Source organism: Urocitellus parryii, chromosome 11 (genome assembly GCF_045843805.1).
Source record: "Urocitellus parryii isolate mUroPar1 chromosome 11, mUroPar1.hap1, whole genome shotgun sequence".
Classification (NCBI taxonomy): Eukaryota; Metazoa; Chordata; class Mammalia; order Rodentia; family Sciuridae; genus Urocitellus; species Urocitellus parryii.
In genome coordinates, this window is record NC_135541.1 from 56,109,908 (window position 1) to 56,181,996 (window position 72,089).

At 38.9% G+C, this 72,089-nt stretch overlaps 1 protein-coding gene across 3 annotated transcripts; it reads left to right on the forward strand.

Annotated features, from left to right (window-relative positions):
- The first annotated feature begins 11,104 nt into the window (after positions 1–11,104).
- Lhx8 (LIM homeobox 8) lies at positions 11,105–41,503 on the forward strand. Of its 3 annotated transcripts, none has more exons than XM_026409978.2 (9): positions 11,105–11,116; positions 18,661–18,747; positions 19,096–19,257; positions 22,942–23,063; positions 25,465–25,685; positions 26,204–26,307; positions 31,201–31,296; positions 37,491–37,674; positions 41,427–41,503. In XM_026409978.2, the coding sequence occupies exons 2-9, from the start codon at positions 18,673–18,675 to the stop codon at positions 41,501–41,503; spliced, it is 1,041 nt and encodes a 346-aa protein (XP_026265763.1). In that variant the 5' UTR covers positions 11,105–11,116; positions 18,661–18,672. The 3 variants fall into 3 exon arrangements, with proteins under 3 accessions (XP_026265763.1, XP_026265755.1, XP_077647480.1); XM_026409970.2 differs by lacking the exon at positions 11,105–11,116 and adding an exon at positions 16,475–16,733; XM_077791354.1 differs by lacking the exons at positions 11,105–11,116; positions 18,661–18,747 and adding an exon at positions 16,653–16,733.
- The last annotated feature ends 30,586 nt before the right edge of the window (positions 41,504–72,089 follow it).

Below are 72,089 nucleotides of genomic sequence, written 5' to 3' on the forward strand. Positions count from 1 at the left end.
TCTAATACTCACTGCTTCTAAATGAAGAAAAAGTGAACTGTATTTTAAAAACTACTTATTGATTTGTTAAAGTGTCTCTGGCTCAACTATAACATGAAAACTATATGGATTTCACATCTTGAAATTTTTTCTAAAGTTTCTAATTCAGTTCAAGATCGTCATGCAGTAATTTTAAGTTCAAGTCTTTGAATCCTTATTCTCAAGAATCAGTATATACAAGAAAATAGCTAGGGCTGGGGATGTGGCTCAACCAGTAGCGTGCTCGCCTGACATGCGTGCGGCCCAGGTTCGATCCTCAGCACCACATACAAACAAAGATCTTGTGTCCGCCGAAAACTAAAAAATAAATATTAAAAATTCTCTCTCTCTCTTTAAAAAAAAAAGAAAATAGTTAATCTGGGCACTAACTTTTCTTCATTATATATTTATTCTTCATTGGGCCATTCTCAGATTATCATTTAAGATGCTTTCAGTGGAACCAAAAAAATTCTAATTCAAGATAGCTTAAATCATTGAAGTAATGTGCAGGTTAACAAAGAGGCTTGTTTCTTGTTTTCTCAGTTTTGCCCTTGTCCCTCCTCTATGTGTTCGTTTCATTGTTGGGCATTTCCTTCATAGCCAACAGATGGTTTTCTACTACACTAGTTTACATCTAGGAATGTCAGGAATTGTCCAACATAGCAAGGATCAAACAAAACTCTTGAGAATCATTTTGACCATAAAATCTTGCTCCATTTATTCTTTCAACAAATTTTTATTGATCACCTACTGTATGTCAAATGTTATTTTTGACACTAGGAAGATTGCCCAAAACAAAGTCCCTGTTTTTAGGGTTCCTGTAACCATCCCTAAATCAATCACAGTGAGATGGAAGATAATGGTACTTTCTGGACCATTTTTGCCACTTCTGGACCTAGAGTTAGGGTCAAAGCCAATCAAATCACATGCCTACTGCACAGTGGTGCAAGTTATAGAATAGATCCGTTTGCTCAAAGAAAAAAAATTCATCTCCAGCTGAGTAAAAACATTCATGGGAAACTAGAATTTAAACTTGATTTTAAAAGTTGAAGAAGTAGAAGAATAAGAAAAGTCTATTTGGGAATTTGCAAATATTTTGATTGGTTGAAATAAACAGCAGTGTTTATTAGTCTCACTTATTATTCTGGTGACAGGTAGTAATAATCAATTAGCTCAATTAATGCATAATTCTATATGAGTTGAAAAAAGAGATCTATACTCAAGTATTTTACATAGAAATAACCTGCACCTTGGGGAGGGTGGAAATTATCCCTTGCAGTCATAAAGTGGGCCACAAATCCAAGCCACAAATAAGATGATGACACTTTTTTGTTTTAGTAGGTTCTCCCCACTACTAAAATTCCAATCACCTAAAAAAGTAGATTAGCCATGCCAATGTTTATACCACCATGTCAGGAAAAATTTTGGAAAACTTTTTTTTTAAAACCATATAACTTTGGAAAGTAAAATATCATCAAACTCCAGGTCAGGTGTGATGGTACACACCTGTGATCTCAGTGACTCCCGAGGTTGAGGCAGGAGGAGGATCTCAAGTTTGAGGCTAGCCTGAGCAACTTAGTGACACCATTCCTCAAAATTTAAAAAAAAAGGGGGGGGGACTAGGGATATAGCTCAGTAAATGAAGTGGCCCTGGATTCAATCCCCAGTACAACAACATCATCATCATATTTCAGATCAAATCTACAAGGTGTCCCTGTCCCTTTAGTCTCTTACATGACCAAAGCCTTCATCTCTGACAAGGTCCATTGGCTTGTAAGTGTCCACTAAGTAAACCTGAAGAGAGGGTGGCCTTTTCAGTTCAAAATCATTCTACCAAAAACCCCAAAAGAACAAAAATGCATGTCATACTCATGATAATTGAGAGAAGTCTATTTGAAATAAGGGACACACAAATATACTGAGCTTATTGATAAGTGCCTATGGAAGATTTCACTTTCAGTTCTGAGCTCTGGGTCATTAACTTTCATGAGTAGGGTTTACTTAACATGAAACTTAGGCTTAATCACTGAATATAAGATTCCAGAGTCACAGCATTAGGAAAGTCACACTAGGTGTGTCTATACCAGACATAAACTAAATAACCAAGGAAATTGCCCAATTTAATAAATGTGTGAGCTCAAGGAAAAAAGAAATCAGCTCCAGCTGAGTAAAAATGCTCATGGAAAAGGCAGATTTAAACTTGGATTTAGAATTTGAAGAAGGAGAAGAATGAGGAAGGCCTGTTTGGGAATTTGCAAATATTTTGATTGGTTGAAGTAAACAGATTATCAACAGCAGCAATTAGCCAACTGTAGCAAATGTTTAAAAAATTCAGAATTGCAATATTTAAAAACAGAAACACTTAACCTTTGTAATTTCAATAATTTTTCGGAATAGCTTTGCTTTAGGGGATGAGTGCCATTGTTTTGCTCTTATTTTTTCCAAGCTTTGAAGAGTACCATTAAGTATATTTCTCATTTAGTTACACCTGGATTCATTCTCTGAACTGGAATCAGAATTCACTTTTCTTAAGACAATTTGATTAGCTTTGAAGAAGGCAGTCCTTCTAGCCTAGAGAACAGAGTTCAGCCTCAACTTCATTTCAGCAAATAAACTGTGACATGATGGAACTCTAACAGCAGAGATAGAATTTGAAGAAAAATATCTCTCTGGAGGAGTGTCATAACTACAATTTCAAAGCTGGTTGGAGAAAAGCTCTTGAAAAACCTGTGAATGGTAGTTTATCACTAAAAGCTATAAAGATTTTGAAAGAGTGATGATAATTTATCCCGATGACCTAATCTCCCCAAAAGACTGGGAAACTGGGGCTGAGACAGTTAAGTGGTTTCCCCAAGGTCATCACACAGCTAATAATTAGAAGGGCTGAAGCTGAAGTACAGGTCAGCAACCTCCAACTAAGAACTTCCACTTCATCATTCTGCCTCTCCAAAAAACAAAGGGTTGGAGAAATGGAGAGAATCAGAAGTGATACATATGACAATGCGAAGTAGGAGTCAACTGATGGTGTAAACAGATCTGTGATTATGGTGTGGGGGCGGGCAAAATGAGATGCAGTATCCTCTAGAAGGAAAGCACAATACAGACTCGTTCCCCTAACCATGATTAGACAGAAGACAATTAAAACGCAATGTTTCCTCAGGGGTAAAAGGCATCAATTAATTCAATCAAATGATTGCTTCTTTCTTTCCTGAAATTTTCCATCAATGTATAAAAGAAGAAAATTATACTTTGATCTACAAAATAATGAGAGATAGTAACTTAAAACTTTGTATAATTTTTGTAAATGCTTTAAAATAAAACCTTCATATCTAAATTTTGTTACTCAAAATTCCTAAAATGTTCTATAAACAAAAACTTTCAAATTTTAAGGTAAAAAAGTCTTCTGCTAAGTTGTTTATCACCAATGTGTTTGTGTGAAAAATACACTCAGCTTCCTACTTTGGGATTAATAATTCCCGAAGCTAGCAAATGTATGTTGGAAAAATTGCAAATATTGGCTTCAGTCATTCATTGTCTTGAATGATAGCGTCTAAAGAATCTTCCTTTCCTCCCTCAATCATCAATAAAAGCTTTTACCAATAAAATTATAGAACTGTTTTGTAGAGGAGCAAGAAGGAGAAGGTGGCAGGGGAAAAGCTGTTTCAAATTTAACAAACCACAAAATTATCTATCCCCAGTACTGCAACCAACCTCTACTACTCTTTCAGCAGATTCCACAATACACCAAAGGATTAACTGTGATGGAAGACTCAAAATAATTGACCAGCTGTTTCAGGAACAGCATGTTAATTCTGTCCCCTTCTTACACCTGAAGAAGTACAAAAAAAAAAAAAAATAGGTTATCTCAAGGTCTAAAAATTAATGTTCAGTAGGATTTCAGGGATAGTTTGCTTTTGTTCCACACAAATAATAGCCTTTAAAATTTTCAAAGCATATTCTAAGTATTATAATGAGATTATCTGATACTTTACCATTTCAAAGCCCAAGGTGTAGATAGAATCATTATATAATTGCAAAAGGATGAACTGGTTGTATTTTGTCAGTATCCTTATTGGACAGGAAATTTTCTGAGAGCAAGGACCACCCATGTTTTATCCTTCTTGTATCCACAGCACCTGGTACATTGCAGGTGCCCAAAACATGCCTGATGAATTGAACTCAAAAGACCTGTACAGTTTTCTTTCAATAGTCATTGACACTCATTTTGCAGCTCAGTTTTTTACTGATATAACTGCAAGAGATCTTTTTAAAAGAGAAAATGCATCTAGTTATTTATTCTTCCAATTCCAGATTTTATGAGACTATAACCATGAACTAAATATGTGTAGGAAAAGGCATTAGACCTTAAAAAGGCACATAGAAAATGGTTACAGAACTCCAGATTGTCTAAATCAGGTTTGTTATTTTATCCATTAAATAGTCTAAGCAAATTAATTGGAACCAGACATGTGAAGATTCATAAGGTTTGCTTTTTAGTAACATTAGCAATTTAAAAAGACATTTATGGGTTTCATTTCAACACATCCAAATTAACAATTAAGGGATTCTTGATAAATAATTTTTAAAAACTATATGTAGGTATAAACATTATGAGACTTTTTCTTTAACAAATGTATCTCATAGTAACAAGGTATTCAATTCCAAATGCCTTGTATAAATAATCTCAATTATCCACATTACTGTGGAAACATTTTATTTAGAACGTAAATACACCAAAATAAAATGCTGTTTTCTTAAATAAACAAATGAAAAGAATAACTATGCATCTCTAAGTAGTTATTTAATGGACTTACATTCCAACATTATCTGATTAAAGAGCAATAAAAGCAGCCTATTCTAGGTAATATCTAAAAGAATATGATGACCTACCTGTTTTTTGTAAGATCTCAATCAAAGGAATTTTTTTTTGGTCAATTGAAGAATGTTTAATTCCAAGAATTAATGTCAGAGGCTTATTAACCCAAGTAACAAAGTTGATATTTCTGAGCTTATATATAAAATATCATGAGAAATTACATATGTGTGTAAACAAAAGAAGTCAGTGTATCAGCCAAAGTGTTGCATTCTAGAAAAGACTTTAAACCACACAGCCAATATTCACTTTTTCAAGCCAATTCTAGCCATGCAGTTATTCCACTATTTAGATATAAATAAAAGGCTCAGAAGGGAGCAACACTGCCTGGGTCAGCATTTGATAATACAGGTGGAAATCTTTATGAGCAGCTACAAGATTAAAAAAAATATATAATAAGTAAACACCACTTAAGATAAGCTCAAAGATTGTCTGTGTTACATTTAATATACAGTTAATACAGTCAACATTATTCTACTTTATTATTTTTCAAATCAGTTATTATACCCTTAGAATAATGTCAAAAATATAAATTCCAACATTTAATACTTAAAATGAACATATACATGAATCATTAGAACTATGCACTAGTTCCAATATTCAGGTCCAGATTCTTTGTGTGTGTAAATGTGTAGAGCAGTCGTTTATTTGGGTTTGATTATTTGATTTTAATTTCATAGTTTTGTTTCCAAATATTTTTCTTTTTCAACATCTTTACTATTTTAATATTGTGCTTCCCATGCAACACTTAGCTTAACTGTTGTTGACCTGTGCAAATGTGTTTCTGATGTCTGTCAGCAAGTACAAAAGCTTAATTTCATTAAAGTATATTATATATGCTCAGGACTGAGAGAACATTCTAAAATGAAGAAGTTTGGCTAAAGTTCAACTGGGCATCAAATAGCACCAGCAAGAATTTTCTTAAACAGATGGTGTAAAATCTTGCTAACACAATAGTGTGTGCTTAACACAGGAATAATATCAGAAACAGATGTGCTCCAAATGACCATGGTACCAAACAGAAACAATAAACATGGGATATACATTAAAAACGATGCCCTTGCCAACGGGGGGGGGGGGGGGGGAGAAATGACTGAACAAATGCATGTGCTTGTCAAATAAGAAATGCTACTGATATTTTTTTCCAGACAAATGTTGGCAAACAAATATTTTCCCTTTGGCTTCCCCTTATACATTGGTATAAAAATTCTACCAAGGTGGCCAAAATTAAGGATACAATTTTAAATGCACGTTAAAAAAAACCTAATCATATAAAAGGGGAAAAAAGACTTTGATTTAACCTAAGAAATAAAGGGGACCTACGGGTCCCGTCCATCATTTGAGACAGAAAATATTCTCATCAGCCCCAAAGAACCAAATTCTCTATTTTCTTTCCTTTTCCTCCCCTCCCCGCCTAGAAGATCTGTACACACGTGATTTATCAGTTCGGTCCATAACTAATTACCTAACTAATTACCATACCTTTATTAAAAGTACCAAAGATCTAGTGGCTCTGGTTGGCTCTGGTTAGCATAGGAACTAAAACCAAGTGCAAGAAACACGCATCCCTGGGGCGGCCCTCGCTGAGGACGTAACTGAGCCTTTCCTAGGGAGGGTAGAGAGACAGGCTCAGTCCGCTTAGCGCCTCGCCCATCACAACCATCGCTGCAGGCACAGACGCAGCGCGGGGAGGAAGGCGAGTCCTCCAGGCCACTCGGAATCTGCAGCGGGTGGTGTCTCTCCAGCTCCCGCATCCAGAGCGTCACCGCTCCACAGGACGTCCCAGGCACGCGTCGTGCAGGCCTAGTCAGGCTTTGCCCTGTGCCCTTGATGTTTGTGCCCTTGGAGTTTTGACTTTTCTAACAGCTTTCTGTGGGTCGCTGGGGGTTTGCACTTTGGGGCTTTTGAACTGTTAAACACGAAGTACCTACCTATTTACAGGCAAATAAGGTTGAGGGGAAGAAAGGCTTGGGCCTTGGGCATCCTCCGGGCGCTGACTTTCTCAGAAAAGTCATAACATCCTCTGGCAGCCAGATCTCCTTTCAGGAGAGCAATGTTTTACTTTGCACATCCAAGCCTCCGCCCTGGGGTCACCCACGAAAAAGGCCCCCGGAGAGCGCGGTGATCAGAACCGCCAGGGACACGCTGGGAGCCAGACTCAGCCTGGCCTGGGTGAGCATCTGGCGTTCAGAATCCCGACCACCCTCCCAGAGTTTGGATTAGTGATGCGGTACGCACAGTCAGGGTCCCCCCCACCCCGCCGGCTTTCGGATCAGAACATGCTTTTCGGGGCGCTGGCGGTGCTCACCCGGCTTGCCCTGCACCCACGCACCTCGGAACATCGGAGCGCACCAGTTGGTGCACAGATCGTGGCCTGCCAGAGCAGCAGCCCCACTGGCGGGGAGACCAAGGGTCCTGGAGAACAGGGGTCTTAAAGCTGCCAGGACATGCATGGCTCTGGGGCAGTTCTCATGAGGTCCTCTGCAAAGGCAGGCACTGGCCTAGCGACCCAGGCAGTTAGAGAAGAGAAAGGGCGTCAACCCACGCAGGAGGCGGCCTGTGAGCCTGGGGTGTGGAAGTTACCAAGGAAATGCAACAATATTTATGACCAGCAGACTATGAGAAAGTGTTCTCCCAGCACGAGATTTATCCTCTCCCCTTGCAGCCTGCCAATCCCTCTAGCGAGACTCCCCCAGTTGCGAGTCCTCCACACAGGTATCTGAGCTTCAAGAACCCACAGTGCCCTGTGCTTAGATTCTTCAGATGTAGCCCCCACCTCCTGTCGTCCCCCAGATCTCCTAAGAGAATTAATTCCCACTTCTATTTTTCCAAAAGAAAGGAGCCAAATATCCAACCAGCTTTCACTTGATGAAAGATCACTAAATATTTAGACGTAGCACAATGGTTAAGATCTTAGAATGGGTTTCTGTCCACCCTCTGTACCTAATCTGCCATGAAAATTTGAGCCGCTTGTCTGAGCTTCAAGTTCACCATATGTGAAGTGGGCATAATATCTACCTGGTAGATAATGCTGAGGAATGTATGAGACAACATATGTGAAAGCTGGATAATGTTAAACAAAAATAGAGTGAACATCTTTCTTATTTTAAAAAAAAAGGGTACAAATTCATCTCTAAAATTAGTAAGTTTTTTTAAGGAAAAGCTTATCTCTGCATTGGGGTGGGGAAGAACAGTTTAAAGAAGCAAGAATTGTAGTTAACTATTTTTTTTTCATCCTGGCCTTTAAAAGACAAGTTTACATGAACTGGTTCAGTTTTGTTTTGTTTTGTTTTTAATGAAAGCATTTTATCCCCTCTGTTATCATCCTTAAAATTACTGACAAAGGGCAGAAGTATTCTAAAAAGAGAAAGAAGGAAAAAACACTGAAAGGTTATTATATTTTAAAGGTATTTTATATGTGTGTGTGAGTGTGTGTGTGTGTGTGTGTGTGCGCGCGCGCACGCGCGCATGTGTGTATTTTCAGAAGAAACTGCTGCCTGTTATTTCTCATGACTTTAATACTCAAAAGTAGTAATGAGGGCTAGGGTTGTAGCTCAGTGGCAGAGCACTTGCCTAGCATGTGTAAGACACTGAGTTTGATCCTCAGCACCACATAAAAATAAACTGATAAGGTCATGCTGTCCATCTACAACTAAAAACAAAATTATTTTTAAAGAAAGCAGTGATGAATGCAAACTATAAAACACTGAGGTGGGTTAAGATGTTATTCCCCAAAGGTAGTACAACATGAAGCATTCTTGAAAAAAATGCCAGTTGGAATCCCTCCTGAAAAGGGGGCATCTACTCCACCTAAGTGATTGGGATTAACCACTCCTAAAAAATCAATTTTTTACCAAGCTTCTAAGACTGCAGCAATCAAGGCTGAATTTGCAAATCTTACTATGCTGAAGAGAAAAACAAGTATACAGGATAAAGCCCTCTTACTTTTCCTCCTTAGAGCTGAGTAAACTCAACACAGCCAAGTTTAGTGCAACTATTCAGTGTTGCAAGGACTCTTCCAGTCTTTTTCCAGGACTTCAGAATCCTAGGCATTGAATCTCAGTAGTGAGCCCTGGGCAAAGACCTGTTCCAGCTTGATATGGGCTGAGTCTCAGCAGAGATCTAGCTGAGCTGCAGAAGCACCCAGGAGAATGTGAGAATATGACTGTATGTGTGTGTGTGTGTGTGTGTGTGTGTGTGTGTGTGTGTGTGTATGTGTGTGTGTATGTGTGAGCATATGCAGATGTGTGATGGGAGGGGCTATCAGTATCAAGAATTAAGAACTAAGAGCCCCTTTCTGGTTTTCCTTCTTTTTGTGGACTGTAAATGAAGGCATATTTCCTGTGGACCCTATGCTGTAGCACCTGTCTCTGAAGACCTTTGCTGCCATCCTGACTGTTCACCCTGGGTACCCTTTTTACCCTAGAGTAAGCCAAAACATATGTCAACATCTGACAATATGCACATCATTTCCATGAGTGCAGATGTCTCCAAAGAGGGTTACCCTTCTGGATCCAACACTTTCCTACAAGAATCCTCTATAACCTCCTTTATAAAAGACTCACTCTTGAATGGTCTCTTAGGCATCCAGAGTAGATGTCAAATTTAATTGTAAACACTGAGGTCTGAAGGACTCCCAGAAGGGACCCAAATGAAGCATGATACTAGAGGATCCACTGGATGTTATAAGTCCCTTGTCCTAGATGAAAAAAGTGGAGCCTAGAATTTCCTGCTATTTTGTCAGAATTTCCACTCCTTTCTTTCATAAGCTCTTCAAGGCATTAAAAGATTCAGGTCCTGGGCAAGAAGGTACCAATGAAAAGTAGGAAGCACTAGAAGAAGGTAGAAAAAGAAATGAAAACCTCTGTGCCTGTCGGCACACATTTTCTCTCTCTCATTCAAAAAGCAGAGGTTTATTGTATAATGCCAGGCTTTAAATTGAATTTTAAACAATGGGAGCAGTATGTGGCTCCTGCCTCCGTGGTCTTTCTGGCCTAGAGCTGTGGATAGGACTGTTGGGAGTGGACTTTCTTCTGTTTGTGTTAGGAAAACTATTTCTGAAGACTTCTCCCAAGCTGTGGCAAAGGGTGAGATGCCTTGGCCTGTGCATAGCCTTAGCCAGGCACTCCAGTTACAGAGTTACAAAGTATTGGTCAAGGCTGAAAGGGAAGTTCCAGAAGTGAGCCAAGGCCTTTGGACCTCTGCTGGCTTAGAGATGGAGGCGTCCTTTGTTGAATCTGGGCATTAGTCCACCAGTCGATAGTTAGACATCAGACTCTGTCATCTACAAAGAAAAGGGGAGAGAAAGATTTTACTGCTGATTTGAATGTTCCACTCTTTTCCACCTTGGCTGTTTTATTTGACACTCAAAATCATTCTATACTACTAAACTTTGGCCCAGCCATAGAAGAAGTGGGAAAGTAGATGCCTTGTGATTGCTAGTAGCCAAAAGTCCACAGTGGTAGCAAGAGGCTGACTGCCAGACCACCTGCAGTGGAGCCACAAACCCAAGTCACCTGGACTCCATAAAGAACCTTGTCATGAATCCCATTAATAGAAAGTGTCTGAACTCACTAAACACAGCCATGGGGTTGAAACAGCAAAGTGGTTAAAAGTTTGCGTTTGGATTCAAATTCTGACCTGGTCTGGTAGAATAGGTCTTTGGCAAGTTAAAGTGGGATTGTGTAGTGGCACTAATCAGGTGTTAGGCAACAAGGTACAGCTATGATTGCTGCCATTTTCTCAATATTCATGAAGTTGCACACACTTACAGAAGTCCAGCTACCAAGCATTTTAATGCACAAGATTAACCCCAAAGTAAATCAGTGATAAAGGAGAAGGAAAGCTGTTCATTATCCATCCTGTATCTGAGATACCAAAGTAGAGAAGGCTTCTTTCTGAACATTCTGCTGGAACTTGGGGTAGAGGGGACCTCAGAAACCAGATCTGGTGAACCCTAGAAATGATCAACCTGAATCCTGGCAAACTGAAGACTATTGGCCTACTCTGACTGGGAAATGAGGCCTTAAAGAGCCTCTACATCCAGAGCAGCAGGATGTGAAAAGGGAGGAAGAGGACTGTGTTGATTCAAAACCTACTTTGTTAGTGAACAGCTGTTTCAACATCATTTTGATTTATAGGACAACCTATAAGTGGTGCCCTAACTCCATTTTAGATGAAAAAAAACTGAGGTGTTAAGTTAAACTCCTCAGAATCATATCACAAGTTTTTTCTAACTTCAAATCTTGAGTTCTTAATGTAACAAATAACATGTTCCCTAGCTCTTAATCCCTGAACTCCCTTAAAGGAAGAAAAGAAGGCTAGCAAGGAAGGGAGAAGGAAGGGAGAGGGAGGAAAGGAAGAAAAAGAAGAAAACACTGCTACTGCAAAAGAACTGTCTCCTAAAGCAAAAATCCACATAAAATTTTTTCCATTTAAAAATATAGATTAAGATTATTCCATACTCCCCCTCCCCCAGCCACCCACTTTCTTTGGTAAAAGCATCAGTTTACAGGATATATAGGATAAGCAGCAGCCAGACCTGGAAGGGTTGCCAGGGAGAACCAGAAACACCAATGTTGTGGGCGGGACAGCTAGAGCTTGCTGGGGCTCACTCACACTAGTTAACAATCAGGGTGCGAGTTGCCCTATTAAAATCTTATCAAAGCCTGGTAATGGGAAGCCCATAAGGTCTCCTGCACATCGGTCCAACCCAGGAAATACTGTCTGGCACCCGTGTTTTAGGCACTCAGGTTAAGTTTGGCTTTCCTTGCACTCTGGCTGCGTTTTAATTAGCCACTCAGGTATCTCGAGGAACTGGGGATGGGGGTCCATCAAGCCAGAAGCCTAAACCTTCAGGGATGGGGTTTCTATCTTCCTAGATTAGCAAGTCCCAGACTAGATCTACACGGTGTGCCTAGGACGTGTAGGGAAAGGGGGGGGGGGCAAGGAGACCAAATTGGATATTTTTTTCTCTCCACCTTCTACTTGGGCTTTTGCAGTTATTCGAGGGCAAAATTCTATAAAAATGTTGGAATCAAATTTCCACTGCTCCTGCTTTGTTGCTCATTGAAAAAGGCAAAATGCATACAAAACCGGCAGCTCAAAACCACAGGCGTGCTTAAGGCGAGATTGTCGGCTTGGAAATGTCACAATGAGTAAAAGACGTAATGAATGTACTTTTGCGTTTTTCTTTCTCACTGTACTGTTCAGCCTGGGAGTATCTCAGACTGCCCCTTCCCCTAATTTCGGGCTTTCCAAGGCTCCGAAGTTTATTTCTTCCACCAAGTGGGAATCGCTTCTTCTGACCTCTTCCGCAGCCGACTAGGACAGTTTACTGCGCTCAAGACGGCGCGCACTCATGGGCTGAAAAGAAACACCTAATACACGTGTACATGCTCCAGGGCTCAAAACCTGACTTTCGGTTGTTGGATATTCCGAATCGCCTAAGGCAACTGTTCCCAGCTGGTTCGCTTGACCTGACTTCGAGATAGAGGCGCCCCTGCAGGGGACCGGGTCTATGTGCTGTGCCTTGCCGAAGGTCCGATGCTTGCCCAACCCGCTCGCCTAGCCGGAAAGTCTACCAAGCCTCCGCGTTGGGCAAGCCATGCGAAGCGAAAACAGTAGGTCGCAGACGAAGGCATTCTCCACCATTCGGCGACCTCCTTCTGGATGAATAAACGTCCTTTCCCTTGGAAAACTGCAGATTGATGAGGTCTAAAAAGGAAACTGGGACCGGTAAGTCCCAAGGTGAGTGGGTTTCCAACTCCATGAGCTCTGAGGGGTAATTCAGATTCTGAGCAGCACAAGTTTGTACCTCTAGAAGCTATCTCCTTCAGTATCTTTCCAGACTAATACAATACTTGGGGTGGGCAAAAATCCAGACACTTTCTGAAAACTCTGAACCAAGTGAGACATCCGCAGTTAAGAACGATCTTGGCTGAGGTTTCACCTTCAGTGCTGGAAGGAGTCACCGCCAGAATCAGCTGCAGGCTGCTCCTTCTTACCGGCGCGGAACACTTCCGTACCGCTATGGCATTCAACAGTCGTCTTGCTAGCTGTGCGCTTGGCTGGGTACCTGGGAGGTGGACCCTTAAGGTGGCGCGGCTCGGAAGCACTATGCTGCAAAGCTGCAGGTTCAGCAACTGTAGGCCCCAGAGTCTTGGCTGCGACTAGTTTGACCAGATTTTCTCCCAGGCCCCAGCAGTGCCTTGCCCAGGTTTACACCGGTCTGAACCAGGCGAGTCCTCGTAGTGGGGTGAGTGAGAGCTGGGAGCCAGAGCTGGCAGTGATTCAGGGAGCCGAGATTGCCTGAATTCCGTGGAACCTCCAGGTTAAGTTCTCTCAAACGTGTGGTTACTCACTGCGAGGAACTCAGAAGCAAAAGATTCAACCGTTAAGTTGGTGGGGACTTTTTCTACTTAAAGTAATAATTTGCTAATTCGGATATATTGCTTTTAAATATCGAGTTCCAGAGACCTCTGTCAATGCAGGCTTAATTTCATCCCACTGATGAAGGATGTTTATAAATGGCGCCTGTGGTGCGAGCCGGGTGTGAAAATATCAGTTTTATGCCTTTTGATAAGAATTACCGAGGTGGAAGGCTTATTAGACGATTACAAATTTCGCAGCTGCTCACAGCCCAATTAGGCGGCTCTTCGCGGTGAGTGGAAGCTGTGGGGGTCGAGGCGGGTTGGTGTTCCCACTTTCCAGTCCCGGACCTCCAATCAAGAACTGACTCTAAGGGATCCAGACCCTTTTCCTTACCCTCGGGTTTTAGGAAGGCACACAGTCTGGGACAGGGACAGTACATATTCGGAAGTCCCTCTGGCTATCTCTTCTATCCCACCCCTTCTTGGAAAGATCCAGGTGGTCCAGGGGTGTTGGTAGTCCCCCTGAGTGGGCCGTCAACCACTGGTATTTGAGGAGAGGTGACCATCTAGACTTTTCAATTTAGTAGGTAAGAACCAAGATCCCATGTTCATTCTTTTCCCACCCGCAGACACACGGGATGTTTTTTGTTCTGTCCTCGTTGGTTCAAAATTGATCTGAATTGAAGTTTTGGCTAAAAATTCTCATTATGAAGATAGACATATCATACACCCATACTTATACCTTCTGATTTTTAGCCCAAGTACCTAAAAGTGGGAAAAGATTCTCTGCAAAGCAGCAGGTGAACTGTTTCTTTGCCGGAGCCAAGGAGGAATGTAGGTAAGAAGTGTGAGGCCAACTCCAAGGAGCTGGGCTTCTATGGAACCCTCTTAGACTGGCCGATCACAGGGGGTCATGAGGTCGTTGGGCCCAAGACCGGCGGGGCGATCAGCCCTAGCTTTCATTTAGAATACCTGCCCTTTCCCCTCCGCCCACGTCCACATTCAACCCTCACCCAAAGGCTTGCACCGCCCGCCATACAGAAAATGACTCACCACCCGGTAGCCTACCGAGCAAGCTGGGTGCACGAAATTAACACCGCAGGAGAAGTCCGTGTCCCGCAGAGTGCCAGAAGTAAAGCAGACGCCAGTCCTGGCTTTTAGGTCTTCTGCTTATGTGTGACGACCATCCTCCTTTCCCAAGCCCAGAAGGCTCTAAAAATGAATCATTTCCTCCACTTATGCAGAGATAGGAGCTCTTAGATCAAGATTAGTATTTTGAAAACCTGATTGAGAGCCGCCTGATTAGGCGAGGGTGGGTGAAAAGACCGCATAAACGCCAGCGCCCCCGCCCCACTTCCCCCAAACAGCTTTAGCGCTCTTGGCATCTCCAAATGACCCGCGCAAATGATTCTCGATCGTAGACAAATAGCACTCCATAGTACTTTGCAAACGGTTACACAAATATACGGTAATTAAATCTCCAAACTGGACCTCATTTTTAATTTCACTTTAAATGCAGTTCTGTGCTATACACGGCCTGATGGCGCCAACTCCTGCACTTTCCATTCGGACCAGCCATCTCGTGGAATGAGCTATCTCATGGAAAATGCATTATGTGGATTCCCGCTTGCCCCAGTACTGATTTCTCACTTGATGAAAAACACAAGTCTTTCTGATCCTCACGCACAAGTTAGCTTTTCTGGAAGTCGGTCCATCCCAATCCTTCAATTCTCTACAGGGTCCCAGGTGAATCAGAGCTTTCTTCTCCCTCCACTCCTCCGGTAAAAGACTTGGTAGAGGGATGGCTGATATGAACTTGTGCACAGTTGCTGAAAAAAAGGAAACCAATGGCTGTAGGGAAATGTTTTAAAGACCCTCGTGTTTATGGGAGAAAAAAAAATATAATTGAGGAAAAACCAAATTTGCAGACATTTCTTGGCCCCAAACTCTTAACACTGGCTCACTTCATCACAGGAAAATCTGTCTATCCCCATTCACTCGCCTGCTAGCCTGCTACTGACCTGTCGGGACAAGATCATTCCCATCTTCCTCTTCTACACAAATAAGGCAAGCAAATTATATGTGAGTGCATATATGTTTTTATAATATATATCTAATTGAAGGAATATTACATAATTTTGTTAAGGCCTTTAAGAAACGGAGACTCACAGATATTTTTAAAACTACCTAGCCTATACAGAATGCTCTTTTTAATTTTTAATTTAATCTTTTTTGTGGTGCTGGGTATTGAACCCACCGTCTCACTGCAAGTGCTCTACCACTGAGCCACATCCCTAGTCCCTCCCAGATATTCTTATATTGCTTATGCTTCAAACGTTTTCTCTTGTTTCTTAAAAAGGGTGAGTTTGGAAATATGATTATTTTAACATAATCTCTTACCAAATACGTCTTCATGTACTAAAAGTAACGAAGTAAAATTTATAAATAAGCTGTTTAAAAAAAACACACCGTCCAATCCTACTAAATTACTGCATCTGAGTACCCCCACGCTGCCAGAATTCGATGCAGCAGCTAGCTGGCCGCTTCTAGGATTTAGATTCTGTCTAGGATGAGATGAAAGAGCAATACTCATTAGCAACATACTTCTGTCTTTCTTGTAGCCTTGATTTCAAATTTAGTCGCAAACCATAAGCTTTTGTGCTGCTGAGATGTTCCTTCTTTATCTTAATCAGAAAACTTTTCTCAAATGGAGCGCGAACCGCTAGGTAAGTCAGCCGCGGGGCTGCCAGCGAGCGGTCGCGTTCCTCAGATGCAGAGGAGATGCGCTTTGGGAGAGAATGGCTAAAACGTTCAAGTCAGAGACCTCCACTTTCCTTTCTGCTTGCTGCAGAACGGGATGTAACCTGAATCTTTGTTTAGATTTTGCTTGGGGAGCGAGAATTTAAAAGCCAAGGCAAACGCAGAGAGCAGATTTTTTAAAAATCACGTTAACAGACCATCCCCCGTGGGGGGTTCCCCCCTCCCCCCTTTAATACTAAACCTGGAGTAAGTTGGCTTGTCCTGATAAAGATCTTAACATGTAGAGAAGGCGGGTTTTCCTAAAGTAGGTGAGGCTATTCCTCCAGGAAAACTCCCCCCCCACCCCTCCCTCTATGTAAAGTTCCACCCTCTGGAAAGCAAACACCCCCCCCCCTTTCCTGGAGGGGCAGACTTCAGTGGAGTCAGAAAAGGAATCTCTAGTACGATCTGTCAGAGAGCGGTTGCGGCCACTGCGGCTTCTCTGGACGAAGACTCACTTGTGACATTCCTATCCTCCTCGGTGTTAGCTTTTATTAGTTCTTTGGGGCGGGGGAGGGGGAAAGATCTGTAGCCACCGGCAGCCTCTGATCCTCCGGAGTTGGTATGTGATAAGCGGCCCTAGCAGTGCCATGTATTGGAAGAGCGATCAGATGTTTGTGTGTAAACTAGAAGAAAAGGACGTGCCGGACCTGGCAGTTCCCCCAGAGAAGGTGAGCGAGCCGATGACTGGCCCGGCCAGTTGAATTGCAGTTTCCTTGGAACGCGAGTTGTTTTGGCTTCTGAATGAGGTTCAGAAACGACCTGTAACCGGCCTCATCTTCAGACCTGGCAATTTTTTTTTTTTATTATTACGTAGTAGCGCTAGTCCGTAATCATTGCCCCCCTCCGCACAAGCTCACTTAACCTGAGGCATGGAGACTGTAATTTGGGAGACGAAGCCTCCAGCCTAAGGCGCTCTCGGGTCCATGTGAGTCGTGCTTTTGTTCTATTTGCTATGGAGATCCGGGAGAGCGGGTCGGGAGTACCGGGAGGCTGTCGGGAGGGACCGTAGACTCCACGAGTTCGGCTGCGGGCTGACACTTGCTCGTCCTTAAGGGCCCCTGGCCGCAGGGCGACCAGCGCTACCTCTGCCCCACAACAAGATACTGGGAGACGTGGCTCCAGGAAGGCCTCGGGGATCCCAGGAAGGGCCAGAAGCATCGTTTTAATTAAAACACCAGTGGAAGCAAATCCCACCGCATAAAACGAGTCTGACTGTTTGTCTGGGTAGATGGGGGTGGGGGACTGACAAGCTCTCACTTCACTCTGGTGGCAAGAACTGCGGGTGCATCGCGATTTCAGTTTGAAAATCGTCTGCAGCCTGTTTGAGGGCCTCAGGAGGACCCGCAGCAGGCACTGATGTCTTTGGACGCTGGCTGGTAACACCCGGCAAAACTGGGGCTTTCCTGCTTGAACTCTTTGTGTACATCTTGGTGCAGCTGCGGTCCCTCGTAGGGAACGCACCCGGGGGTCCCTGATAGGGTCCGCAAGACCCCCACATTCGGGCAGAATCTCGTCTGACGCTTTCAAAGCACGGAAGAAAGCGGAGGGGAGGACAAATGAGAAATACGGAAGCGTGGGCCACTCGGGTTCTGGAGATCCACTAACTCCCAGGCTAGAGTTTTCATACTGCGGCAGAAAAAGCCCCAGAGCCTGCGTTTTCTTTTAAGAACAAAACTCCAGCAACGGCTTGGAAACACTTTAGTAACGCGCGTTGTTGCTTTAAAACATTCTGACCGAGGTTGGGTGAGTTTTTCTAATGGCACAAATTAAATTCAGCTGGATATTTTCCATTATTCGACCCGCTTTTTGCGCTGGTTAAAAATAATCCCTTAGTAGCTCAAATGTTGACTTACTGAGCAATAAGTGGCAATTTACACCTTAAAGAAACGAGTGTAAATCACTCATGGCTCTAATTGCTATAAGTTTACGAAAGAGCTGCTGGCTCGGTTTAATCTGAAGCATTTTCATTCAAATTGTCATCGGAACAAACACCAGGCTTCTTAAATCCCGCTGTAATTAGCTTTCAAGTATCCTATTAAACCTCTTCACCTTTCGGGCTATCCTATTCAAAAAGCCCCCTTTAAAAAATATATATGTGTCTTGCTCTTTTAATTGAGGTTATTAAAGAAATCAAGTTTCTTCCCCCACCCCCTCCTCAATCGTCTTTTCTTCTCTCCCACTTCACCTCCCCCCGCCCTGCACCCCCTTTAGCCCGGTGTTCCCCGCTTCGCGGTGATTGACGTCTAGAAAGAAAACGCTTTGTGCGGGGATGATTGTTATTAACTTGTTATCCCTGGCGGGGGGGTCAGGGAACTAACGTGCTCGGGTGAGCACAGGGGACCCGGCTCCCCGGGAGCTCTGCAGCTCGCCGGGGCGAGCCCTTGGCGTTCGGGTGGCGGCAGCCAGCGGAGGGCAAGAGAGGCTGCGCGCCCTCGCGCCCGCTGCGCTAGGGCTCAGGCGCAGGGAAGGCTGCACGCGCAGCCCGCGCGCTGGGGCCTTCATTAGCTCGCGCCCGGTGCCGAGTCTCTCGGCCGCGTGCACGTTCTGAACTTCTGATCTTGTTTCTCCCTCGGTTCTTTCCATCCCACCCCTCAGTGCCGGGGGCTCATGTCGGACGAGTGCGGGCGGACTGCAGCCCTGGCGGCTGGAAGGACTAGGAAAAGTCCCGGAGAAGACGGACTGGTGAGTGGGGAGGCGGGCGAAGGACAAGGGACAACTGTCCGAGAGCTCTTTCCTGGGCCAGCTGGCCCCACTGGAAGCGGGTGGAGGGCCGGAATGGGTGGGAAGTTAGCTGGCCCAAGTGGCCGGCAAGGTTGCATAGCTCCCGGGGTCGTCGAGGTCAGGGGTCAGCAGCCCCAGAGGGTAGGTGGCCAGAGCTGGGACCTGGGAGAGAGAAGTAGAAATGAGACCTCATAGACGGGGTGGGGGTCGACTGGGGGGAAGGGAGGGGAGGCGTTGGGGATTCCCCCGTGGGTAGGTGGGTTGCGAAAGGGTAGGAGGGGTCTAGAACTGCCTGCGCGTTTCCTGCAGGTGAGCCCCGAGGGAGCTGGGGACGAGGACTCTTGCTCCTCCTCGGCCCCGCTGTCCCCTTCGTCCTCGCCCCAGTCCATGGCCTCGGGCTCCGGCTGCCCTCCTGGCAAGTGTGTATGCAACAGCTGCGGCCTGGAGATTGTGGACAAATACCTTCTCAAGGTAGGATGGAGCCGCGGGGTTAGCGTGGAAGCTCAAGGGAAAGAGAACAGCTCCCTGACCGCCCTTTCCATCCCAGTTCTCAGTAGTGATGGTAGACCTCAGAAAATTAGCCCAGTTTAGGGCGACTCATACAGTGAGTCAAGTGTGATTAAAAAAAAAAAAAATAGGCTCTTTCCATGTTGCTGCAAAATAGTTTATGCGAGACATATCCTGGTGTAGAAATGCCAGTTCCCTGGGTGAATGTACCATAATCAAACGGATTCGTAGACAGACGTGAAGTTGGGGAAACCCTTGCTCAGTTTGAAAGGCTTGCCTTCTCATTTCTTTACCAAGCCCCAAACCATTGCTTTCTTAAACATCTTTGTTTTAACTGATCCCTCCACCCAAGTAACGCCCACGCTCCTGTCTGCTTAGAAGAGTTCCAGGTCAGTATGTGGTAACTGATTTCCCTTTGCAGTGTCTCCTTTGGCGTAAGCCATTGTGAAGTACCTTAAATGATTTTTTTCTGGATACTTTTTAATATAGTCTTATTTATTTACAGTTACTTGAAACTCTTCCAAATTAAGAAAGTTTATAGGAGCATTTAAATAAAAAAAATTTTTTTTCAGTACCTTCCTGCTCTTAAGCCCACCCAATGCTGTTGTTATGTCCTCTCCAGTGCTTAAGGAAAAAGATAGAAAATGATGTGAAGTTAGACATGCACACACACGCACACACAAGAGCCTCCGATGAAGTGTTTCAAGTGGTTTCAGAGTTGACTGTCTTAATTTGTTTTACTTTTCTCTTGAAATATTGTGGGGGAATTTTGGAGTAGAAATTCTGGCAGGCCCAGTTATCCATGTCATTGCAGGCTGGATCATGGTCCCAAGTGTCTTAATCCTAATACATTAGGTTTTCAACTTCAATAGCTTTTTAAAACCACTATGTAAAATAATAGTTTCTCTTAAACTGAATTAGTTGCAAACCAGTTCACTTTCTATTCCCTTCCCACAATGTAAGGGGTTCAAAAGGATTAATTATGGAGAGTATGAGTTCAAAAAGTGAGTTAGTGGAACTCTGTAAATTTCTGTCATTGCACAAAACTGCTTCATCTGTAAAATGGGAATATTACCCTATACAACCCAGATACAGTACCAAAAAAAGTTTTAAAGGTTTTAAAGTTTTGAAGGAAAGGTTTAAAAATAACTAAGTCTGTCCTACTTGGTGGTTGATCATTATAGTTGGCAAATTAACATGGCTTTCTCTTTAAATCTGCATTCTTAAAATTCCAATTTCAATGTTGCTAAATCTGAGCCTTTTGATATTTTAAAATCATCTTTTGAACCAAAACCAACTGCTTATTTTCAATGAGCCCTCCCAATAATTAGCTGAATTTTTAAAAGAATTTCTCTGAAATGTGTTTATGAAGACTTTAACACTTCATAACAGAGAAAATTAGGATGAAGTAACACTAATCACATCCTCTGAAATAGTTTCTAGTGTTTACCTTGCATAAATATATATTTACATATCTTTGTATTATAGACAATACCTGCCATCTGAGTTATGCAAAGCTTTTTTTTTTTTTGTAATGAGACAGGAGTCTGCCCAATAAAATCTTCCACATGAATCTTATTCTTGTAGAATACTTATATATGAGTGTACTGGCACCAAATTAAGTCTGATACTGTATGACTGTCTTAAAACTCCAAGTTCTTAACTCCATACCTCCCCACACTTTGATTATTCTTCCAGATAAATTTGAATTCAAACTTGGCATTGGTTAAAAAATAGACCTAGTATAGGAATAGTATTTAAGGGTGTATCTAATAGAAAAACACTCTCTTGTGAGGCAAGTAAAACGGAATTACAACAGAAAAGTATAAAAGGAGTTATATATATCTTTGCCCCATTTATTACTTTAGTGTTTTGTGATTTGGGTGGTTTTCTGGCTTGGTCCTACTCCTATGTTTAAGCATTTATGCTGATTTTATCAATACTAGTCATCAGTAAATGTTTATAGTTTCCAGAATCTTCTTTCTTTGCTTCACTTTACTCCCTGCCCCCAAAAAAGGAAGATTAAGGGACTTCATTTTTTTGTTGTTGTTTGTTTTTTGAAGTCAATTTTGAGGAAAGATGCCAAATCAGGTATTAGGTTTAGCTTTTGTAGACCATGGCTCGACCCTAAAATCTTGCTTTAAAGTACAAAACAAAACAAAATAAAACTTGGATGTGACAGAAATACAGAAGTCCCTGAACAGTAGAATACTAAAAAAAATCATCTTCCTTTAAACTTTATAGTAATTGGCCACATTTTAGGGGGCAAAGAAAAAGGGAAATATATCTTTACCTCCAGGACAGTATTCATCGTGGTTAATATTTTAAATTTCAGTTTTCTCTGATTTCCCCCTATTATTGGCTTCTTATTTTCAGTGTTTTCTATCGTGCATATATAATTCTTTTAAAGAAAAAGACTAAAGTATAAAACTTAAAATCTCATAGAAAATGAGCATCTCATTAATGCTTTGGAAAGAGGTATATCCCTCTAATTAGAAGCCAATAAATCTTTTTACATTAAGTTTAAAAGTTTTGTATTTTGTATCACGGAAAAATATGTTGAACAGAAGTTACAATCTGACAAGATCACTGGATAGAAAAGTCTTTATTATGAAATAGTATAGCAAAAGCCAAACCTCATGGTAATTTACTTTCCTGTTTTAGTCATTAGATCCATTTGTAGTGTGCAACTGGTGTTTTTGCATCATTGCTCTTCTTTTACATGAAATTTAATTAAGCATAAATCTACTTGTTGTGTCTGTTTAACAGAGCAAACTTTATGAGCAGCCCAATTCAACTAGCACACATCTTCATTCTTAAAGGCTAAAATTGTGCTTATGGTATCGTGGCAACAGTGTAAAGTGAGAGTAATTATGATTTGTTTTCCTGAATTGGTGATATTTCTTGTTGCTATTTAGAAAGTATAAAAGTGCTGTGTTTTTTGTTTGTTTGTTTGTTAAATACCATGTTATATCTTACTACTTGAAGTGTAAATGGAAAATAATGCTGTTTGTTCCCCTGTTGCCAAATCATTAAGTAGTCTTACCATTGTTTTACTCCTTGGCTCTATTGCCAGGGCTACTGCTTTATTACCCTTTAGAGCTTCCTTAGCAATTTCTGGTTTGTAAGGGAAATGGATTGCCTAGTTTCTTTGTTAGTGTGAGTATCTTATAAAGCAATTTTCCACTTTCTTTTTTGCTCTCTTTAACAGGTATACAGTTTATAATTGTTTGGACAAAAAAATAGGTTGTTAGTCTTGACTTCCTTAAATACCAGGTTTCATTATAGGAAGAATCTAGGAAAAGAAAAACAAAAAAATCTCTATGTAAGACTTTAACCAAAATGTTTCTGGTGCTCAAAGAGGTGGGATGAGAAGAAAAGAAAAAGAAAGAATAAACCTGAATTCTTTAGAGGAATTTAAAAAAAACATAAACACAAATGAGGCATATAGTAGTGTGATTTTCTAGTTGGAGTCTAAAATAGACTCTATCCAGATGCATATTTATATAAATGACACTGTTTGGATGGAAACATCCAGAGCATATGTTAAAATATGATAGGGCCAGTGTTGCCTCACATACAAAACAGTGAATGGGTTCTTCATTGTAGTGTCAGACTGCTTCTCATCTGCCCTGCTTTCCTTCCCAGGTGAATGACTTGTGCTGGCATGTCCGGTGTCTCTCCTGCAGTGTCTGCAGAACCTCCTTAGGAAGACACACCAGCTGTTATATTAAAGACAAAGACATTTTCTGCAAACTCGATTATTTCAGGTACATGGTGAATATTTTTCTTAGTATACAATTCAAGAAATTTTATGAAAACAATTTTATAATGATTTTATAATGATTTCACCTGTTGGACTTTTTCTTGTACAGTTTTATTTATTGAAGCCCCATTTTTTTTCATATGATGGATTTCAAAATATTGGGGTGTAAATTATATTAAAACACAATAAGTATGTTTATATGGCTTTTAGGAATTTAGAATACAAAAGTTAATTCAAAAAAGATTTTCACTCTGGAGAATGAAAGTTTTATGTATTACGAACAGAAGCTTTGCTGTGCATGGGTATAAAGTATAAAATACAAAATGACTTATTGTGACAAAGTTCTTTCTTTGGGGGAAATGATAAGATGACATAAAATCATTTCGGGGGAAAAAACTGAAAAAAAGCTTTGAACAATTTACCATAGAAGGATCCCAGTTATACACCTATAAGATGACAAGAGTTTGGATACTGTGATCAAGTACATTGGCCAGAAGTACATTGGTCAGGATTGTAAGTACACTCCATTGAATTATTCTGCCTAGAAATTCAATTTCTTTGTCTGTTTTTGGATCTTTAGTTTGTGAGATTATATTTTCACAGGATATTAAATGTAACATTTTCACTCTCTGATCTCCTTATAATTGTTTAAATGTAAAGTTTTTTCCTAGGATATAATTCAATTCTTTATGGACAAGCTGTTGGAAATTGAAATGGTTTGTAAGCATGAATTTTGAAATTACTATATTTCTTTTTATTTGCATTTGCAAATGAAGAGGAATTTTCATTGTGAAATTGGTAAATTAATACTATGTAGCAAAGTTTGCAACACTTATTATGTTGTCATACTCCATTTATGGATGTTATATTGTTTATGGAGTGTATGTTATACTGTATACGTTATACTTCATTTCAAAAGGTGATTTCACCTGTAATCCCAGTGGCTCCAGAGCTAAGGCAGGAGGATCTCAAGTTCAAAGCCAGCCTGAGCAAAACCAAGGCGCTAAGCAACATAGTGAGACCCTGTCTCTAAATAAAATACAAAATAGGGCTGGGGATGTGGCTCAGTGGTTGAGTGCCCCTGAGTTTTAATCTCTGGTACCCTCCCCACAAAAAAAAGTGATTTTAGACAGAGTGTTTAGTGATTGATTTGAATAAAATTGCTGGGTGATTTGAAGCACTTCGTAATACCCAGAATCATTTATTCTATGAAAATCACAGAATATTATGATCACTCAAAATGTATATTTCTTATTAGGTTTACTCTCCATTTCTTCTACAGTAGTAAAGTTTACCTTTCTCTTTCACTTATGATATGCTGATCTTATTTTTTTTTTATGGTAAATTAAAGCCCTTTGAAATACTTGGTTTTAAGGTTGAAAATCTTGTTCTTCAGGACTTTTAAATACTTCATATTTTATTATATTCCAAAATTTATTTTTAGGATTCAGTTTTAATATATTTATTTTAAAAAAAAATAAATAACATCTGGTAGTTTCTCCAAAGACACATCCAGGAGACGGCGCATGTACATGCCCTGCTCTAGTGTGATCTGGGTTGCGGGGGCTGTTTTGGTGACAGGAGTCATGACAGCATCCAGTCACTCAGCCTGGAAGAAAAAAAGAAATATTTACACCTATCTCTGGCATTCTGTTAAGACTGATTTGCATCTAATATTTAAATATGTCTCCAAAGTTCTAGATAATATTTCTTCCCTTCTGTGGATAGCAATGCCTTAGCTTTTCCGGGGAAGGATACAATTCCAAGTTTTCTTCTTCACCCACTAGGATGAAGAATTTCTATTCTGTGTATCATTTGATAAGTTCTATTTTAAATGTTCTAATATCTTCTTTATGGTATTTTTATGGCATTTTCTAATCTCAACTTCCCAGTTTAAAATTTGTTTTGCTTTTTGATGCTAGAGATGAAACCCAGGACCTTGTGCATGCTAAGCACATGCTATACTACTGAGCTACACCCCAGCCCTGAACTTGTTTTTAAGAAGTCAATATTTATATCTTGAGTTTGTATACTTTTGTACTTTTACTTTTTCTGTCCATTTCCCCTCCCCCCACCTTGTGTATTTGTATCTTGAGTCTCTAAATAAATTTATAAATGCTTTGATATTTGACCCAGTAAGAAGAATATTAAAATTCATGTTTTGTTTATTTTAAAAGAAAATTCAGTCTTCATTTACAGCAGCCATGAGGTTTTATTTTTAAAAATAGATCTGAATTGTGATCTTAAATCTTGATTTCTTACTATACTGACTTTTAGAAAATATTTTAATTTTTTTCAAAATGTTTAAATGCCAGTGGAGTATATAATGTGTTTAACATTAGTCTGATAAATATCTCATGAAAGCATTAAAATCTTTTACTGTTCTGCCCTTCTCTTTACTGTAGAAGGTATGGAGCTCGCTGCTCTCGATGTGGGAGGCACATCCATTCTACTGACTGGGTCCGGAGAGCCAAGGGAAATGTTTATCACTTGGCGTGCTTTGCCTGCTTTTCTTGCAAAAGGCAACTTTCCACGGGAGAGGAGTTTGCATTGGTGGAAGAGAAAGTCCTATGCAGGGTGCATTATGACTGCATGCTGGATAATTTAAAAAGAGAAGTGGAAAATGGTAAATATGTACTTAAAATACTTTTGAGTCTTTGGGGACAGTGAATACAGGGATAAAAATGATTTTTCCCAAAGTCATCTTAATGCATTATTTTGTGCAAAGTATAATTGTGGTAAAATTCATTAAGCACTCTTCTGTTAGTGATGGTCTCCATCTGTTTATTTATAGGAGAAACCATGGTGTATGTATAAGCTTTGTGCCATATTTTCAGGCAGCAGATTTTAGTTAAGGTTCAGGTTTTCTTTTTGAAAACAATTGTTTTGTTTTATTTGCCTTCCAAAGAATGGGCCTTAAATGTGACTTCTAAATTTTTGCACTTTTGACTGAAAACATAAGTCTATAAATGGAATATTGTTTCCACAATATGTTTACAGTGTGTTTTAAAACTTAAAGAGATTTTACAATCTAGAAGATATGTACAGTTTCACAATAAGCCAAGAGATACAAGAAAGCTATTACTGCATGATTGGTGGACTGATTTGAGTTACCAATATGTATGGTACATTTTTAAAATGCAGGTAATGGGATTAGTGTGGAAGGTGCCCTCCTCACAGAACAAGATGTCAATCATCCAAAACCAGCAAAAAGAGCTCGGACAAGCTTTACAGCAGATCAACTCCAGGTAGACGTGACAATGAATTTAAGATTTTTGGAGCCCTTCCCCACCAAGAACAAAATTCCAAAACAAAACAAAAAGCAAAATTCATGATGCCTAAAAACATTCATGTTTTCTGAGAGGTTATCCTATGCTTTTTTTTTGAGAACTTAATGAATGTATGAATATATACTTATTGCCATGAAATGTTTATCAGTATTCCAACACACTGTGTGTATAGTCTAGTCATACAAGTGCTGTTTCCTTGGAGTCTTTTGGTATCAGCAGCACAGTAGAAACAAAATGTTGATCTGTTCTGATTTCATGATAACATCAGTCTAATCTAGCCATATATGTTATGACATGTAATCACAACAGGAGACAAAGTATTCTGAGACTCTTAACAGAAAGAGACAGCATGTAGGTCTATGGGACTCTAATGTGTTAGTCTTTTTTAAAAACTACAATGAGCCTCTTAATGGACAAGATTGTTATATTTTTTTGAGTAGGAAAGAATTGAGTATTCCTTGAAGTAAATAGTAACATGCTGCTGGTTGACTCCAATCAAGTAGTCCATTTCTTGTTTTTAAAAGGTGTAGAGGAAGTAATTACATAATTTTATGTTAAAGGTTGGCTATGCCCCTGAAAAGGATGGGATTATTTTCAGTTTAGTTGTCCTAAATATAATTGTTGTAAATTTGGTTGATCCAAATTGTCAAGAAGATAAAAGTTGATATTTAAGTCTATACATATGATGATTATTTCTGGCACTTTTTCAGATAAGAAAATAACTTTTTCTAAAAGATTTATGTCGCTTAGGTTGTGTGTTTTATGTTAAGGTAATGTAATATTTATTGGGCACCTACCATGTACAACTGGGTACCTTAGATATAGCATCCATTTTAGTTCAGACTTCAAAAGACATTTATGCATTTGTTAATGAGTGAAAGTAATATTTTGAAAAATCATATGTAGCATTCTAAGACTTGCTGGTATTGAAGATGGATGCCATATAAAAGTGTTTTAAGAGAGAAGTTTTTATTTTGAGAATGATTACAAACATTCTGAGGGAACTTGGCAGTGGGAATGACTTGAGCATTAAAATCTAGGACCATTCAGAAAAAAGTTCCAAATACATCATTGTTTTGTATTTCTTAGGCATAAAGTACTTGATCAGTAAGTAATAAATGAAAGATAAGGCAATTAGAAGAAATATCTCTGTTCAAACCTTGCTTGCCTCGCAGTTTCCATGAATTAAAATGGAGATCACACAAGTCCTTAGAGACCCAGTTGCTAAAAAGTGTCTGGGTTAAAGCAGAATCTCTAATACAAATGTACTGTTTTAAAAGTGGACAGTTCCCATGATGAATTGTCTATAATTTGAAAAATTACAAAGGTTAATAATTTTAATTTGAAGTAAAAATTTCTTTATAATTGTGTGAATTTGAAACCCCTGTGTATAGACATAAGGGAATATCTGTGAAAGCCTTGGTAGGACAAGTCCTGTGCCAGGCATCTTATCTGTATTATCTCCTTTAACTCCTATAGTTATTCCTTGATGTAGGTAGCCTCTCCAAAAGATTCAGGAACTCCCCTGAAGACAGACCTCCAGGAGAATGGTAGAAAAGACATCTGAATCCTGGTTCCCTAACCTGGTCTTTTTGTTTGGTTTGGCTTCCCAGTAGACCATGAGAGAAAATATGCCTTAGCAAAACTCCATCTAATGGCAACATCAACAGCTAAAACAGAGTGGGATTCTGGATCTTATGGGTAGTCTTACAGTTTTAAGTTGTTGCAAATGTGCATAAAATATTTAAGCCTTATGTTATAGAAAAATGTGATCTGAATTAAAAGCGATTAACATGTATATTAGAATCATAGGTTTTAAAAAATGAAAGCATATTGATATGCTTTCAAAGGATGTTCTCATTTATTCAGTATTTAATAGTATTTATCTTATGCCAGGGATGGCTGAATCAAATGAGATACAATCCTCTAGAGGTTCTTTATAATTTAGGAATACAGGATAGCTGTGGATAAAAACTATATATATATATTTACTTTGTCAGAATCTCTAATTGTCAATTGTTTTACCTTTCTTTAAGAAACCTGAATATATTCAAGTATTTTTGCTTGAACTGAGCAAAACAGTAAGATATTATATGTGCACAGTAAGTCAAGACTGTCCATACAGTGTCTACAGTGCACAGAGAAGAGTTAAAATAGGATGAATAAATAATTTCCTGAAATTCTTTAGAAACTCATGGAGAGAAAAATAGTTTGACTCAAAAAATATATCTGCAAATACATATCAGATATTGTCTCTTTATAAAAATGATATTTAAGAAATTCCTACTAATGTTATGATTTTCCTATTATAGTTACAAATATTGGCTCAAAGATTATTACTATTAAACATGCCAAGTTTAGCTCTTACTTTAATTTTCATATCAAATTGGTCAACTGTTACTGTGTCGACTCCTGACATTGCCATAAATCTCTTGGCCTTAAAATAATGTGTCTATAGAGACTCACCCCTAGACCATGTTAGAAGAACTTGAAAAAAGGAGTGGAGTGGGCTTCAGAAGCATCTGGAGAATGGTGAAACTAAAGTAGAAATTAAAAAGCCCTTTTATTTTTTTTCATGAGACTAAATACTAATATTATCAAAAGGAAGATCAATAAGTATTTCTTAAGAATATTCCAATTCTAAATGATCACTGTTGATTTGTTTTATTCTTTGATGAAAAATTGCTTTATTAGATATAATTTGGTCTCATTATTAAACTTGAAAACTGGATATGCATTTATGAAAGCATGCTGTTTATTTTTTAGAGATTATCAGTAACGAGCTTCTTAGCAAACACCCAAATACTTGCTCAGATTTTTCTTTTTGAAAAATTAAAACACAAAGACATGATTAATTTGGTCATTCTGTTTGTTTTTGGGATGGTACATGTCAAACTTTAAACACAAATCCTCATTCATACAGGAATATATTAAAGTAACACATTTGGAGTAGGAAAGGAATAATAAAATGAACTGAGTGAGATTATAAACATTTAGGCCATTTTGCCTATATTTTTAAACTAAAAAGTTATGTTTTATTGACAGTGTATAGGTTAAGCATAGCTGGATGGGAAGCCAGGAATACGTAAGTCTAGAAGAGCCACTAATCAAATCTTTTTTTTTTTTAATATTTTTTTAGTTGTAGATGGACTTAATACCTTTATTTATTTATTTTATGTGGTGCTGAGAATCGAATCCAGTGCCTCAGATGTACCAGGCAAGCACTTCACAACTGAGCCGCAACCCCAGCCCCTCAAATCTTAATTGAAAATATAGCTTGTAACCTCAGGAGGTTTCCTGGACATTAGCCTTTTTCTGCAGACTTTAACCAGATTTTACTCACTGTAAGTCTCATTCTGTCATGAACTCCCAGTGCACACTGTGTGACAGGAAAGGAGTTAACTTGGCTGTAGCCCATGAGGTTATGAAGAGTAAGTCACTGCCCTTGTCCTCAAAGAGCTCACTTTCTGCTATGGACAGTGAACTTGCAGATGAATTATTTAGCTACCCTGTGACAAGTGCAGATGCAGATGATAGTATTACACAAGGACAATAGTGGAGAACACAGCTGATTGTGTTTGCCAGTTGGAAAGAGCATTGAGGCGAGCTGTGCTCTATGTGCTTAGGTATTTTGGGCACTCATGCCCCACACTGTAGACGTGCACTACATGTTGGATGCTTCCCTGACTGTTTGCAAGACATCTTTTATGTTTTATAATCCTCTCCTCAGCTGATTGACTTTTAATAATTAAATTCAAATATCTTACTTTATTCCCATAATGATTCCCTCTTCTGGAATAATCCAGAGTCCTTGGCTTGTGCTTATATTCTGATATTCCCTACTCGCCTCTCCTTTTCTCCCTTTACTTCTTATTTTAGGTCATTATTGGCATGCCTGTATCTTTCAGGAAAATGAAGACCAGGGAAAGTTTTCTTCATATCTCATAGCACTTGACACAGGGATTCCAATCCAAAGACTCCCATCAGAATCACCTGTGAATTGTTTCAATATAGAGATGTTTAGATCCTGATAAATTCTTTTTTTTTTTTAGAGAGGGGGGGGGAGAGGGAGGGAGGGAGAGGGAGAGGGAGGAGAGAATTTTAATATTTATTTTTTAGTTTTCGGAGGACACAACATCTTTGTTTGTATGTGGTGCTGAGGATCGAACCCTGGCCGCATTCATGCCAAGCGAGCGCGCTACCGCTTGAGCCACATCCCCAGCCCCTGATAAATTCTTATTCAATGGACTGATGATGTCTTTTTTTTTTAAAAGATCTCAAATAGTCTTTTGCATAAAGTGAATGATCCCCAAATGATGGCATCATTACAACCAAGCGGAATTCATCTTTTGAGCTGTTCACTATCTGCAGATGAATGAAAATTATATTACTATAATTATAGATATTATACTTGTTTATATTATAGATATTGTACTTGTTTAGTTCAGTAGAGGTGGCAGATAAATGTGATATGATTTTTATATTTTATTATGTTTTTGAATGCTGGGAAGTTTAACAGAATGAATAAAATAGTGAGAATTACATACTATTTATGCATTTCATTTATGGGTTCTAAAAATGGAAGTAAGAAAAGGTGAGTTTATTTCTAACAGCATAATTGAGAGACCAAATTTTCTGTTGAAGTGGGTTATTTTTTAAAGAGCTCAGCATAACTTTTGCATAGCAATTCACAAAATATGCCTTTTCACTTATACATACTTCCCATATTGATTTTCAAGTCGTAGAGTATAAGTATCACATTTTCTTGTGCATATCTTATCTTTTCTGTCATCAAAATTTAGATTGATCTAAATTTTTAACTATTTGCTACGTACATCTTTTATAAAACAGGTCATGCAAGCACAATTTGCTCAGGACAACAACCCAGATGCACAGACCCTCCAGAAACTGGCAGAGAGGACAGGCTTGAGCAGACGTGTGATACAGGTGATTATGTTAAAGGTCAATCAAGAGATACAAAAATTTCCAATTCCAGATCTTTGAGTGTGCATTGTTCTTTTGTGAAGAAATCTCATAATATTACCTTCCTGTTTTAGGTCTTTTCACACTCTAAATCAATTTTTTAAAACCTGATAAGTAGTCTACCTTGGGTCAGGCTGCCTTTTGCTAAATGACTCTTTGCATGTTTTCATTCAGTGCTCACAGCAGCCCCAAGATCCTCAGGCTAAGAAAGAGAACTGAAATTCCAAGCACAATCTGGTTCTGAATTCAGTGTTTTCTACTTTTTTTGACTGTGTGTGTGTGTGTGTGTGTGTGTGTGTGTGTGTATGTATGTATGTATGTAGATGTATGTATGTTAAGGGTATTAGTGGGCTTTGCTAAAAGATCCAGGAAGAGGGAGTTATGTAAATGAAGCTAGGGAGGGATGAATTAGAGCAAACTCATTAGAATGTAGAATTGAGGTTTAGAAATTATGGAAGATGAAATTGTTGTAGTTGCAGAGGCCTATGAATGCAGAGTTCTTTTTGGTCAGAAAAAGGCCATTATTTGTGACTTGAGGAAGAGCTTGTGACAGCATATGAGAAGAATCAGAATCTAGAGAAGACTAGTTAGAAGCAGACAACTTAGTTGGGATACCCAGCAAAGTAGTGATTTGGGGGGTGGGGCTGGGGGGATAGAGTGAGTTAGTGGGCCTAGGATTTGTTGGAGAAACATTTTATTAACTAGAATTTGCTCAAGAGATGTCAGGAGCTGGATGATAGGGATACCAGAAAAGGACTTGGGGACTGTAGTAGAGAAGCAGAGAGAATCAAAATATCAATAGGATTGGTACTCTTAACAGAAATAAAGTTAAAAAAAAAAACACCTGGTTGGTTGTTTGGAGGAAGATGAAGTCCCTTTTAGTTGTGCTAATCATTCAGTGATGGTGGCAGTTGGATATGAAGACAAGTATTTGAAAGGATGAACAGTACTAGAGCAAAGAGATCCTTTGGGTTAGATCCTTTAGAAGGAGATCATAGAGCATAAAAATGAGCTGGGAGGCACCTGCCTGTAATCCCAGCAGCTTGGGAGGCTGAGGCAGGAGACTCCCAAGTTCAAGGCCAGCCTCAGCAATTTAGCAAAGCCCTAAGAAAATTGGTGAGACCTCATCTCAAAAAATAAAAAGGGCTGGGGATGTGGTTCAGTGGTAAAGCACCCTTGGGTTAAATCCCCGGTACCAAAACAAAACAACAACAACAAAAACCGAAAAGGGTAGGCATTAGGGAGAAAACATGTCAGAGGTACTGCCGTTGGGACATAGTAATACTTAGAATCAAGGAAGGAGCCTGGTGGAGAAGCAGTGGGAAGCCTGGAGAAGAGTGGCTGCTTCAGGAAGGAGGCAACCAACTAACAGAATGGTATAAAAAGAATAGTGAAGTAGAAGGTAAATAATACTTGAGGTTCAAAAAATTTTAAGGAACTAAAGTAAAATGAAATTTATTTGGGGGTGGTGGATAAATACCTTCATTGTATTTGTATTTTATTAAGTTGGGAGGTTGATACACAGGTATATATTCTTTGAGAAGCTAAAAATGTTTCACATTAACAAACTGTCTATATAAAGAAACATACGGGAAAGACCTAAGAACACTGCAGCTTCTCTAAAGATTAATTCCCCAGTGGTTTTAGTTGACTGCAGTATGAGGCTGTCTTAGGAGGCAAGTCCCACATCCTTTGCACATTTCAGATGTTCAGAGTATTGTGTTTATTTTAGTATTGTGTTTGGCTTGTTAGCCAATCTGGAAAGAATGCTGCCTTTAAGAAAAGCTACCAAAGTAATAAAAAAAAAAATCTTAAAATTGCCATAATATTGAAGGCAATAAGGATAGTTAACTGGAGATGGTCAGGAAATAGGAAAGGAACAATTAATACAGAATAGGTATCTTTAAATGTGTATAAAGACTGGTCTGCAAAAGAATATTAAAAAAAAAACTGATGTTCACTCATAATGAACTTTTTCATGTGAAAGACTACAAATATGGTATGGCCATCACTAAAGATCATTTCATGTGCTTGGAAATGAAATTTCCTTTGAAGGCAGGTCAGACTCAAAGGTCCAGTGTTGCTTCTAATCTAAGACTTTGCACATTCATAGTAATGAAGGCTACAAGAAAGCCAGATTCATTGACTGTTAGGATTAGACTATTTTGGTCAGAAGCACAATAGAATGGAAAGCCTTCTTAGAGCATTTCTTATTATATTTGAAGGACTAAGGGTCCCAATCAGACATTTGTCTTGTAATTCTCAGGTATTTAACTCCCAGTATTATGTGTATGTTAACTTGATCTCAAACGCTAAAACTCACAGAATATAGTTTTGATTTTGGCTTTTTAAATGTAAAGATTGCATGTTGGATATTTTTCATAAGCTGACAAAGAGTACTAGCAAGCAAATGTATATATTATTTGTATATATACATATGTATATGTAATTTAAATATATAGTTCTTCAGTGTTTTTGAAGAATTAAGTACTGTGACCTCAAATAGTAATTATGTCTTTCCCCCAACCTCCTTCCTAATGTTGGGCAGAGCACTTGAGACACATTAAGGAAAAGAGTTTTGATTACTAGATCTCTGTTGTAATATGCAAACTAGGTCATCCAAAGATGAGGTGGAAGCAATGGTCTGACACATGGAGAGTCTCAACTTCACTAGCTTCAAGTCTGCTTAGTGGGACATTTGTAATAGCAGATTGTCATTGTGCTAAAGTCAGAGAATAAAGATGGATGGTTTTTAATACTTTTCATCCAGAGCCAATCATTATTCATATACCCTTTCAGATAAGTTAATTATGGGTTGTATATTTTACAGAAACAAGGTAAAACATTATTGGTGTTGTTTTCAATCAGTGTGACTAGGATTGCCCTTCCAAAAGCTGAGATGCACATAATTTTTATTGCTGAATATATTGAGCATTGGATAATTTATTTTGTGTCTAGTTTTTCATTATCTTAAAATGTTGCCATTTTTAAGCAGGGAGCCAGTGGTGCAAGCCAGTAATCCCAATGAGTCAGGAGGATCTCAAGTTCAAAGCCTGCCTCAGCAATTTAGCAAGTTCTAAAGCAACTCAGACCCTGTCTCTAAATAAAATATGAAAAGGCTGGATATGTGGCTCAGTGGTTAAGCACCACTGGGTTCAATCTCCCCACCCGCAAAAAATGTTGCCATAAGCAACACTATATTTTGTTTGTATGTTCAACAGTTTCTTTAGGATAAATTTCTAGAAGTGAGATTGTTGAACAAAAAGATAGGAAGTGAGATCGCTGAATAAAAAGAACATTTTTAGAGTCTTTATGCAAAAATTGCTTTCTAGAAAGTTCATACCATTTTTCTTTTCCAGCCAGTACCTATATACAGGAGTTTTCACAGGAGTAAGATTATTAAATATATTTGATATATATTTTTTATATTTTTATATCAATGGAGGGCTGGGGATACAGCACAGTTGGTAGAGGGCTTGCCTTGCATGCACAAGGCCCACAAGATTGTGTTCAATCCTCAGCACCTCAAAAAAGTAAAAATAAAAATAAAAAATAAAACAATAAATGGAATTGAACATGTTTGCTTATTTCATAATTTAAAATTATTTATTTTCAATCTATATTTCTGTGAGTTATTTCTTCTGTCTTCATCTTACTAATTTTTATTAATCCTGTTTATTGTGTTAAACTTTCATGGTCCATCATTTTCCTTTTCATTAATTTTTTTCCTACATAGAACTTTATGTTTTTATGTATTTAAATTTCTTAATCTTTTGATAGAGAAGCATAGCACAAAGGCCAAAATTATCTGAAAAGTATGTTATCAATATTGGCTTTTGTTTTCTTAAAAATTCATGGTTTCAATGATTTGTACCTAAACTTTATCTGGATTAGTTTCATCTGAGGTAAAGATTTATCTGTATTTTTCTTTTGAATTGTTAACCAGTTTTCCCTAAATTAGTAAGCCATGCTTTCACAATAATACTAAATATCATCTTTCTCATATACTGAATTGTTGTATTTGTCTTTTAGTCTGGGCATTCTAAAGGATTCATTTTAATGTTAGTTTTTTCTTTTGCATGATGTCTCCATGACCTGTTTTCACCTTATGTAGTTTATGATTTAGAACTCCAAAATTGTAAATTGTGTTGTTCAGAGAAATTTTTAACTCTTGTTAGCAATTTGCAAAGCAGGAGGAAATTGCAAGTAGGTGAGGAGTCCAAAGGACTTATATTTGAATCCTGAAAGTGAATAGCACTTTTTTTTTTGTTTGAATTAATGTTAGGGTAACTATTCTTCCATTTTTCACACATTCTTCCAAATTTCCAATTTATGTCCAAAGTCTGACAATATTTTTTGTTTCAATGAAAAGATAATAATTTTGTTGTTGTTGTTGTTTGTTATATAATCCATACAATTTACTAGAGACAAAAAGATATTTTGAAGAAATTCCAGGAAGCACAGTGCAAGTTCATGAGGTTGTATGTAGTTCTCTGGAGTGTGTGACTTCTGGAAAAGGCAGGTGGCATCACTTCTCTCCACCCACTTGCCAGGAGGACAGATGTCTTTGGGTGAGACTGGTGACTGCAGTGACATCATCTGACTGTTTGCCTGTGGGCTGACTGGAGAATTTGAGTAGGGTCTCTCTACAGGTATCTCAGGGTCTATAACTCAGAGAGTGCTGGGGATGGCTTCAATTCTCACTCCTTTTCCTTGGTGCATGCCAGAGACTTGTCCCGGAAACCTTCCTTGGGTGCTGCCTTTTAGCCACCTGCTCAGAGCTGCTTATATCATTACATTGTTAACTTTCACTCTTTTAGTTTTAATCTCTTGAGTTTATACTTCACCAGCCTTCTATTTTTGATTGCCAGTGGAAGGGTATGTCTTTGAAATCAGGCCAACTTGTTCTTATAAATTCTTTGTAGCCCTGATTCCCTTCTTCCTTCAAGTTTCTACCAGCCAACCCTGAACAGACCAGAGATCTTGGCCATTTCTTCCCTGTCCCCCAAAGTTTCCCATCATAATTCTCTTGACATTTTGATCCCTTCCCTTATTTTTCTTCTTATGACAGAATTTTTTGGAATGATGGCAATTTACATATATATGTATATATTATATACACATGTATATGTACATGTATGTCTATGTGTATATGTATATATGTATATATATATATATATGTGTGTGTATATGGATATATGTATGTATATTTATTTTGCAGTAGCTAGGGATGGAACCCAAGGTTTCACATAGGCTAGGCAAGTGCTCTACACTGAGCTACATCCCCAACTCTGATATAATAATATTTTAATAGAGCAAAATTCTGTGGTCAAGATTTATTTCATGGCGAGGACTCCAAACAGGCTGATTAATTACTAGTAGCATTATGGATGGTCTAGCCTCCCTTACCCAGACCTGAATGTAAGACCTTGCTTCCCCTGAATTCGCTTCATTTCTGTGGATAGAATGGAAAACAGAGTAGATAGTGCTTTACGTTTTGTGAACGCTTTAATCAGTGGATGTGTTTGTATTTAGTTCTATTTAAATATTACTAGCTTTTTCTTATTATACACCTGTCCTTAACACGCTTCCTAGGAAATAGTCTATGTATTCACTAAGAGAAATTGAACTCAGCAGGTTAAAATGTTAACTGGAATAACTGAATCAAGAGGCTTATAGAAAGCTTTAAGTTCTCTGTAGGGATTTTGATCATTTGAACAAGGGTTAGAAATAAGTCCAGCAGGTGTCTAAGAATACATTTAGTAGCATTTTTTTAAGTTCTTTTTAAAAAGACTTTTCCTTTTCTTTTACCTCCAAATGCCAGTAGTTAAACCATGGACACTTTTCTGGACCTTTTCATCCCTTTTTCTACACATTTTCCTTCTTCTCAATGTCATTTTGTCTTTTTTTTTTTTTTTATATTGGTTTAGTACAGAATCGGCTTTTAAAGTAAATCACCAGAGAGCTCTTATCTGAGGGGGAAAATATAACTGTGGTTATCTGGGTTAAAAAGTGTATTTTCTGTCTTCAGAACTTTTTTAAAAGGTAGAGTGATGTTGAATTCATTTTTAAACTGGGTTGGTAATTCACTCAGGGTGACCTACCTGACATGTGACCTTCCAACCTTGACCTACTAACCTTGCTCTTCTCCCCTTAAGGTGTGGTTTCAGAATTGTAGAGCACGCCACAAGAAGCACGTGAGTCCCAATCACTCTTCATCAGCCCCAGTCACTGCAGTCCCGCCCTCCAGGCTGTCTCCACCCATGTTAGAAGAAATGGCGTATTCTGCCTACGTGCCCCAAGATGGGACGATGCTAACTGCGCTGCATAGTTACATGGATGGTAGGTATCCCAACATCTAACAGGTTTCTTCCAAGCAATCACTAACTGTTAACTTCTAATATTAGATTATTGATACGACATATTTGGAAATATTACCTCAGTAGTAGCTGAAAAATATTATAAGGGGTACAGTAGACAGCACAATTGTCCCCCAATTTTTATTTCTGTTATTCCATCTTTAGGAGACAAATTTGACACTCACTTTAGCTAAAAGTGCAAATATTGATAATGACTCTTACTGCTTGATTTTTACTGTTTTTTTTTTTTTGTTGTTGTTGTTGTTTGTTTTTATCTGGTAAATATTTAAATAATTTATTTTCCTACCATCAAAGACGGTATTCACACTTAGATCTTTAGATTGGGGTTTAAGTTTTGTTAAACTTTTTATTGAGGCAAATCTTACCTATAGAGAAAAGTACATGCCTAAGTTTTCAGCTAAATGTATTAAAACAGTGAATCTGCCCCATAAATACTACCCAAGTGAAGTAGGAGAACATAATTAGCACCCCAGAAGCCTCCCTCATGTCTCCTCCTAATTATTATTCTTTTCTTCCAAGTAACATAGCTCTGACTTCTAAAGCCTTGCCTTAGTTAGTCTTTTTTTGAGCTTTACATAAATTGAACCATACAGAATGTATTCTTATGTGTCTCACTCTTCAGTTACCTTGTGAGATTCATCTGTGTTGTTGCAAGAGTCAGTGATTTGTTTATCTTATTGTTATAAAGAATTCTACTGTGGGAATCTTAGCACAGTTTATCTGTTTTATGGTTGATAGACATTTGTGTATCCTCTAGTGTGGGTACTTATGAACATGCTGCTATGGATTTTACTGTACATGCCTTTTGGTGCACATTAATTCTATTTGATATATACCTGGGAGTGGGACAAAGGGTCTTAGGCTATGCAGGTGCTCACCTATAGTCAGTTCTTCCACTTTTCTATAGTGGTGGAACCAGTTTGAACTCTGAGCAGCCATACAGAAGAGTTCCCCTATAATACTTAGAATGCTATCTATAACTTTCTAATTCTAGCAAATTTGGTGGTGTAGTGCTCATTATTTTAATTTACTTTTCCCTCATGACTTATGAGAGCAAGTATATTTTCTCTTGGGTATCTGTATCTCCTCTTGTGAAAAGCTCACACATGCCTATTGATTTGTTTTTTATAAATTGATTTTATTCCCTGGTATAATCTGCATACAATGCTTTGTGATAAATATGTGTTGAAAGTATTTTCTCCTCAGTGGTTTGCCTTTTCCTCTCTCTCTTTTTTTTTTTTTTTGTTGAGTACAAGTTCCTAATTTTAATGTAGTTCATTTCATCTGTGTTTTCCTTTATGGACAGTGCTTTTTGGATGACTTAAGAAATTATTCCAATTCAAAGATAATGAAGATATTCATCCTATCATCTAGAAACTTTATCATATCTTTGACATTTAGATTTACCTTGACATTCATTTATACTTAGAAATAATTTTTGCATGTGGTGTCAAATAGGAAGTGAAGCTTTTTTGTTATATTGATGAAATTTCCCCCTCCTTTTCAGAGCCATTTTGTCTTCAATCATATGTTCATAACTTTTATGTATCAATTTCTGTACACACTATTCTGTTTCATTATTCGATTTTGCTTTGTATTAATACCTAGTCACATTAATTATGCTAGGTCTGTAATTCTTATTATCAGATAATACAAGTCTTTCTTTGTTGTTTTTCAAATTTGTTTTGCCTGTTCTTGACCCTTTGTGTTTTCATAAATTTCACCAGCTTGTCCATTTCCATCTTGCAAAGAGAAAACAAGATTTTGAAACAATAATCCAGTAAATATATAGATCAATTTTAGGAAAACTACTATCTTAATAATGTTAATTTCATATCATGAACTTTAATATGTCTGCATATTTAATTCACATTTTAAAATTATTTCTTATATTTCAGAGCTTTTTAATAATCTTGTATACATTCTATTACATTTATTTCTCAACATTTCCTATGAAGCAGTTGTAGGAGATATTTCCTGTGTATGTAGAAATCTAGGTTATCAGTTATTTCCTTACACTGTACTTTGAAGATATGACTACGTTCTTTTCTGGTTTCCATTTTGACTGTTTCGCCTATGGATAGCCAATTGACCTGACATCATTTATTGTTGGGCAGCTCTTATCCTTATCTTGCTCCTTTGCAAGTAAATGGCTTTTCCCCCCAGATTTTCTCTTCATGTTTGGTTTTTAAAATTTTTGTTTTGTGCCCGAGTATGCTTCTTGAATATGTAGTTTGATGTTTTTCATTATGAGACACTCTCAGCTTCTTTCTCTTAAAAAATTGTTTTCTGCCCATGGGGAAAAAAATCAAATTTTGCAATCTTTTTACTCCCCATGCTTTAATCTAGATATTTTCTTCTGACCTATCTTAAAGTTCAGTAATTCTTTCTGTATCTAAGAACCCATAAAACTCATCCATTGGCTTCTTAATTTCAGTTGTAGTGTTTTTCATTTTGAGAATTTCCATTTCTATGCAGATGCCTCTTTTTTCACTATCTTCCTTATTTAAATTATTGTTATATTAATTACAATTATGCTAAAGTTCATGTCTGAAAACTCCAGTATCTGGGTCTTTTGTAGGTCAGTCCTGTTTTTGTTGTTTCCTGTTTTCGGTCAAGTCATGTTTTCTTATTTGCCTTGTTATCTTTTCATTGTGTTTCAGATGTTGGGTCTGAAAAAAACTAAAAAAAAAAAAAAAAAAATTGAGGCTCTAGATGATATCTTTCACCAGAGAGGATGAGTTTTACCTTGGCACAGTGTTGAGGTAGGGGGAGGTAAACTTAGCCCAATCAGTCTTCATGAGGCTAGTATATTTGTTTCACTGCTTCTTGAATTTAGCACTTTGGGATTCCAAATAAAAGCCTAAGTTTTTTTTTTGTTTGTTGTTTTCAACAACTTTTTTCTCATTAGTGGGTCCTAATCTTTTATTTTTGTATCCTATCATTCAGCCAAAATCTAACTTCTAAATGTTACTTTTATTTTAAAATTGTCCCTTAGCCTCATATTCTCTCCTTCCTCTCTGGTACTTGACTTTGCAATTTCTCACTACTTTGGTATCTTTCAGATGCTTTCCAACAGATTTTTAAAAATATCGTCCAGCATTTCTAATTGTTCTCAGAGGGAGGTTAGGTTTGAAGAAACACAGCCCTTGCTGAAAGTAGGACTTCATTTTAAGTTTTGATTAAATAAAAAAAAAATCCAAAGCTATACCATTGTTGCCATTTGTTTACACTAGCATTAACTTTGTGTGTGTTCATATGAAAGACTGTGGTACTGCCTGAGTCAAATGTGTTTTGGTGTATGTTTGGGGAGGTGGTACTAAGGGAACCTGGGAGGACATCCTGTATAGACTCCTGCATGTTAAAACCAGCAACATCTCTGCAGAACAAGCTGTGTGTTTTTCTAGCTACAGTGTAAAGTGCAGTGAATGGGGTATGGATGGAGTACATTAAAGTGGCCAAAGCTTGTGGCCCCAATAAATATTTTGAGGGGTAAAATGGATTCTTGTTCAATACAGTACCACTATGATGAATAAGTTACTGTTCCTGCTGGGGTCTGTGGAATGAGTATAGCTTGGTGCCCTCAGCTGTAATGCATGAAGAAAATACATTGCTTTGAATTGTTTTTGTTTGTTTTTAAATCAGTTTTATTCACTCTTAAAAAAAAAAAAAAACCACCTGATCCTCAAATTTCTTTCTATTTCTATTTTGTAGCTCATTCACCAACAACTCTTGGACTCCAGCCTTTGTTACCCCATTCAATGACACAACTGCCAATAAGTCATACCTAATTTCTTTTTTCAGGGATAGAAATGATTAAGGATATAACTTGTCATTTATTATGTATAAAATATCATTGAAAAGATATTAATGTTAATTTTTTTATTTAACACCAAAAGCATTTCCAACATCACTTTGCTGCCCAGGTATGTATCTATAGTTGGCCTGCAAGACACTTTTATTCTTCATTTTTTTTTTTTTTGGTAAAACTTATGTTTACAAGAAGAAAACAAAACAAAACATGTTTTTTTGTATTGTCTGGAAATAGTTCACTCTAGTGTGTATCTGTTAATTTATTTGTCATCAAAAGAGCACTTTGCCTAAAAGAAAGGACTGACAAATGTGCAAAATGTTTACAATCTTTTGTGAAATTGTAGTTTATCATTAGTTTGTATCTGTAAGTTATTGTTATAAATATTACCTGTATTTTTTTGTTATATACAACTTTATACTTTGAAGCTTGTATCTGTGAATTTGCAACTGAAATTATTTTGCCAGTGTTTTCTGAATGAAGGGAGTAAAGCTTCTGTTGCAGCATGCCAGGCAAACACACTCTGGTGTTTGTGGTTGATGAATTATGGCTGTAAATAACACTATAGTTTAATAAGCCCGCCATTCTAAGTTTATTAAACATTTTCCATTCTTGTGAAACTTTCAACCAATTTGTCCTTTTTTGTGTGTGTTTTCAGCAATAAGTTGTTTTTAATGTCTTTAAAATCTACTCTTAACTTAAAAAAGTCATTTTGTTTTGAGCTGTGTTGTAAGTGCGTTCTAATAGGAAACTCATTTGTAGATGATTGTACTCATTCAACAAAAGAACACATGAAAACATCTAATTTGGCAAATAGTCTCTTTTAAACTAGGTAATAAACTTAATATGAAGAAAAAAACATTTTTCAAAATGACCTACAGGGTATTCCCAATCCCGAAATGAAATAGAGGCTTTAAGAATCTATTTCCCTGGGGACAAAAAAGTAAAACTGGAAGTATTTGGAGTTCCTAAACAAGAAGTCTTCTCTTTTTCTCCCTAGTGAATACTATCTGGGATTGTGGTTCTTAGAGCTCAAATTTAAACCCTAGTATTCTATTCTCCATGGTACTGGATCTTTTCTCTGAATTATAGATGTGAGTAATGCTGCTCTCACTAATTTTTATATTTAAATAACCTAATCAGTATTCACTCCTTGTTGGGACAAAAGGTAACGAGAAAATTTTGAGAATCTTAAGTTTAAGTCTTTGTTTAACTTGGCAGATTCACATCTGGCTGAGGACTGGAAGTAATATTGGAGTATTTGTAATTCCATCCTAGTAATCATAAATGCAACCAGAAAGCAGTCATGTGGACATACCTAACAATCTGCCTCAAACCAGAAGCAATAAACTTAAGTTTCATTATGGGAAAAGGAAGAAAAGAACTTTCTAGGTTTTTGTTGTGTTGTTTTGGTTTTTTCTTTTTTTTTGCTTGCTTGTTTTGCTTTTTTTTTTTAAAACTTGTAACTCCAGTTGGAATTCTTTTTGACCAAAAACAAAAGAACATAGCCAAAGTCGCTCTATCTGATCTTGTGAGATTGATGCTAATCTTCCTGGGTTCTTGTCTACCTGTCCCAGACATGAAGTGGTGACATCAGCTTAACTTTTCCAGGATGTCAAGGAAAGCACCTGTAGTCTAGCCAAACTCAGCATGATTAGCAGCTTTATAGCATTTCTCAGCTGAATATAATCGGCATCCTTTAGCTTGGGAGATGTCTGATTGTGAGTATTCTTTTTTTCTAACTTTTTCCTGTGCTCACTTACCCACTGAATCTGTACAACATTTTTTCATGTAACAAACCACATTGTCACACTCTTTTAGTTTCAGAGATGAACTTCAAAGTTGAAGGTTCAAAGATAAGAAATTTGTGATTTATATATCCTGCTTATTAAAGTGTTAATAATGACAAGAGATAGATAATAGAGTACTAAGAAAGGGACACTTAACAGCAGTATATGGCCATTCTTTTGCTTCTATGGTGGAAGTCAAAGGTGCTAATTTTAAAATATTAGGAAACATTAAGTTTTTCCATGTTAGTAATATTCAACATAAGCATGTAGGTATTTATTTGCTTGAAATTGGTCAAACAGCTTTTGTTTTTATTGTTAAGAGTAGAAAGACCTGGGTAAAAAGTAGTTCTCTCTTAGGTATTAAGAGATTCATACACTGAAGAAGGTAGAATAACATTTTTGCAATGCAAACTAAGAATTCTATTCAATATCAATAGCAGTCAATACTCCTTAAGTGATTCTTGTTAGAATGAGGTAGCACTAACAGCAGTAATTTTACATTTTATAAATGTCATTCTTAAAATTCCATATACTTCCATACTTATAAATAAGCACATCTGTTTTGCATATCCTCTAAGAAAACATTGTTAGATAGAATCATAGTTCAGACTTTAAAAAGTATTTTAGGCATTTGAAAGCTGATAGCTGTAATATTTCTTGGTATATTATGTATATAATTACTGTAGTAGAATTATGAGATTACATGGGATCTTAGGACATTTTTTATGGCATGGAGGACTTTACCAGTTAGTAAAGAAATGCTTCTGTTTTATTATAACAAGTCATTTATGTTGCAATACACTGAGTACCAAAATATTTTAGCACAAGAAAAATTCTTAGTTGTGCCAAACACAGGAGGTGAAAAAACTGAGATTAGCATATTTGATGTTTGCTCTTCTGAAATACAACTAGATTTTTAGAGAGAGAAATGGATCTGAGTAAAAAACAGTTTAGGTACACTGATTAATGTCTATTAAACATCTACTAATATTCAATCATGTAATATTATTTTATAGCCTGTTTTCCCCTTTTATAATAATATCTTTTCAAGTCATATATTCATCTGTAATAATTGATATATAGTATTATGGTCTAAATGTATTCCACCTCTAGATTAATGTGTTGTAACAATCTGTAATGCAGTGGTTTTTAGAGGTTAGAATTTTGGAAGGTGACTAGGTAATGAGGACAGAACCCCTATAAATGGAATTAGTTCCCTTAAAAAAAAAGACACATGGGAGCTCGTTTGCTTCTTTGTTTTTCCACCTTGTGAGAATGCATAGCAGTTGCCATCTATGAGGAGTGTGCCCTGAACAGATGCTGAATCTGCTGGCGCCTTGATCATTAGGTTGCAATACACTTAGTACCTTGAACTAGACTTAGAACTATGAGCAGTAAGTATCTATTTTTTATAAATTACCAAGTCCAAGGTATTTTATTATAACAACCCAAATGGACTAAGATAGATAATATTGCTTTGGATGAGATGATGCATTAAATATGCAGGTGCTTTCTAATTTTTCATTATCAGTATTGTCTCACCATGTGAGTACTTTCAGTATGCCCAGATGCCTCCACTGTATTTTATTAAATAGACACAGCAACCTCATAGAACAGGTTGTTGTTATCACTCGCATTTTACAAATGTGGAAATTGAAAAGTATGTCCAGTAACAAAGCCAGGACGTGCATCCAGAAATTCAGTGACTGTAGATACTACATTCTTGATTCTATGCTTTACTCTCTATTTTAAAAAATATTGTGATGGGCATTTTCATAACTACCTTTTTATAAATAAAAGAATATTCACTTTAAAAATTTTTCACTAATATGAATTCTAAGAAGTGGAATGGATGTGAGTGCATGTTTTAAGTCTCTTGAAATGCATTCATTTCCCCTATATAATGTTGGACTGTTACACCTCTACCAGCAGTGTTTGAGGTTTTAACTGAACCCTTGTTTATCCTGTCTGCCAGTGAAATTATTAATATTTTAATTATTCTTTCCATTTTTACAGTAAAAAGATATTTTAAAACTTTATTATTGATATAAGGATTTAATTTGCATTGTAAAAGGGATAAAATTAAGCCCAACAGTCACCTTCCGTGATTTTTTTTTCCCTTTTAGTTACTTTGTATATAAGGTTAAAACAAACATTCTTTAAAATTTGCTCATTCAGTTGATATCAGTTTACTTTATACCTAGCACTCTTTTATTCTTTCATATTCTATTATCTTTGTTAACAATTATAGTGGTACCTTTATTACATGGTCCTTTGCATTTTTTCAAACGCTTTTCTATATATCACTATGTATCCAACAGATGAGGAAACTGAAATTTAGAAAACATTGATTTACATAATTAGCCTTTGGGTTTTTAAAATTTTTTAATATACATTTTTAATTGTAAGTGGACACAGTACCTTTATTTTTAGGTGGTGCTAAGGATCGAACCCAGTGCCTCACACGTGCTAGGAGAGTGTTCTACTACGGAGCCACAACCCCAGCCCCCAATTGTTTTAAATATATATTTTTTAGTTGTTGATGGACCTTTAATTAATTAATTAGCTTTTTTATATGCAGTGCTGAGAACTGAACTCATGCTAGATGAGCACTCTACCACTGAGTTACAACCCCAGCCCAGCCTTTGGGTTTTAATATGCAAACACCAGATTACTTTTATAGATATCTAGAGATCTTAGGAGAATGAATTTATAAACCCTTCTACTGTATTGAGTTTTGTGACAAATGGCAAGGATGATAGACTTTCTTCAGCTCAGAGGATGTGGAAAGCACTGCAGGAAACGCCCTTCTCCCTTTCTCATTTTGTCATCACGTATAGTACTTAGCCTTCAAGTTCAAATTCTTTTTCAAAATGTGGTTAAGAGTGGAGTTGAGGGGTAGACCGTGCATTTATTTATGTGTGAGTTTGAGGGGTTGGGGGGTAACAAAGAAGGAGGTTAAGAAATAGGAGAAGGGTAATTGAGTCTGGGAGGGTAGAAACAAAATATCTCCTTGCTTTCCATTGTGTTCTACAATATTTGCTACAAAATATTTGCTATAAAAAAATAGGCCCCAGGTAAGTGCTCAGTCTATTGAATGAGAGTTGTAGGAAAACAATCAGAATAATATTTCATGCTTAAGCCCACTAGGGTAATTTCAAATTTCATGAGAGCTCTTGCCAAATGCTTAAAATGTTCTTTTTCCTTGCCTTCAGCACATACCTTACATACCTGTGGCAGTCCATATACTTTTAATGCTATTTAGCATTGGATGTGAAACACCTAGGCTTATATTTTCCATATTCTCTGACAGGGGTTAACTGTACAATAAGGACATTTAGCCTTTTTTGATGCCATTTTCCTCAATAGCTAAAGGATGAGTTGAACATGGGATGGGGAATGGAAAAGGCATTGTAAAAACATGAGCAATTAATTTGGGAGGGTGGGCTAGTGCCAGGAAAAAAAGGCAAACTGAGGCTAAGCTGCTGAAGTACCAGAAAATTTGCAAGCACCACCCTACCCTAGGGAACTTCATGATCACACTGTTTTATCCATTTATTTTAGTAAAGTCAGAGATGGAAGGAACATCTAGGCTCTCAAGGGGAGTTCCCTTGTTCTAGCTGCAGTTCAAATGGAAAACATGAATTACTTTGTGCAAACTCCTTTCTTGATCTTAAAGAGTCAGTGGAGGTGTCACCTGTGATTTAGGTATAAAAAATTATGAATTTAGCTTGCAGAGGTAATTAGAATGTTTGCAATTTATTTAAAACAGAAAGGATGCAATATTTGAAAATGGAAACCATTGTTACAAATTCAGTTTCAAAATATTTACTTCCAGGAACCAGGGTGAAGTCTCCAGAGAACTACTACTAGTTATTAGCTCATTTCTTTTATATGCACTGTGATGAGTCTGCTATTTGCCACTATGGTTTTGAACCACAAATTTCATCTTTGGTTGAAAATCCTCCAAGCGAGACCATGTGCAATTCTCCTAGTCATCACTTATCTTTCAGAAAACAGTCTGGTGAATGGTAAAACTATGTCTCTGGAGTCTTGGTGGGCAAGGATTTAGCTTCATAGTTTTCAGCAGAGCCTGGCACTTGCAGGAGACCAGTCATAGAAACAATGAAAGAAATCAGGAAAACTGCACAAGACATGAATGCAAACCTATGATGGGCTGCCACTCCTGTTAGGATAGAAGGAGACAGTGGTAGAACTAAGCTGTGGCAGCTACAGTGTGTGAGGAGTTCATAGCTCCAGCAGCCCACTGAACTCATGTAGGTAGAGGACAAGATTTAAGGGACCAAGGAGGGCAGAGGAGAGGTGGCGCTAAGCAGTGCCTTCTCTGGGAAGCATTCCCTGATTCTTCTGCCCCCACACCCCACCCCAGTATGGATTCATTGCCACCTTTGAATTCCCAACATTTTCTCAAATGATCTCTCTACACAATGTATTTTATTATAATTTTCCTCAAGTTAGTCTCAAGACTAGACTTTGAGATATATCAGAATAGGGACTGTTCACATGAGGGTCTCTGGAACCTAGTGCAGATTGCTGATGGAGCTGCATCTCTTCCACTGTGAACTCTCCATGCCATCTTGATAGCAGGCTCCAAAGGTCAGCCTTTCTCATGTGGGCTCCTCAGCCCCACAGAAAGTCTCCGCCTTGGTTTGAGACCTGTTTCTTGTTCTCTTCAACTAAGCAAAACAGACAGTTGGGCCATTATCGAGTAATTCAGGCAAGAGAAGCAGCCAAAGCACATGTTTTTATCTGAGTTACCCAAATTGGCCGACTCCCCAGCCTGCAGTTACTGGGTAATTGCTCAATCTTCCACTTGGCTTTTGCTGTGTAAATGTGGCCACAGAGTCTTTTCATTTCTTCTGAGTGGCTCCTCCCTTCTTCTATCTAGTGCAGCTAACAACATAAGATTTACCTTTCGGCCATGTCCACTGGAACTGTTCTGGGCCTTCAAGTCACATGCTCTGTTAGTCTTCAGAAGGTACTGACGTGTTTGGGAAAGAGCTTGGTCATTGTCCTGTGTGTTCTGGATAACCTTGGCCAACTCTTTGGAGAGAAACAGCCATAGTCCTATAGGATGCACACACATAACTCAGTCATAAATTCAGCAAAATGGGGACATTTTTTCTATTTGGGCCTCAGATACAGAAAAGCAGAAATACCTTTTCCAGTGATCTGTGACCCTGGAACACGGCAGTCAATGGAAAGATCACAGAGTTTGGTTTTCAGGTAGTTAAGGGATTTATCTAAATTCTGTCTAGCCTCTTGATACCTATGTGATCTGGAACACATCATTTACCAATTTATCACATTCTGTTTATTTACTCTTGAAATGTGGCTACAAGCCACCCACCCACTTTTCCACATCTTACTCCCTAGTACAAGTCACCATCTTTAGTTGGGACTGCTGAAATGGCTGCATAAACTGTAGTGATCACCTATAGTCCCAGCTGTTTGGGAGTCTCAAGGTGGGAAGATTACTTGAGTCCTGGAGTTCAAAGTCAGCCTAGGGCAACATAGTGAGACCCCAGTTCAAGCAAAACATAACCCCAGAGATTAAAAATAACAACACAGCAATTTTTCTTCCTGTCTGTCCTAAAATGCATTTCACACATCGATTAGAGCTACTCTGCTTAAAACCCAGTTGGCTCTTTGTATTCAGAAGAAAATACGACATTCTCCCTGCCTTTGAAGGGCATTTGTTTTGGGTGACTGCCATATTACTGACCCCATTACTCTCTAGTTTCCTCTCACACTCCCCGGCCTCGCTCCATGTTGGCCTTTAGAACAGCAGTGATCGAGCGGGATAAAATAGGGTTCACCTGTTGTTTTCTGGCTGTGTGACCTTGTTGCTTTATTTCAGTCTGTTTTCTATAAATGAGCACACCAATACCCATCATGCAGGGTTATTCTGAAAATTAAATGCAATCTAAAACATAACAGCAAGTAGCACAATGTCTGGCATACTGTCAACCCTGTACCCAGAAGTGGGGGCTGTAGAGGTGATGGATGGGGTGGAAGGCTGTGAAGTGGGAAAACTGCATTAGAGTTTTCTCTAAAAAAGAATAACCCTCTCCTCTGCAACCAGATTTTTCAATTTCAAACCCCAATTTCTGCTGAAATTCAGCCTGAGCCTTTTCATTTGATGTTCTTAGAAATATTCAAACTCCTTCACTTAGCTCTCTAGACATACTGTTGATCCCTGCCCACAACCCTATTCCACTAAAGCCTGGAGAAGCCAGTCCCTTGAAGAATTTTTTTTTTCCCCCCATTGGAAACCCAGTCAATCTTGATTGCCTTCCGAGGTTGCTCTCCAGGTTCTCCATATCACTACTTAGCTCAGGGTCCCCTTTAATAAGGTTTCCTCTAGTGTCGACCAGGAGCTCCCAGTCTTTGCCAGAGAAATTGCCCACATTCTTGGACTTCCTAGTGCTGCCCTAATTTCACTGCTAGATGAACACTGGGATAGCCTGCCAGCTCTGCCAACTCCATTTTTGCCTTTTCAGCAGTTATCCCAGGTCAGTGTTGGCTGTCTGGAGTCTCACCTTTGTGCACAGTGTGTCACATAAATAGGATAATTTTTCTCTCCTCTGAAAGCTCAAGTCTCCACTGCCCCTGGTTTAAGGGTTTCTTTTTGGATATGGAATATGAGAATGAGTGGGTTTTAGACCACACACCTTCTTTGGTAATTGGGATTTTATTAAAACTAAATGAGTAAAATTCTGCTTAATAGCAGAGGGAATTGGGTAATTGCTGCAGTTTGGGCCTAAATAATAGCACAAAATTACTCAGTTGGCCAGCAAATCAGGCAAAAAAACCCAAAGACAAACCCAAAAGACCAAACCAAATGAATAAACAAATAATGTAAGCGATCTAGCTTCCTTATGAACTACCTTTGCTAGCTTTTGAAACCTCTCCCAAGGTTCCATCTAATCTGTCAGAGAATATGTGAACCCCAGGACTCAGGAACCACAGAGAGTACTTAAGAATCATTGACACACACGAGGAGCCACATACTCCTTTACAAATCAATGACTAAAAATAAGTTTTAAACAGTGTCTGATTCAGTGGTTCTCAAATTTTAAGATACTCAAGAGTCATCTGAAGATTGAGGAGTGTTAGAAATGGTTCCCAGAGACTCTGATGACACATAATTGGAGTGGGGACCAAAAGTCTCTCTTAAGCCCTCAAGAAGGATTCTGGCAGATGGTCAGAGATGACACTTTTGAGAAGCCCTGGGACAGTAGGAGGTAGTTTAAACAGCTGCCTCATCAGGTGCTAATTCACACACTGTTTGCCCTCATTAGTCATTGTTCATTTATCAAGGATCTACTATGAACTGTGGGGCCTAACATACACTATGCTTACTACTCACAACAATGCCACAGAGTAAATTATTCTCACTCCACTTTACAGATGATACAGTTGAGGCTCAGCATGGCCAAATCACTTTCCTAGTAGGTTGGATTTGAACCAAGGCCTTGGGTTTTTTTTTTTTTTTTTACCACGATATTAATAACAGTGATGGTTGAGAAAGAGCAAAGGGCAGGTGGCCTGGGAGCAAACCAATTAAGGCGCACTCAGAACTTAACCAACTCTGTCGTTTCAAAACATAACAAACAATTGGATCTATTTTGTTTATACCAAAATTCCTTTTTCTGCCTTTATAAAAAAATATCCACGGAATCTTTGGCTGGATTTCTATTTGGCAGGACTCAGTTGCCAAGATGTGAGTCAGTCATTTGGATGAGTATACTTGGTACCCAACATCCACATATTTTCAAATATTCAGACATTTTGGCTAGTCATAGAGACACAGACTTGAGCCGAGTTTTCTAATTTTCAGGTAGGAAATCTGAGTCACTGAGTGACCAAGAGAGGGAGCCAATTGTTTTCTTTTTCTTGGTATATTTCTATACCGGGTGTGCTAGTCTACATGAATGCAACCATTTCTTCCAAAATAGTAAGAATCCAATAGACTTGGTGTTGTCAGAGGTTGTTCCCCTATGAGAACCCCTCTCCTGAAGTTGCTGACATTTGAAAATAAAGGGAATCCATGCTAAAACAGATGTGTCCTTGTGATGGGAGGGAAGATTGTTCACACTGGAGCCATGGCATAAACACTATTGAACTGTGCTGTATTGTTAAAGATGGTAAAGTCTGATGTGCACAGGATGGCAATGCCCAGAGAAGAGTGCAGCCTCAGATTCCAGATGACACCCTCTGAGTTTTCTCTTGCCACCAAAGAAGGATGAAAGCTGGGTGACAAAGGCTGTTCTCGAGACTGAGTGGCAGAGAGAGAGAAGCAGCATGATAGTCTGAGAATTCGCTAATATGATGGAATCGCTTTAGTTCCTACATTGTATGCTGAGCCAACAGCTTGGCAGAATGATTGGTGTTTGTGTAGGGTAAGAGATCCTGAACTGGAAACCTCAGGGATGCTCTGGAAGAATAATAGCAGAGATTTGTATAGCAGCTGCTTGTTTCATCTCTGTTTCTTGCCAAAGCTACCCCCATCTTTCATCTCTTGAAGCATAAATATTTCTCTCTTGCAACAACAGTTTAATCTCATTTTAATGTCCTTATTTATTAAATGGGGTATGACAGCCTAATTTCACAACCTCATAACAAACTCCACAGCATATCACTGATATGTGAACTGTTTCTTAGGGACACGTGGGGCCATTACGCTATTCCTGAGATTTCGGACAGCCTCACTTAAAAAATAATTCATGAATTATTTTACCCTTGTAAGTCAACACCTAATACCTACTGCCCATATAGGAGATTTCACAAGAGAAGAGGCCAATGTTGAACTGATTGTGGCCACTGTTGAAGTTGTCCATCCAAATCCCTTTGAAGCATATTTTGATCAACATTAACTTTCAGCCATGGTGAAATGGGTCAAGAAGCTTGTATCACCACCAGTGTAAGATTTCCCCCCAGCCTTTCGGACTTCATTTTGTTTTCCATAATTTTGGGTATGACATTCACATCATTTCCTTTACCAAGGTATTCTGAGGTTCAGCAGGAATTTGGTTGGGGCCGATTTTCCTTAGCATCTGTCTGAATTCTCCTGCCTTAAATACCTTTTAATCTCCCTTCTTTTAGTCCCCCTCACAGGCTCAGTGCTTTGCACAATCTGAAAAGAAAGCAAGCCAGAATTCAGTTTGACACTGTTTGCTGGAACAGTGTTCAAAGATCATCTCATTTTAGTCTCTGAATCCAAATTCCCCTCCTTTGCAGATCCTCCTTGAAATGGGCACACAAATAAGCCAGTTTGGGGTCCTCTGCCTGAATCTCCTGAGGAACCTGCTGGGCTTTCCCAGGTGATTTGCCTGCCAGTGAGTGGAATCTCTCTGTGGGGTGACTGAGCTGCTCTCCACCCCACCCCTCCCAATGACTACCTAGTTTTACCTTAAAATAGCATTCAGCTGGAAACTAAGGTCAAACTGAATTCTGGCTTGCTTTCTTTTCAGCTTAGTCTCTTGAAGAAAGGCCTCAGGTAGTAAGTGATGATTGTGTGCATGCTCAGTCTGGGGAGCCTTTTGGAAGTCCCCACTTTTATTGGTGAAGTCAAGATCTCTAAGGGGGGGGGGGACATGGGAAGGCGGGTGCAATGGCAAACGCCTGTAATCCCAGCAGTTCGAGAGGCTGAGACAAGAGAATGGCAAGTTCAAAGCCAACCTCAGCAAAAAGCAAGGCGCTAAACAACTCAGTGAGACCCTGTCTTTAAATAGAGACAAAAAATAGGGCTGAGGATGATGTGGCTCATTGGTTGAGTGCCCCTGAGTTCAATTCCGTAACCCTCCATCCTCGCCCCCCCACCAAATGGCAATATTCACATACATACCAACATATTTAGTGAGCACTAAGTAGTATGTGCCAGGCCCTGTGCTGATGTTTGCATATGTAAACTTTTCTTGAATCCTCCCTACATTCCTAGTTAGTATCATCCTTATTTCATATTTGAGAAGACTGAAGCATGAGTCACAAAGTTTTTTGCTTTTTTTTTTTCTTTTCCTTTCTCTCTGGTTCTGGGGACTGAATCCAAGGGTGCTTTATCCCTCAGCCACATCCCAGTTCTTGTTAATTTTGAAACAGGGCCTTGCTAACTTGCACAGGCTGGGCTTAAACTTGCACTCCTCCTGCCTCAGCCATGGAGTATCTGGGACACAGTGTGCCACTGTGCCTGGCTTTCTTAGAAGCCACAATGCTTATAAGCAGCAGGATCACGATTTAAATTTAGGCAGGTAAACACCATAGTATATACTCTTAATCATTATGCTGTCCTATCGAAAGAAAGAAAAGAGCAGGAAACCATTTTTTTTCTTTTTCAGTGCTGAGATTAAACCCAGAACCTCCTGCATTCTAGGCAAGTGCAATACTACTGAGCTATAATGTGACCCCCAAGCCATCTATTATCTCTGAAGAAAAAAGAACCTGATCTTTTAAAATTCTAATAAAATAACTCTGAGCCTTCTCCCTAACAAGTGTGTTCTTCCTGCCATAGTAGCTTCTGAGATCCCAGTTATCCTCCCTTGTCTAAGGAGCCAATCTTTATTACGATGGTCCTGAAGAGAGAACACTTTTGTTCTGCAGGAGAGTCTCATTTTGGCTCCTGTGCCACATGTCATCGCTGAAACACTAGCAGCCTGATGGGCTCCCATGTGCCCCCACCTCTCAGCCTGGCAAATGAGACCCTGGCACAAGCCCTGTTCACTGAAGAAAGGCCCTGGTGACATCAGGCTCCATTTCTGCTTCTGGTCCAGTGTGTGTATGGGGGGGCGCTCTCCAGATATAGAAGAAAAGAGAATGTCTCTTTTCCTATACCCCTGCCTAGGTATGCTTAGTTATGGCACCTCTACCCCCATAAACCCAGGTTCTCAGTCATTTTATATGCTTTGTTTTATAGCCTCTGTATTTTACACATACACACCCCAAAGTCATCCTTCCCAAGATACATTCACAAGGACCTGGAACCTAGAACCAGCTTCTTCCCCTGTCTTTGCCATGTGGTCTTGAACTCTCAGTCCCCACAGCTATCCTATTTCCTGTTTCTTGGTAAATGACATTTTCTCTAGTGAAATCCTCCACACCCACCCCAACAACTTATTATTCATGGTGGAACTAGATAAAAAGTACCAGAGTGCATGGCAGCAGATGGACTGTGTCTCCTCCACTCCTAGTTTTCATGAGAAGAAATGTTCTCTCAAAACTTTTGGGCCATTGCTCCACCTGTTACTTCTCCTCACAAAATAGAGATACTGGATGAGTGAGGTTAGGAGAAGTACCGGGGCTGGCTAGTTCCTCACTGCTCTTTGTTTTAGGGGCCAGCTGCCCTTGGGCAACGGGTCTTCTACTTTGTTGCCTTTAAAGTCCTTGATGACTTTTCTGTGTAGTACTGACAGGTTTCCTGTTAGTGGATCCTAGATTGGCATAAACCGAGCCACTCCGCCACAGACAACACTGGAAAGCTTTATGCCCCCCTCCTTGTGTATCAAAAATGAAGAAAAAGAAGAAGTGAGGCAGGGAAGGAAATCAAATCCAAAAAGGTAATTTACCGAGCTGGTTATAGCTTCTGCCGAAGGCCCTCATTGCCTGGAACGTCTCTGGGGAGTCTAGACCTCCATATGCAACCACTGCATCTGAACAACCCATCCATGGAGGACAGCAAACAATTCATCTGCTGACTCCTTTCTATCTTCTATCTTACAACATCCACGCCAAGTGGTATTAGATTTTCTGCAATAGCAGTTTTTGTCACCTGTTTTCTCTTGACAATTATTTTGGGAAGATGGAGTCTCTATGGGTCCCATGGGTTGGACCTAAGTGACTTCTGGAGCCATTGTGACTTCTGCCACAGAAGAACTCACAGGAGGAAGAGGGCCCAAGTGGTGTTAGAGTGAAACAACCTGGGCATTTTGTTGCTGAGTTGCTGAGGACTAGGGACAAGTAGACAAGAGGACAGGTAGGACTTAGCAGATTTGGGGCAATACAAGAGGAGCCTGGTATAGGTAGTAAGTGGTAGGGAAAATCCAGGAAACAGTTTTTTCCATACATAATGCTTTTTTTTTTTTTTTGGCCATTTATGGCTACTATATATACTTCATGTCCAAAGAATGACCAGCTGTATCCCTGAAAAGACACTTCAGCCTTGTGCTAGTACTGTGAAGAGTACCAAGATGGGATTTTTATCACAGTTCAACAAAGATATGGAATTGATACTTTATCTATTTCCCTGCCTATGGTAAACCTCAATGATTAAATAGATAGGTAGACAGACAGTGATCTACTTAAAGAGATTTATTTTAAGAAATTAACACACAATTATGAAGACTGGTAAGTTTGAAATTTGCAGGGCAAGCTGGTAGCCTAGAGGTTCAGGTGAGAATTGATGACGCAATCTTGAGTACTAAGTCCGATGGGTGGGCCAGGGAGGCTGGAAACCCAGGCAGGATTTATAATTGCAGTCTTGATGCTGAAGTCCTTTACAGGGATACCTGAGTTTCATTGTTTTTTTTTTTTTAAAATATTTATTTATTTTAGTTGTAGTTGGACACAATATCTTTATTTTATTTATATATTTTTATGTGGTGCTGAGGATTGAACCCAGGGCCTTGCACACACTAGACGAGTGCTCTACCCCTGAGCCAAAACCCCAGCCCCTCAGTTTTAGTTTTGACAGCCTTCTACTTATTGGATGAGGCCCATTCACATTATGGAGGGTAATCTGCTTCTCTCAAAGTTTGACTTGCTATATGTTAATTACACATAATATAAATGTTCTCAGCAGCATCTAAACTGGTGTTTAAACAAACAAATGGGTATCATAACCTACCCAAGTTAGCACAGAAAATTAGCCATCATGGGATTCATCCTTCTTCTGGGTTTTATGACATTGAGAATTACCCTCTGGGAGTACTAGGGAATGTTCAAGTTGGTAGACAATCAGAAACGGCAACTTCCTGGCAGAAACCATAGGAATGCATTGATTTTTATCTTCACAAAGCTTCCTTCTGATTCTGTGTGGCTCATCGGTATTCAAGTTGTGAGGACATTTGGATTATCCAGTGATGAGGTTGCTCAGGTTTCTGGTTAGGAACAGCTATCCAGTTGGACCCTCTGCACACTGTATCCAAAATAAAAGATTCTCCCTTAGGGAGCAGGAGAAGGAATGGTTTGAGAGGACATCGTACATAACCCTTGTCACTTGAGCAGATTCCTTCAAACTAATGATAAGAGAAGGTGACTTCTGGGAACTTTTATCATTAATTTCTTAGGCAGCTTTGAAGGGGCATAGAACTGTGATGTCGAGAGTCCCAGCAATCATTACAGCACTGTGTTAAGCATTTGACAGACATAATTCAAAAAGTACTACCAGCTAGGTAGTTAACAGCTGTGAAACTAAGATGGAAGGAGAATTTCAGAAACTCCCCTAAGTTCCCACTGTGAGGAAGTGTCTGACCCAAACAGTTAGACTGTAACTGGAAACTCTGCTGATGAGCTCTAATAGAGTCAGAGTAAAACTGTACTTAGATAGATGTCTTCATCATAGGAGGAAAGTGAATGGCTGTATCTTTAGTTGAGTTGCTTCTGTCTGGCAAGAAGCCCTTTTTCAGGGGAGCAGCATCACATTTTCCCAATGAATTTACTTAAAAATTCAATATGTAAGAAACAAAAGCAGAACTGCTACAGTTGACGTGAGGTGGAAAAGCAGAGCACCAACTGAGGCTTCCTCTTGTCCCCCCTACAGTCTCCAAGGCATAACAATGCAAAACTTGGCCACAGTAAAATTTGAAAACTGTTAAAATGAGTCCTGTCCCTGACTCAGCATGACAAATAGTATTTATCTGAAAAAAAAGTCCTCCCTTCAGTAATCGGGTGTTAACATATGGAACTCTTCTTATTTCAGTTTCTGTTGACAGTAGATGCCACAGTCCAAATGAACTCTGAGATAGACCACTGTGGCTGAAAATTTGTTACTAGACTTGTAGGAAACACAGGGTATGTAAGGCTCAAGTTGCTGGAGATGAGGAAGAAACTTCTGGGGAAAGTGTTGGAGGGTCCCTCCATTATCTCAATTCAGGGAAGAGCTCTGGTGGCCAAGTTGGAGAGTTGGGCACTTGCTCCCTCTAGTTGGTAGGCACAGTGGACCAAGAAGGTAAGAATGGAAAGACTTGGCTGGGTACTTTGGCAATGGAGTGGAGAGATGCTCTTGTGTTGCGAAGGGGCTGTGCTTCCAGATTGTGTGTGTCAAAGCACGCCAGCACGGAGGATTTCTCAGATTGTGTTCAGTAGGTTTACCCAAAGGGCACTAAAGACTCAACAAAGAGAAGCTTGAGGTGAGGTTCCTAGGGACAGAGGGGAAAGAAACAACCGGCAGACTAAACTCATTCACCTTAGGTCAAGGGAGCTGCAGACATGAGACCATCAGGAATAGGGAAGGACTCTTGAGGAACACAACAGAACCATCTTAAACTCCTGCCTGATCCAGGGAGCTGAAGCCATTGTTATAATGAAGCAAGGCCAGAAGTCAGTGAGCAGCTGGGGCCCAGAAAAAAATATATAGAAATGTTATGCACCATCATTGCCACCCCTCAACACACTTTTCTTTGGTACTGGGAATTAAACCCAAGGGTTGTATTCCACTGAGCCACATGCCTAGTCCTTTTCATTTTTCTATTTTGATAGGGGGTCTTGCTAATTTGCTGAGGCAATCTAACTTGCAATCACCTGCCTTGGCCTCCATCATTGTCATTTTTAATTATTTGTTTGAGGCTGTGATTTTCATTTTTAGTGTCTGTTAAGCTTTCTTTTGCCTCAAAAGGAATAGAAAAGTCGTGGGCTTACCCAACTTTTCATCCAGGGCAAGGAGCATGTTTAAAGAGATAATAGATTTAAAAGTCACCTTTGGTTTATATTTATACCAAAATATTTTGCTGTCCAACAACCTGGCTTTACACTATGTTCAGATAAAATATCCACCTGTGACTTCTTCTTATAGATTCTAGTCCAGCCCTCGGGAACTTCTAGATCAAGACTTTCTATGAAACACTTCTTGAATCATGTGAAGAAAGCTCGTCCTTTCTCCCCTGAACTACTTTCCCCTGTGTTCATTTTTCATGGGCCAAACTTCACAGTTCCCCTTCCCCTGTGCCTCTTCCTCTAGACCTGCTGCTGTCTGTCTTACCTATCAACCATATGAATCCCGTGTCTGGGTCCTGCCTCCATATGTTGGGGCATATTATTCCTCTTTGATGACTGTGGAAAGAATTCCTTAATGTTCCTCATTGGAAATTTAACCTAATGAAGGCATGTGAGGTCTTTTGGTTTCTCTTCCCTCCAATGTCAAGTTCAGATCCTATTAGATCTCAGGTGTTCCCCAAAAGCTCATGTGTAAAATGATACAAGAAAGTTAGAAGTGAAATGATTTGTCTTATGGTAACCTTAACCAATCAGAGTGTTAATCTCCTGATTGGAATTAACTGAATGGTAACTGCAGACAGGTAAGGTGTGGCTGGAGGAGGTGGGTCGTTACAATGTGCCTTTAGGTTATATATTTTGTTCAGGTCTGCAGTCTCATTCTCTCCACCCCCTGCTTCTTTGTACCCTGTCCTGAGCTCCTTTCCCTTGCCACACTCTTCCACCATGAGGTCCTGCCTCCCCTCTAGCTCACTGCTAAGGCGCAGGCTGTCTATGGACTAGGACTTGTGAAACCGTGAGCCTCTGATTGTTCCTCCTCTAATTGTTCTTCTCTGGTCTTTTGGTCGTAGCCGTGAAAAAGCAGACTAAAACAAATCCTGAGGACCTCTGTTATAAAAATGTCTGCTGAGATCTGGGCATAGTCAATGTGTTGTAACTTGGAGCTTTCAGACTCTTAATCAGATGGTTTCCTCAATATCCTCTGGCTCTGCAACTCTATGTGCACTGCTTGCTTCTAACCATCTTTTGAACCTTTCCTTTCTGCCTCAACAAGGATTTTATTCTCCTCTTATTTTGTATTGACTTTGGCATATGTCAGCACTAACCATTCTTGACATCTCAGCCTGTTCTCTAGAAAAACCCTCCTACAACGTTTCAACAGGAACTACCCCCTAGAAATGGTATCAGATAGCATCTGCCATTGTAGACAGCACCATTGCTATTTTGAAAGATATCTTTATGGGAAACAGCTGGCTCTTGCCTGAGCCATCTGACAGATAAACAGCATTATCAAAACATAAGCAGGCTGCTTCTTTCCTGGGATAAAGGAAAACAAGACACCATCAAGTAAACAGAAAGTTATGATCTTTTCTTTCCCCTTATTTTCTTGTATTTAATCAATCCACTTTCTAAAGAGCAAGTTTGCCATCAAAATTTGGATGCAGGTTATTAGATTAGTCAAGCAAACCAGTAATTTATAAAAACATCATCACAAATATAACTCAAACCTTAAAGCGACGAGGAAGGGACTAGCAGCCTGGTCTATTGATTTCAGTACAAGTAGAACATGCAACTGGTGTGTAAAATGCAATTTATGGAAAGGGTGTCAAAAGGCAAGTTTTCAGCATCAAGACCATTATCAGCCAGTAACGGAAACAAACAAACAAAGAAACCTCAAAAAATAAAAGCATGCAACAAACAGCTACCTAGTATGCAGTGAATATGGGGACCAAAATACTAACCCAAGTCTGTGTGCCAACAAAGCTTTTGAGTACCTGGGTAAAAGTTATCAAATCCTTACATTTCTAGTAAGCATTAACATGTAAATTTGGAATCCAGAAATTCAGACTTCACTTTTGATGTCTTACGTATTTTAATGTTACAAAATTTTACCATAATGACTAACTTTCTGAACACGATACTTTGTACATGTGGAGGCATATCTGAAATGTAATTTCCAATAAATGTGATTTCTAAGTTAATAAAAAGCATGCAAACACTTTATAATTATGTTGAAGTCATAACCTAATGTTAGTGATATCATAAGAACGATAATGGAAAATATATCAATCAAGAAAAAGATACTCTCTTTAAAATTGATGATATTAATCATTGTTTTCTCCATAACCAGGCTGTAATCACTGTGAAGACGAATACCAGGTTGGTTTTGTTCATTATTGTGGTCTTAGAAATGTGCAGGCCCCCACTAACGGTCATAATTGAATGAATATGAATATTGACCATTTAATAACTCTTTGATGATATTTATTTAATTATTTTTCATTCATTAACAAGAAGGTTCTTTGCTAGGCCTCTGTCCCAATAAGGATCAATAAGGTATGGTCCTTCATCAAGTGGCCTACAGCTCAGGGAGGAAGACAGATGTGTAAATAGAGGACTGTGACACGAAATGTTTACTATTCCAGGAGATATTTGAACAGAACACAGAGGAGAGAATGATTACATCTGGCCTGGGAAATCCCGAAAATCTTTTCAGAGAAGGATTCTGTGAAGCTGAATCTCATGGAATGAGAGGCCAAAGCAATGGTAGAGTGTAGGAAAAACATCTTTAATAAGAACATCTGAGAAAAACATCTTTTTTCTTTAGAATTTAAAGGTCAAGCCTATCTAAATTGACTTTTGGGGGGCTTTTGTTTTGCCATTCAGAATCATACAGATTGTTCTCCATTAATCAAAATTATTTTTTTCCCTTTTATTCTTGGCTTTAAAGACAAAGCCACAGGCAGATTCTTTCTCTCAGTCTCACATTTTCATGTTAGGGTTACTTTCTCCCAAATCTGGAACTTGTGATTTTGAAGTAATAGTCAAGCTTGACATTTGTGTCCCTCTACTTATTTTGTTTCCACAACATTGTTTTCCACATTATGGAATATAAATACAATTTTGCATCCAGATATCATTTATTTTGTCCTAAATAAATAACTACTCAAAGAAAGTAATAAAAAATCAAGATCCTTTAAAACAAACCACCCAAACACCGTTAATGTTAGACCACAGAGAAGAAAAATGTGAAGATACACTTGATGGACTGAATTGTATTAAACCATGAATATGTTGATCTTGTCCTTTTTATACCCATGTATGTAAGAACTAGAAGTTTCTCTTAGAGATAAACAAAAACATTGCAATGTTTAAAAAGATGTCTTAATGAATAACATAATCCTCTTTGGGTGAAAAAGCCACTGAGTCCTGTGCCAATAGTAGTTCTGTTTTATCAGTTGACGTATTCGCATGCTTATTTAATATTTTGTTCAAAGGAGTTAAAAAAAAAGCAAAGGACTGATGATGGTGGTGATTACATGACTCTATACATTTGTTAAGAGTCATAACATAGTACATTTAAAAGGCTGATTTTTATCGTATGTCCACTTAAAAAAGTTTTAACAAATTAAAAAAAGAAAGAAAAGAGAGGGTGGAGAGAAAGAAAACAGACTCTGAGTTTTATCATTTGGAAAAAATTAAACTTTAGGTCCTTCCCTTGACACTGCTCTGGATTTCTTCCCAAAAGGCAATCACTTGGTACATTTTGAGCAGAAAAATTAAAATCGATCACCCACACAGCTAGGCCAAGAAAGGAGAGAAAAATTAGGATTTGACAAGATGGAAAAAAAGATCCAAGACAGGAAATTGACTTGGTCAGATGTGTGGAAAACCAAGGCAACCCACCAGGCCATTAATGAAGGTCCCCATAAGATGGCCTTGCCTCTGCACCCCACCCTTGGCTCCACACTCTGCAGCTGGAAGGATTTATTTCAGAGCAGTCATGCCAGCACCTTCCAAGGGAAACAGGGTCAGGGAATGCTGCAGAAGAGGCACAGGTGGCAAGCTGGAGGCTCTTCCTTAGGGGGCGGGGGCGGGGAAGGAGGAGAGAGGGATTCAACCATAGCCAGTACCCTTCATCTCTGACTAAGGAAACTGAGTCACACTAACAGAAATCACAGCTCCAGAGAAGAGAAAACCCAGTTAAGGAGGCTTTTTAGCCTTTGAAACCAGTAGAAGCTGCATCTTTTCCTTTCTCTTGTTACTGAAACATGTTGAAAGGCAGAGTTTACTCTGAGGGTGATCATTAGAAATGACACAATGATAACAGGATGGAAATGTGTTAAGAAGGATATGGCAGTAGCTCACTGTCACTGGACAGAAGCCAGTGTTAGATCAATATGGCACAAGGATTAGCCACAGGGAACACAAACAAATACAAAACCAGGAAGTACCCCAAGCAGAGAAGGGCTTTTGGCATAACTGATTGGGAAGGATTCAAACTGATTCTTGAAAAAATGTTTTAGACTTTTACATGGAAAAGGGGAAATATATATATATAGCCAGTCTTGCATACAGAAAATAAAAAATAAAATTTCTGCACGTTTGAATCCTATCTCTACCATGAGCCAGGTGGTATTGGATAAGTTCATTTATTTATGCGTCTGTTTCATGATCTGTAAAATGGGAGAGAATATTAGTACTTATTTCATATAGTTTTTATGTATTTTTTTTTTCAGAGTGGAAAATTAGAAGTTTATTAAAGGGCAACAGAAAAGACTTCTCCCCGAGGAAGAAGGGGACCCAAGAGGTGGAATCCGTGGAAGTGCGGTTGTCTCTCCATTTTATAGTTTTCGGTGATGTAATGTAGGTGGGAAGGCCTGAGGGGTTGGGACGCAGGTGGGCCAAAGAAGTAATCTGGGCACTTCCGAGTCAGCATCTTCAAGTTTGCTGTTCATTAACATTTCTTTGGGATGGGCTATCTTCAAATCTGTTGGGGGCTGTTTCCTGGACTTTCATTAACATTCGGAGAGCTGCTCAACTTTTCCGGGAATTCATTCTCAACATGGCCTCCATTTTAGATTTTACTCGATATTAGACACGATTTACCTAACTACATTGACTACCTAACTTTAAATCTGGCTTCATTCCCCCCTCTAATTTTGGGAACTCCTTACTGCTGTAAGGAAAGGGGACGAAGATCGTTCTGTCTTCTTCAGGCTGAAAGGGGATGATGTTGGGCAAGCAGTTTGGAGTCCCCTTTAAAAATCGGGTCTATCAAGTGGTCCATGATAGAAGTCCGATTGAGAAGTAATAGGCTGGAGGGCCATTTGAGTGGATGGGTGGTCTATAAGAGAAACAAGAATTCATTAGTACTGGAACCAGATTGATGTAGCAATAAATGTCACAGCACAGGAATATGTCAATGAGTATGATGCCAAAGACAGAGACTAACAATCTTTTCCACCAGGAAGTACCAGAGAACCAGGAGCTAAGATATTGTTCCCATGACAAAGTTGGTGAGGACATGGCTCTTATCTGAGCATGTAAATTTTTAAGGATATTTGTCACATTGCCAGAATTGTCAGGGATGTCAACACAACATTTAACTTTTAGGGTTATAGATGTCCTTTCCCTTAAGATATAGTTTAATAATTTAAAAAAATGTCATCTGATCTTGCAAAATCCTTTTTCTAGTATGACCTCTGTGTCTAATAGAGAAACCTTTAATTCTGTTACTTAGGGCTGGATAATCATACTAGCAAACACCAAGCCTACCTGTGTAGGTTGGAAACAGCTGTAGGCCTTAAACTAAAAACTACTCTGGTAGTTCCTCTTGATAGTTTCTTTTGATAGTTATCAGGCATTCTTGTCTAAGAATCTCTTCTTTGTAGCCTCCAGTCTTACTTATTTTGGGAGGCTAACATAAAGTGTATACCTTAAAATATTATTATTATTATTATTATTATTATTATTATTATTAATCTTGACAAAAAACAACTTTTGGACACAACTTTAAATGTAATGAAATCTGGTCTACTTCTTTCATAGTCACTGTCACATGTAGTGAGATGGGACACAGAGCCTTATCTCAGGTAAGGCGGGGTTCTTCATAAATCTTAAGTACTATAGTTCTGAAGCTGATCTTTGCTTTTTAGACATCATTTTATAAAGCCTACATAAATTGTTGCTCAAGTTCACATGAATATTAGCTAACACAATATAACATCACATCTAAAACATGAATTAAAGAAGGGCTGAAAGCTTTTAACCTTTTGTAGAAAAGTAGTAAAGTACTTTTGTGTTTTGCAATATTAACCTTCACACAGATTAGGCTCTCATTAACTTAAAAATACATTTAAATTGTATCTCAGTGTAAAAAGTAACATAGAACTTTACATATCTTATAGAACACAAATGATATAAATGCACCTCCAACATGTTTTTCTTTTAAGCCTAAAATTACCATACAACTTAAGAACACCAGCTTGATATAATGCTCTTTTAAAGCTTCTACCTTACAGACTTGTATACCTGGAAGATATGAACACATTAATAGCACCACAATTACATTGATATTTTTATATTAACCAAATTTAGTTCTTAAAGAAATAACATAGCAAAATTCTCTAAAGCAACAGTTCTTATTTAACCATAGTTGTACAATTTTTTATTTCTTTAAGATTACTTGCTCAAAAAACTTACACATATAACCAACTTACACAGGCCTTTTTTATCACTTACTTAAACCCTCTTATTTACTTAATCACATAGACTGTTATACAGAAACACATTTTCCCTCTATTAAATCCATACCTAGAACCTTCTAATTTCTCTTTTCCATCTGTTAACCTCCTTTTCTGTTCACATTTTGAAACAATCCTTGTAAATTTCTGAATTTAGGCAGATTATTTCTGAAGTTCCTAAAGTAGTATTCAGTTACATTAAATCACCTGAAAAAAATTTCAAAAGAGAACCACACATTACCATGTATATCCAAAATTAAGCTTTAAAAATTTCCAAGACTGTTGCTATTCAATGTCATTCAATAAGCCAGACTAACGTCCCAATCCAACACTTTCCTTTCCTAAATCCTACACACAGGGGGGAACAGATACCATATCATAATTTACTATCCTTGCCCAAATTAATGTACGGGTACACCTAGTGAAATTCAGGCTACCCAGTTCAAAAATTGATGAAAAAATAAAACTAAACGATTGGGAGTTACTTGCCAACTTGGAAGTAGAGTTTTTTAATTTTCCATCCTAAGTATTTAAGTTCTCTAGCATGAACTATCTGAAATCATAAACTACACAATTACCTAAACCCAACTTTTAACTGCAAGATTGTGCAATGCTTCAAAAACCCATTCAGATACCAGATTGTTACAATAAAAAATCATCTTCAATCTATAATATCAACACATTACTGCATTAACTGTCCCTTCTTTTTGTTAAGTAGACAGAGGTGGAGTAATTCTTACAGTGCAGGGAAGGAAGAGGAAGTTCCGCAAAGCAAAATGGCTTCGGCAGCTGCTGGGAGTCCCTCAGTCCCTCCTTTTACTTACAGGATTAGCTCCTATGGTTAGTTCAATCCCAGGCAATCTGGCATATCTCCTAACTTTCCAGTAGTCAGTTTTTATCTGCCTTAGGTCTTGAAGGGGGAATGGGGTATGTACTTTGATCGCCCCAAATTTTCCTCCTGGCATCTCCTGGAGAGGTAATATATTTGATTTGCCTGTTGGGGCAGACGCAGAGAGGCCAGGATATGGGGGACAGGAGAGCTGATGGAGATTTTGTGGGTTCTCCTGATTCTTTTTCCTCAGTGAGTCCCCAAGATTTTCTCTCTTCATGGCAGATATCATAGCTAAGTCTACTTTACACTGTTGGCATAATTCAGGATTTTCCCTTAGAGCAAAGAAAACCTGAACATACGGCACCTCACACCATTTCCCTTCCCTTCCTTTTTTGCAAAATTTATCAAGCTGTAAAATTGTATTAAAATTGATACTTCCCTCTGGTGGCCAGGTTTCTCCATCAGGGAGTTTGTATTGAGGCCAGGCCAAGAAAATGAGGCGCTTTTTCTTGAGCGTGTGAAGGTCAAATCTATCCCAATTTTTCAATACTCAGGTTAGTGGTGCACCTGGCGTATTGGAGAGAGAAGCTCCCATCTGAGTGAGAAGAAAACAGGACTCAGGCACCTGCGCGGGAGAAAACTTTTCTCATTAGAGACGTCTCCCTAAGCTTGAGCTTCCTAAATGGTCCAGAAAACCCGTCTCTCACCTTGCTTTGCCAAGGGTGTTTCTGGTCCCCTTTGGCAAAGTGCTAGGGTCTCAGTTTGCCCTGTTCCAGAGACCCTGGGAGGATTCAGACTTAGGGGCATTACTGCTTATCCTCCCGGCCACTAAAAACCCATTGCAAAAGAGAATCATGGGCTCTTTTGTTGCCTTTGCTCTGTAGACTAAAGGATCCGCCTAAGGGTGAGGGAAATCTACTGGTTGTAAGGTAGCGCTTTCTATCAGAGAGATTACCGGAGGAGTTGATCTCTCTATCAGCACATTTTAAACATTAGGGAGGTAAAACAGACTAGTGAAAGTTACCTATGCACCTTAGGGAACCTGGGCAGATTTTACTAATTATCCCATGCCTTTCTCTCAGTCCTACAACCTGAATTGCTAACATTTCTGACCTGTGAAGGAAGGGGGGCATCCAGGAGGGAATGGATGCGGGGTTGGGAGTGTTGCGTAGCTCACACGGAGGCAAGTGTAACTGGGGCTTTCCCTCAGTGCTATTCATCTACCGATCACCCTAGATACCCCTGAGGGCTATTGGGAGAGGGCTCAAGAGAAAGGAACCTTAGGAACACGTCTGAGTGTAGCCCAGTCTGAAATTCTGCAGTTGTTCCAAACTCCTTCCTCCACCTCCACGCATCTGAGGCAGATCGAGATTTAGGGACACTGTGTACTCAGGCCAATTGCTCTCCGGGCCCAGACAGAAAAGTTGGAAGTGGCTTTGGCAAAACCCAACATGCCTGCTCTGTATTGAACAGGTGATTGAGAGCTGCCTAGGCCGGGAAACCTCTCACCCGAGTCTTGAAGAGTGGCAGCTGCACTAATTGTGTTTAAGTAGCCATCGGGTGCCCACCTTACCTCCAGAAAGAAAGAGAGAGAAAGATGCACCTCAGATAGACATGGCGTGCATGGAGAGGCGCTTACCTCGGTGTAGAATCTTGGTTGGGAACCTCCAATATGTTTCCGCTGTTGACCGGTGACGAGTCCTTGCTTCCCCAATGTTGAAGAATAACACCAGAGAAGCACGCCGAGGCAAGGTCAGAGTGGAAAATTAGAAGTTTATTAAAGGACAGCAGAAAAGACTTCTCCCGGAGGAAGAAGGGGACCCAAGAGGTGGAATCCCATTTTTATGTATTAAATGAGTTAAATATATGTAAGGCAGTTGCAGCAGTGAATGACACATAGTGAACAGTAGGTAAAGGTTTGTTAATACAGTTGACATATAGTCAAAATTCTAGATTAGGTTTGGTTTTAGCAGTGAATACCAAGTGTAATCAGAAATAACTCTGGTATCTGTCAAAGGTCTATCCACCATGCAGAGAGGTTTGCAAAATTACCCAAGCTGTCTTGCTGAGTCATTTGTGAAGACTTTCATGGATTCTGTCTGGATTTCAAACTATATTTTCCTTGAACCCTATGCCAGTATTCTTAGTTCCCAAGGCCTAAAATTAGAATAATAGTGAAGTGGTATAAACCCTGGTTTGGCAGTCAGGTGATTTACAATCTCATCATTTGTCTATTAAGTCACCTGTTAAAGTCACTTTCTCTTCTTGGGTCTGAGCTAATCCTCCCATCACAGGAGAGGGTTGGACTAGACAATATCTATGCTTCCTTTGAATTGTGACATATAGTTATTCTATAACATTTTAGGTGAATTCTTATGTTTTTAAAAATTTGAATGATGAGATGAAGTGTAAGAGAGCTTTATTCTTTATCTAATATACTCTTCCAAATCCCTTTTGGGTATCTCTGCCTGAATAACCCTGCTGGTTCCTCTATTAATAGGTATGAAGGCACATTATCCCCTTCCCTGTAGTCCCAGGAGCCCTGCATTTTCCTTCTTGAGATCTGCCCAGCTGTTCTCCTCATCCTCAGATATCTCACAAGTTGTTAGTGGTTCTCTCTACATGGTCACTTTTCTCTCTCTCTTCCTTGCCATCTTCCAGGGGTCATGTGTGTAGGTAAGCCTCCTTGACCAGTGCTTCTTAAATTTTAATCAGCACTAGGATCACTTGGGAATACTGTTCAAATGGGGATTCTGATTTGTAGATATGAGCCACTCAGAAGTTCCATATTTCTTTTTTTAAAAAAAATATTTTATTTTTTGGTTGTAAATGGACACAATATCTATATTTCATTTTTATGTGGTGCTGAGGATCGAGCCCAGAATCTCGCACGTGCTAGGTGAGCGCTCTACTGCTGAGCCACAACCTTAGTCCAGAAGTTCCATATTTCTAACCTACTGCCTGGAGTGATGTCAAAGCTGCTGGTCCCCTATCATGCTTCAAAGAGCAAGGCATGTCGTTTTCTAAAATGAGCACCCAGATCCACATAAATATAGTTATCTTTTACTAGATAAAGTCTCCAAAAACAGACACTGGAGAAACGATAGCCTCTTCAACAAATGGTGCTGGGAAAACTGGAAATCCATATGAGGAAAATAAAATTGAACCTCTCTCTCTTGCCCTGCACAAAACTCAACTCAAAGTGGATCAAGGACCTAGGAATTAAACCAGAGATCCTGTGCCTATTAAAAGAAAAAGTAGGCCCAAATCTTCATCATGTCAGCTTAGGACTTGACTTCCTTATTAAGACTCCTAAAGCACAAGAAATAAAATTAAGAATCAATAAATGGGAGGAATTCAAACTAAAAAGCTTCTTCTCAGCAAAGGGAACAGTCAAAAACGTAAAGAGAGAGCCTGCAGATGGGAGAAAATCTTTACCACACGAACATTAGATAAAGCACTAATCTCCAGGATATGCAAAGAACTAAAAAAACTTAAGACCAAAACAACAAATAACCTAATCAATAAATGGGCTAAGGAACTGAGCACACACGTCATAGAAGATGTACAATCAATCAACAAATATATGAAAAAATGTTCAACATCTCTAGCAATTAGAGAAATGCAAATCAAAACTCTAAGATTTCATCTCACTCCAGTAAGAATTGCAGTTATCAAGAATACAAGCATCAATAAGTGTTGGTGAGGATGTGGGGGGAAAGGCACACTCATAGATTGCTGGTGGGACTGGAAATTGGTGCAACCACTCTGGAAAGCAATATGGAGATTCCTCAAAAAACTTGGAATGGAGCCACCATTTGATCCAGCTATCCCACTCCTTGGTTTATACCCAGAGGACTTAAAATCATCATACTACAGTGACACAGCCACATTAATGTTTACAGCAGCTCAATTCTCAATAGCTAAACTATGGAACCAACCTAGATGCTCTTCAATAGATGAATGGATCAGGAAAATATGATATATATACACAATGGAATATTACTCAGCCTTAAAAAAGTGAAATTATGGCATTTTCAGGCCAATGGATGGAGCTAGAGAATATCATGCTAAGTGAATGTTTTCTCTGATAAGCTGATGCTGATCCATAATGGGATGGAGGTGGGTAGGGAAGAGTGGAAGAACTTTGGATTGGGCAGAGGGGAGTGAGGTAAGGGGAAGGGGTGTTGGAGTAGGAAGAATGGTGGAATGAGGTAGACATTATTACCCCATATACATGTATGATTACATGACCTATATGATTCAGCACCATATATAGCCAGAGAGGAATAAGAAGTTGTGCTCCATTTGAGTACAATGTGTCAAAATGCATTCTACTGCCATATATAACTATTTTGAACAAATTTTAAAAAATAAAAAAGGAAAAATAATAAAATGAGCACCCAGGAATACAGATATATTCCCATTTAACACAATTTCTGGATAGTATTCCTAAGCTTTGCTTCTATTTTTCCTTGTTACAGTATCCCAGTTTACATAATTAAATAGTAACCAAAACATCCTCACAGTATAACCCTGACCTGTGTTAATACACTAATTTCCACAATCCCTAGCCTACACTTAATCCGGATGACCTAGGCAGTCTACATTGAATCTAACTAGTTGCTTTCAGTAGGCATTTTTCACTTTCTGCCTTCATGCCTTGCTTAGGTTCTATTCTTTTATTCTGGTTATTCCAAATCTCATAATTCCTTCAAAACATGACACACATACCACTTAGTGCTCAAAACATTCCTATTTCCCTAAAAGTCATCATCCCCTTTAAATATTCCTGGTGTTTTGCATACTTTATAGTGAATGACATTATGCTGTATGTTTTATATTTATGCATCTGTTACCTCTGCCGTCAGACTGATGGCTCCTCAAGGAGCTGCTTCAAAGCAGGAGAGAATAGTTTAGAACAAATGAGCAGAAGCAGTCCTTGACTAATTATTTGAACTCTATGAGGCTGAAAATATGGAATAGATTAAAACACAATTTGGGCAGCTTCATATAGCACTGAACTACTAGCCATGATTGAGGGTGTGGAGGACTTTGGGGGCGTACCTCCCACTTTTTATTCATTGACCCAGTATTCACTAGTGCTGCCTCTGTGTACAGCCCACGCTGAGGGCTGTGGCAGGACTCAAAGGATAAGGCCAAAATCTGGAAGGTCCTTGCGTCTGTTGGGAAGATGGAGAGAGGAGATACTGAGGGATTCTACCACAAATTGCTGGGACATCTGCCTTAGGCAGAGTCTGGACTGAAGGAGCCCTGACTCTGGTCTGTTACATTAAGTATGTTCTGGGAGCTTATGGATCTGGGGATAGAATGCTTATTAAAGGAACACCATGAGGATTTGCCTAAAAAAAAATGTGCTTTCAATGTAATTCCCAGTCTCTGCATTTGATACCTTGCCTTTCCAATGTTTATAGCTACCACCTGTGCTTTCATTACTCACTCTTGTGTCTCAGTCTGAGGCTGGCACACTTAACTTTATGGTGCCTCAAAGAAAAATAAGGATTTAAGCCCCTCACTTACCCATGAATGACTCTTTCAAGAATTAAGACTTTCACCTATAGGATCAGAAAGTGTTGTCATGGGATCCTCTAAGCTTGTTCATGATTGTGACTTCTGTCTCTTCTTGAGAAATGTCATTGTTAAAAAAAAAAAAACTTAGGTATGTGATTCCCAGACATTTCTTTTTATAATCTGAGAATAAGAGAATTTTAGCACTTGAAGATAGTTTAGAGATTGCCTGGTCCATTGAGACTCATGATCACAGGCCTTAAGTTTTGTCTTCCTAATCTAGATAAAGGTACTAAGTGGGAGGAAGAAACCACATCTACAATCTCTATTTCTAATACCATGACTAGAGAGAGGGTGCCGAGGACTTTGGGGACATACCTCCCACTTTTTATTCATTGACCCAGTATTCACGAGTGCTGCCTCTGTGTAACAGCAGCCCATGTTGTTATGTCCATATGTCTTCATTAATCTACTTGTTTATCTCTTCTCAGCAATGGGTCATATTTGGTGTGTTTAGGGCTTTAAAGCCTTCAAACACTAAGAATTTCATAGTCTCACCCTAATGCCAAGAGGCAGCTGTCATCCCAACTTCATAGACGAAGCATCTAAACCTCAGAGAGGTAAAGTTACTAGTCCAGGAGTGTGTAGCAAGTGTGGATGGTGCACCAAGCCCTGAGCCCATTCTCAGAGGAAGACAACAGCAAGGGCCCTGCCAGTTGGAGTTAGGAGAGGGAGAAAGGGAAACAGTTCTCACCCTCAAATAAAGGATAAAGAGGTCCTTACTCCACCTTTTTGGGCTGTTGTCTATTGTGTCAGCCTCTGTGGATTCCACACCAAGCATCTTCCTTGGTCCTCCTGCCTCCTGGCTCATACCCTCTCTTTGAGATGGAACACGCTTTTGGAGTTTCTGTCTTCCTGCTTCAAACACTTGGTGTGATACATCAA

Excerpts from the sequence above, each read along its gene's own strand:
- Lhx8 (XM_026409970.2), top strand. The coding sequence starts at position 16,653 with ATGTATTGGAAGAGCGATCAGATGTTTGTGTGTAAACTAGAAGAAAAG. Across the intron at positions 26,308-31,200 it reads TTACAGCAGATCAACTCCAG|GTCATGCAAGCACAATTTGC; the intron begins GTAGACGTGACA and ends TTTATAAAACAG. Across the intron at positions 37,675-41,426 it reads GCTGCATAGTTACATGGATG|CTCATTCACCAACAACTCTT; the intron begins GTAGGTATCCCA and ends TCTATTTTGTAG.